Below are 72,089 nucleotides of genomic sequence, written 5' to 3' on the forward strand. Positions count from 1 at the left end.
CCTCTAAAGGAACAAGGTCAACTGATTACAGCTTCTCCCAGAAGTTCTCCATGAAAAACTGCTCAGAACTGGTCAAAACAGGATCATTTCAGCTGCTCCATAGGCAAAGTGTGTTGCATCTCACCTAAACACACTGTGTGGGTGCGTTTCATTTCCAAAATCCCTTCTATGGGGTGCGATGGGCAAGAAGTGACAAATGGCAGTGTCATTCCACGAGGTGGAGAGGCATGGAAACTTCCAGAAACTTCTCCTGTGACACTTGCCTCTCTGAATTTGACCAAGGATGAGTAAGAGATCATCAATCTCCAAGTGGAAGTAAGAACTATCGGAGGGAAGACACTAATCAAATCACAAGCTGACTCATCTCCCTTACAGATATCTATATATGGATCCCTCATCCCAGAGATCCAGAGGCTGGAATTTTGCATATTGTAAAGAATTGTTGTTGGTTTCTTGAGACAACATCAGATTGTTGGGTGATCTAAGCTTTGTATGAGGTGAAGAGGGGCTTCCTTGCTGAGAGGATGATGTTGGTTCAGAACAATTGGTTGTAACTCCCTTGGCTCTTTCTTGTTTATCAATAAAAGCTATTCAAGGTTTCCTCCATACTCTTGTGTCATTTATGTTTGCTACATTTGTATGGTCAATTTATATTTGATCCTAGATTGTTTATGATTGTAGATCCATGTTCTTGTATAGTGCTATGCTACTGTGATCTTACAGGTACTCTGTGAAGCTGGGTGTGCAAGGGAACAAGTAGCGAAAGACTATCAAGAGAGAGAGGAATCGAACAAGGAGATTAGCACAAGACAAAGGTTGGTCTTCTTTGTTCTTCTCTCATTATACTTCGTAAAGGAAACACGAAAGTAGCTTTACTTTGTTTGTTTCTAAGGTAGCTATCACACCTTAGTGGGATAAGCAGTTCTGTGTAGACAATTTTCCCTGTAACACAAGGGGCCATGAGATCCTTTCAAAATATTTCTCAAAAAAGCCCTCTAGTGACAAAGGAATGCGATGATGGACAACTTTACCCAGATCCTTCGATGACTACCATAGACGACACATCTCCTTCAAGTAGCCACTCTGGAAGCACCAGACCCTTTAAGTTACAAGTTAAATTCTATATCCCATATTTGAAGGTCAGATATATGTGAATGCCATAGATAAATGGTTAAATCTCCTAGAAGGATATTTTTTAGTTAATGATATTTACAACCGAGAAAATATTATTTTTGCACTCATCAAATCTGCTACACACGTCAAGGACTTGTGGGAACCTGCTGTGAGAAGAGGGACAAGAGTGAACCCTTACTATTTTCAGTGACACCCACTTGGAATTGTTTATGGGACGCCATCAAGGAGAAGTATTATCTTGTCAGGAGCTACGAGGATAAATACATAAAGTCAACCATGTTGTAGCATGGAAGGGACCAAGATGTGCTGGAGTTCACAAATATTTTTCATACCCTTTGCACAAAGTTGGGTATCAAGGATTCTAAGTGACATGTGGTACTCGAGTACAATGAATATCTACACAAGTACACCCAGGACAAGATGGAGTTCCTGGACATCTCCTCACTTGACACGACCTATCGATACACTTTCAAGATCAAGCATAAATTTAAACAGAAGAAGTGAGACTTTTGATTTGTGAATCTGAAGCTAGGTAAAGGCACCCCCAAACTGCAAAGGAAAGGAAAAATCCAAGGTAGGAAAACCCAGGACAACCTACCAAAGCCACAAGAAAAGAACAACACCACGAAGATAAAGAAGGACATGGGAAAATGGTGTGAGCTCCATAAGAGCCCCACTAACAACACAAGTGAGTGTCGAGCCATGCAGTCATTGGTGGCCGAGTTAAAGGCTTCCAAATCAGATGCATGTTCCAAATTTGAGTCAAAACCCGCTAAGGGGAATGATGAAAGGAATAAAATTATTGATGTGGAGCCCAGTACCACCATTGCCACCACCAAGATCCAGAAGAATGAGCCCAAAGATCTGGAGGAGGGGGAGCACCTCTTCCACTCATGAATGTGGGTGAAGGGTTCTCTGCTGCAATTCATTTTCGACAACAGGAGCCAAAAGAACCTCATTTCAGCAAAGTTCATGAAGCATTTGGGCCTATCGACCACACCACACCCACAACCATACACCATCGGGTGGCTTCACCAAGGATGAGATTTCCGCGCTAGCCAGCAGTGTCACCTTCCTTACAACATTAAGCCCTTCACTGATGAGGTACTATTTGATGTTGCTCCTCTTGAAGTTTGTGATGTATTATTAGGAAAACCATACTTGTGGAAAAGACATGTTGTGTATGAGTTTAGGCCTCACACTGTTATTTTTACGTTGGGCAATAAGTAGTACAGGATACTGTAGGTAGGACCACCTACCACCGTCTCTTTTATCACTATGAAGTAATGTAGTGAGATCATTTCCCAGAATGGGAAAAAATTTGGCCTTATCGTTTTCCCTTAGGGAAAGAAGAAGATTATGGCCATGGCCTCTAGACAGGGATACTCCACACAAGAATAGTAAATGGACAAGGTTGTGTAGGAGTACATGGACATTTTCACCTCACCCATAGACGTACCTCTACATTGGCAGGTCCAGCACTCCATCGATATGACCCTATGTGCGTCGCTACCCAATAGACCAATATATTGATGCTCTGTTATATAGAATGATGAAATCATGAGGCATATTCAGGAGCTATTGCAGAAAGGGTACATCAGTCTAAGTTCATCACCCTATGGGAGCTTGATCATGTTGGTACCGAAGAAGGACAGGACCTTGAGACTTTATATTTACTATCGGGCGCTAAGCAAGATCAATGTATGGAATAGGTATCCAATCCCATAGATTGATGACCTTCTAGACTAGCTCAAGGGGGGAAAATGTTTCAACAAGATTGACTTGAAGTCTGGTTATCAGCACGTCACAATCGAACCCTCTGATGTGTAGAAGACTGCCTTCCAATCCAATGAGGTCCTTTTCGAATGGTTGGTCATGCCTTTTAGGTTGACGAATTCCCCCACAACCTTCGTGAGGTTGATGGACGACATCTTGTGACCCTTCACCAAATCATTTGTGATGGTGTATTTGGATGACATCCTAGTCTTTGTTCGTAGTTAGGAAGAGAACCTCCACCATATTTGATAGGGCCTCCAAACCCTGCAAAAACACAAGTTGTATGCCAATTTAGAGAAGTTCACTTTTACTATGACTCGGGTTCAATATCTATGGTACATCATTGATGAGCGATGTCTACATGTGGACCTAACCAGGATATAATTCATTCAAGATTGGCCATCCTCAACCACCCTAACAAAAATCCACAACTTTTTGGGTATTGCAAATTTCTACTATAGGTTCGTGTTGGGGTTCTCTCATATCACTTGGCCTTTAAGTCAAGTCAGCAAGGGTGGAGAGAAATCAAAGTTCTTTTGGTTTGAACCCAACATGATGTGTTTTCCAAGTTGAAGCATCACCTCTTCTCTACACCAATGCTCACATTACCAGACCTGCAACAACCTTTTAAGATTGAGACAGATGCCTCTAACTATGTGATTGATGTAGTTCTTACTGAGGAGGGGAATCCAGTGGAATATCACAGTGAGACACTTCTAGACATGGTCGAAAAGTATCCCACCTATGACAAAGATATGTAGTCAATTGTGTAGGCCTGCTGACAATGGAAGCATTACATTATGGGGAAGGAAACAATCATCCACACATACCACCAACACCTGCAGTTCTTACAGACACAAGGGAAGTTGTAGAACGACCGCCATAAAAAATGGTCCACTACCTGCAACATTTCCATTTGAAAATTAAATACAAGAAGGACAACACCAATAATGTTTCATATTGCCTCAGTCGACCATTGATCATGGCATTGATCATTATGTTGGATTCTTGTTGGCACGAGACTTCGAGGTGGCCACATCTTTACAACAGTGATTTAGAATTCGACAACACATACCAAATGCTCCTTGAAGGCAAGCAAGTTCTAAATTTTCACCTCCAGGAATCATTGTTATGCCAGCTGGGACACAGTTTTGTTCCTTCAAGAAAGCGTTCCAAGATTATTTGGAAGGCGCACTATAGTCTGGTTGCTACACATTTTAGAGTAAAGAAAACAGTGGCAGCGTTGTAGAAGTATTTTTATTGGCCGAACCTTTGACAGGATGTTGGGAAGTACATCAGATCCTGCATTGCCTGCACCATTTCCAAACCAACCATCAAGAAGTATGGCCTATATACTCCTCTACCTACTCCTAGTCGACCTTGGGAATACATATCCATGGATTACATGTCGATGTTTCCTTCTACTAAGCGTCGCGACAACTGTGTTTTTGTGTTTGTTGACTGATTCTCTAAGATGACAATTTTGGCGGCATGTAAGAAGAGTATCACAGTAGAAGCCACTAATAAGCCCTTATTCGAACAAGTGTGGATACACTTTGGTATCACATAGTCCATTATCTCAGATCGAGAAAACAAGTTCCTAAGTACATTTTGGTCAAGTCTCTAGTCGAGGTTGGTTACCAAGCTCACTAGGTCCACAGATTTCCACCCCCAAACTGATGGCCAAATAGAGGTCATCAACAGGATGAGTGTGCGTATTCCGCACATGTACAACTCGAATCATCCATGTACATGGGATGAAATCCTCCCCTATGTCTAGAACAACTACAACAGGGCACTCCATAGCTCAATTGGCCACAACCCTTTCAGGTGGCATTGGGATTCCAGCCACTATGTACCATTGATGTGGCCATATCATTTGCAACTACTCAAGGAGATTCAGCTCTTGTCTAGTCCGAAGCTAAGAAGGCTAACAAATTCATTGAGTGCATTCAATGCATCGACCAACAAGTCCATGACATATTGGATAGAGCCAATGCTAAGTACAATCAGTGTCATGATCAAAATCAAGTGCCACACAAGTTCTAGGTGGGTGACAAAGTTTGGTTACATTTGTATAAGGAGCGCCTCACTGGGTACCATAGTGAGTTTCGTTCGCTCAGATTTGGGCCTTACACCATCACTAAGGTTGTAGGGAAAAATTATTTCGAGCTCAAAATTCCACCATTCCTTGACCTGCACCTAGTGTTCAATGTGGACTGCCTTCGACCATACTTTCCACCATTACTAAATACATCAGATGTTGCAGAACAACTCACACCAACATAATTAAATCCAGACTGCATGGAACATGCCACAACTGATCGGATAATGGACTTATAGATTAAGGATACTCGCTAATAGAAGATCCAACTGCATCGGGTTGTCAAATCTAGCCAAGTTTTATGCCAAGGCAAGTGGCTCACCAAGGACCAAGTTTAACAGAAGTTTCCCCATCTCATGGAGGCATGCAATGCAATGGGAACCATTGCTTCCTAAGGGGGGAGGCTGATCCAGGTTAATATTGGTGGTCACTCACCTATTCCACTTGGAACCCCACCACTGTTTCTTTTAGTTTTTCAATTTCCTTAATTGTAGCACAATTTACTATTTTTGGCAGTTTTTCGGGTCCTGAACTTCCGGGCCCATTTTGAGGCCCTAAACGATGTTTTTTTTTGGAAAATGGGGAAACATGAGTTATGATATTATGTTTGTAGTTGAAAGTTGTAGTCCTCACATAGATCTTTCTACTAAGGTATTGTGTGCATCAAACAGAGATCGTATGCCAAAGTTACAACCCCGAGAAGTTGATGTGCCAATTTACCTAGATGAGGCCCATAGTTTTGGCGCTTCATCTCCTAGTGTTGTGGGGAAAAATGCCTATGCAGGACGATCCTATCCACCTAAGGTGTGACAGTGCCTTAGCAACAAACAGAGACAGCTATTCTGGTTTCTTCCTTTATGAAATGAGAAAGAAGAGAGATCAATGGACTTAGCGGTGTCTTTCGTTTGTCCCTCGATCTAGATCCTCTTCTCTTTGGGTGTTCACAGCTACTTGCCTCCTCGCAAAACCACAAGAGAACAGCTACTTGCCTTCCTGCAAGATCACAAGAGAACAGCTACTTGCGATAAGAGAACAGCTACTTGAGACAAGAGAAGAACACAACGCAAAGGCAGATATTCATATTCATAAATGATTCAGGATTAGAAATAAATCAAATACACTAATGCAATCATACATCAAAGATACACCAGCATATAGGAGAAAACCAAGATAGCTTTATTGATAAATAACAATGTTCAGGAAGAGATACAACCCAGAGGGCTCCAATCCAGCATCTCCTTCCCAGCAGAATGGAATTCCTATCTTCGCCTCCCTTCAAAGCATTAAGCACCCAATGATTCCAGTCTCAAACCAACAACAATTCTTTGCAATAACAAAATTCCAGCCCCCAGATCTCATGGAGGAGAGATCCATATATAGATGTTTTGGAGAGAGGATGAGTCAGCTTGAGATCTGACTAGTGTCCTCTCCCTCTATCAGTTCTTGATTCCACTTGGAGGTTCTTGCTTCCACTTGGAGATTTGGAACCTCTTACTCATCACCAGTCGAATTCCCTGAGGCAAGTGTCATTTTGGAAGCTTCCTGAGCTCTGACACCTTGAGGAATGAGTCTACCACATGTCCAAACTCCCTCAACGCAGGTAGCGAGTGTTGCAGTTGACATTCAACGCAGGTAGACAGTGGAGTAGTTGACATTCAGCGCAGATGCTCAGTGGAGCAGTTGACATGATCCTGAATTGACTTGTTTTTGAGCAGTTTCAGGTGGAGAAATTCTGTGAATTGCTATGGTTAGTTAGCCTTATTCCTCTAGGGGTAGGAACAACATGTTTAGGGACTTTGGATCCCTTAGATTATGGACATTTCATGCTCAATGCTGTAAGGCACAAAAATGTCTATAACACCTAGGTTTAGGTTTTCAAATGTCTAGGGTTTTCCATTATTTCTCAATAATAAGTAGCCCTTTGAGCCTCATTGTAACTCAATTCAAAGGCATGTATCCACCACATCTCTTCTCAAAGATAAGCTACCATTGCCCGAGCTAGTTTATTTCCACATGTATGTAAGCATATTTTAGTTCTTTCATAATAATGAAATGAAGTTCTATTTCTCCTACAACTCTATATTTACGGTTATATCTGTATTTTTTTGCATTCTTGTTTGAGTTTGGATCACTATGTTTGATGGTGTTCTATTAGTGTCCAAACCCTAGATGAACAAGACACAAAACATGAATCACAACATTCAAAGTATATATGCATATAATAAAACCATTCCATAAATATATTATAAATTCATATCCATAATAAATAAAAAATACTAATAAGAATGAAATATGATACTCTTTATTGAAATGACAACAACAAGGGGTAGTTAAGATACAACTTGATCCAAACTATTAGCACTGACGAAACCTTCCTCTGGATCCCTCCTTATTAGTCCAACAAGAACCTCCTCTCCAATAGTAGCACTAAGATGCAAGATAAAGGGACTCAACATTTGTGAAAGGAAACTAGGGTTTCCTAGAGATAGGGGAGTATAGAGAGATGGGGATAATGCATAACCTTATCTAGGGGAGATTTGGGAGAGTAAGTATTCCAAAAATTAGGATGCTTATTAGGCCATCTCATACGTGTATTTATATAACCAAATACCATTCAAGTTGGTTAGGCCACAAACTCCTATAGGTGGTGTTAGAGCCTAGATTGACCTCAAGCTGAAGGAAGGCAATCCTAGGATAACCACAAACCAATTTTAACCTAGTAGCTAGCCCTACCAGGTCGGGAGAGGGCTCTCTCCTGATGAATCTCAGTCAAAATGACTAGATCATGAACAATATTTTATGATAGGTATAGTAGCTCTAGGGTTTTTATTGAATTTGTTGGTTTTTTATTGAATCAGATAGAGCTGAGCAATTTGGGTCTGGTGTTATAGACATTTTTGTGCCTTACAGCATGAAGCATGAAATGTCCATAATCTAGGGATCCAAAGTCCCTAAACATGTTTTTCCTACCCCTAGAGGAACAAGGTCAGCAAACCACAGCACTGAATAACGGTTCTCCACCTGAAAACACTCAAAAACAAGCAAATTCTGGATCATGTCAACTGCTCCACTGAGCATCTGCGCTGAATGTCAAGTGCTCCACTCTGTACCTGCGCTGAATGTCAACTGCAAAGAAGGCCACCTGCGCTGAGCGTACTTGGACAAGTGGCACAATCATTCCTCAAGGTGTCAATGCCCAGGAAGCTTCCAAAATGACACTTGGATCAAGGAATTCGACTGGTGATGAGTAAGAGGGTCTAGATCTCCAAGTGGAAGCAAGAACCTCCAAGTGGACTCAAGAACTAAAGAATAACTGAAGTGAGAGAGGACACTAGTCAGCCCTCAAGCTGACTCATCCTTTCTCCAAAAATCCTATATATAGATCTCTCTCATGAGGTCTAAGGGAGGCTGGAATCTTGTGAATGTAAGGAAGTGCTGTTGGTTTGAGTTTAGAGCTATTGGGTGATTTGCTTTGAAGGAGGTGAAGAGGAGATTTCTTTCTGCTGGCAATATGATGCTGGATTGGGCCTCTTATGGTTGTATCACTTCCTGAACTTTACTTCTTCCATTAATAAAGTATTTGAGGTTCTTCTATATGCATGTGTCTCAATGATGTATTGTCATACTTGTGTATTTGATTTATTCTAATCCTTGAATCAATTATGAATGTATGCTTCTTGTAGTTTCCCTCTCTTGCCATTTTGCAGGATCTTGGTGTAGCTGGGCCAGTGAAAGAGCAAGGAGCTGGGAGCAAGCAGCAAGGAGAGAAGATTGGATCAACCATTAGCGAAAGACATCGGTTAGTGGATCTCTTTCTCCCCTATTTTACTTTCATAAAGAAGAAATCTTAGATAGCTTTGCTTCGATTGTTTCTAAGGTACTATCACCCTTAGAGTGGGATAGGGTCATTCCGTATTGGATACTTTTCCCAACAACAAATTGGCGACTCTGTTGGGGACCGTATCTTGTTGGTTGTTTGTGTTTTTGCTATTCATTTCCTAAACACAGGGAGTACCGAATCGAACTGCATTTGGATCTTTCAAATGCAAAGTAGAGGGCAGCTACTCTAGCTCAGTTTCTGGGCATGTTTATGATTTGAAGAGCTGATCCACAAGGACTCTGAACAGCTCTTAGTGATAGCTTTTCATCCTCCTAATTACCCTTTAGTGTGTACTTGATTGATAGCTTTTGATTTGGCCAAAAACTGTGAATTTTTGAGCAATCTGTGACCCGGAAACCAAGAGAAACGAGAGTTTCTCTCTTCATTGCAGGCACTGTGAAGGCAGTCTGCATTTCATCGCAGGTCCCGAAGGGGCTACCTGCGCTGAATGTCAAACTGACAGTGTACTACCTGCGCTGAACCAGTCTTGCCTTGTGCAACTGGGGTTCCCTGCTGTTTATTGCCCTGTTTTCATCCTTGTTTTTGCAGCCTGTTATCAGTCAATGTACCTATCTGAAACCACCTTTCCTTGCCACTATTCCGCCTCGGTTGTATAAAGAAACTGTATTTGTTCTTTGTGTATTTCTTACATCATTTACAGTTTCCCATAACGAAAAGTGAACTGGTCTTGCTGTGGCCTCTTAGATCTAGACCTGTGATAAGTGTCGTATTGATCTTAAGAGTTAGTTTATTTGCTGTTCATAGTTGATTGAGCTTTTGCTTTCGTCATATGGTTTGAATTTATGTATTTCTAGTGTTGAAACAAGTAAATCTTAAGGTGTCTTTTGATTTTGGACAAAGCTTGTTTGCTTTCACTTGAAATTGAATTCAAAATTATACAACGGCTTTCTTTTTGTAATACATCAACATTAAGAAAGAGAAAAGAAATACCTGCATTGTGCATGTGCATTTTGACAATTTGTATGTTGATTTAGGGAAAAGTGCATTAGTGTGTGCTCTATGATCTGTGTGAAAAGATAATGTCTTTCTTTTCCCTCAGTAGTTAAGATTTTCAAAGTTGAAAGATTGAAAAGCTTGCTTATCATCTTAGACTGCATTTAGGAAGTTGTATTATACATCTCGTGGTGATCCATAAAGGCAAACTGCTAAACAAGATCAACTTAAAATGAATTGAATTTACATAACAACGCTTTGAAACATAACGCAAACACATAGAGGTCTAAGCTAGAGACGTGTTCCGGCGTCGTTAAACGTGATATCTTAGCGTTGAGTGGTTGGGTGATTCCTCCACGGTGAAGCGATAAGTATCAATACGGACTTGTGCTCCCACGTACCGTCGCGTATATATTGGGAGACCCCTATAGGAACAAAGCCTTTATCCATAGGAAGCCGTGTCGGCCGCCCTACTGATCGCAATGCAGTGAACACAGCATTCACGAAGATCGACCACCCGTACCGTAAAACGTATTCTGTGGTTTTGCGAAAGGTTTGGCACACCCTCTGCCTAGATCTCCAGAGCAGTTTCTTTTGGCCTTTTTCAAACTCTATAACTGAAAAAGTCCATCCGAGCATTTGTCACTTCGGGCTCGTTAAAACATCGAAGGAGACTAGAGTCATCTTTAGCTTTTTCTCGACTCTTAAAAAGTGAAAAAGCAAGTTGTGTCTAAAGCGTCGTTATAAAATTTATTTTAAACGGAACATAATCACCTCCTATTCCTGCGTTGATCTGTAGGTTGAGAACATGGAACGCCCCAACCAAGGAATTCCCCATGATGGAAATCCTAGTCCTTTCTCCTCTTGGGGAGAAGTTGGTGCGCCCCACATGGCCACATTGTCGCTTCCAGGACTGACAATTGGCCTGCCAATTTGGCTATTCTCAACCAATGTAGTTCAGAACACCATGGTTCCTGAACAGTCGAGTCAACAGTTAGATCAGTCTAGAGCTGCCCACCAGCCTTCTACTTCCTATAACTCTTCCTCCAATCCCTCGTCTTCGCAAGGTAGAGCCGGCAAAAGCCAAGCTCCCATGGAGAAGAAGGAGAAGAAGAAGAGAGAGAAGAAGAAGAAGGAGCCTAAGGCGACTAGGGGCAAGCAAAAGACATCTGACAAAAATCCACACACAGCACAGACCGGGCCTAAATCGCCATGTGTCATATGTAGAGGAGACCACTTCCATAGAGATTGTCCCTGTATTCCCCGGATACTAAGGGATTGGTCCCCTCGTTTGCACAATTCGGGAGCATCAACCTCTGATAGCCATGTTGAATGCTTACCGTCAACCAGCGAAAGTGAAGGTTCAAGACAAAGAGGAGGAGTAAGATCCCCCTGCAGACTGTGTGAAGGCGATCACGCCATCCACCGTTGTCCCTTCTTAGACGAAGCGAAGAGAGTTTTGGAAGATCGTCCGGTTTCACCGTTGAGACTTCCTCCTGGATACAAAAAACTCGTGCCGAGTCCTTCGTTGGTTGAGAATACAGCTGGCCCGCTCAAGTGGTCGGCTGAAGCGTCAGTCACTGAAAATGAACCTACTGAATCCAGACCGGACGAAAGTCCAAAGGTCGAAACGACAGTTGACCCGGTTCTCCCTTCAGAAGTTTCATCTTCAAATGACACCGTCACTGAAGACTCATCTTCAAATGACACCCTCACTGAAGAGAATAAGGATGACACCATCCAGATTCTTTTCATCAACACAGACTCTGATGAGCATCAGGGCAATGCGCCCATTCCTTTTTCGCAGGAAGGAACATCGTCAGGGTCATATCCGGCCGTGTATTCGGTCCCACCACCAAGCAACCTGGTTGTATCCTTTGATTGGAAACAACTAGGCAGACCCCAGTTGCCAGCCAGTATACCATTCAGAATCATAGTCCAAATATACAGAATGGTAATGGCTGGCACTATCATTGATGAAGGGGCATCTGTGAGTATCCTTTCCTCTATTGCTTGGAAAGCACTAGGTTCCCCGACGCTTTTGCCTGAGATAAGAAATCTCTCGGGTTTCGATAAAGGAACCAGTCGACCATTAGGGATCCTCCCCAATGTGCCTATAACATTGAAAGGGAGGACCGTTCAAATGAACGTGATGGTCGTTCAAGGACCCTTGGATTATAACCTACTCCTTGGACGAGACTATATATATTGCATGGGAGCAATAGTCTCCTCACTCTTTAGAGTAATGTGTTTTCCACACGAAGGAAGAATGGTCAAGCTCGTAGACCAACTTTCATTTCCGGGATCACGCATCGCAAATAGTCACATACCAACCCTGAATGGTCTATTCAATCAAGAAATGTCTCCACCCCCAGTCCTTCTTCCCGATGAGTGCGAGTGATTTGGAAAGATAGAACTGGAACCCAGGGGGCATGCATCCTGGTCTGCTTTGGGCAGAGAAAACCTTGGGTATAAAGTAGAATTTCCGCAGGAGAATATGACTAGTCCGTACCCCGTCTGTGGATGGAAGAGGGGTTGTTCTGGAATAGGATTCTTTTGTCAAAGTTATGTGTTTGACGGAACAGGGTCATTCACCGTTGTCTATTTAGGTAGACATCGCCGAAGAATTGTTCAGTTTGAAAGATTAACAGAACAATCTTTGGGTAACCTGAAAGAGGTAAGCCTCACCCTTTAAAACAAATGTTTTGACGGATAAGTAGGGGCAGCCTTGAAATTGTACTTTACACCTGGGGGCATGCAACCTTTTGGAGTGCAAGCAAGGGACGACTATTTATTTTTTTAAATTTTTAGGTCCTCCCTTTAAACCTGTAGGTCTAACCCTTTAAACTCGTAGGATTAGCCGTTTCCGAACTTGCATAAAGAAAGGATGAGGAGCATAGCTTCGTGAGATAAAGCTCCATAAAAAATAGCTATCTCACAGGAGACATTCTTATCTTATGACTGGTATAATCGAGCAGTTTTAGCATAAAGTTCATGCTCGTTAAAAAATAAACGCAAGATCCGAGCAGTTTTAGCACATAGTTCATGCTCGTTAAAAAATAAACATAAGATTGAGCAGTGTTTTGGCGCATTCAAGCTCGTTAAAAAATGAACCCATGCCGGTAAATAACTATTGAATATGTAACCTGATCAACCGTAAAAAGACCTTGGTCATGTGTGTGCACCTTCACCTCCACCGTTCATTTGGCCGATCGTTTACCTCCATATGATTGTTTACCCATTTTGAGGAACAGCTGCGAAGAGTGATTTCACCTAGCCATCCTTGTGACACTGCCGTGATTGGAAAATTCCAACCTGTACCTGGAATCAGCTGCTATCCCTGTTCATCACTCATTCCTCAAAAGACGAGTCTTCTTTAAGCTCTTTTCATCTGACTCGTAAAATATGAAAAGTTTGCCGAGTTTTGGCCTTCCAGCTCGTTAAAGTGACCAGAAGAGCTATCCCTCCTCTAGATTTTAATCTTTTTGGACCTGAGGGATTATTGCACAAAAAGATCGAGCGCTTGTTTTGTTCGGCTCGTTAAAAGTACCAAAAACTCATCCCTTCTGTATTGTTTTATACTTTTTCAGACTTAAGGGATTAGATGACGAAAAAGGAATTTTGGAGTTAACTTTCTGTACCTTTTCAGACTCTCTAAAAATGAAAAGGACCGAGTTTTCCTTATCGTTAGACTCGTTAAAATGATTAAATAGCGACAAACTTGTCTTTAGACGATAACGAGTTTCCCTATCGCTAGGCTCGTTAAAACATAGCGATGGGCTTGCCCGAAGGGCAGGTTATAGAACAAGCATATGTTATCCTCCTCAAGCTTGACAAAAATAAAGAGGTACTGGTCAGAAAGGACTGGGGAAAAATTGGGAGAATCTCAAAGCTTTAATGGTAGCAAGTCGCTCTTGAACATGACACTTTTCCTCCGTACCACATCGGGTTGGGTTGTTTCATTCACCGGTCTCATCACCATGGTCTCGCCAAACCATCCACATTTGGGGTAATGCTACCGATCCATCGCATCAGTGTCGTTATATGTTCAAGAGATGTCGTTCAGAATGAGTCAACCGTGTCCCATCCACTGCCATACATTATCCTTCATCCATTCATGACCGCCACCCTGAATCATATGTCACAAATTGTTTTCACCTCCACTAAAATCATTAGCTCCGTTCCGTGTCACTGATGTGGGATTCATTAAGGCCCTCCTTTGATGGATCGCTTCTTGTCGACTTCAGCTCATTATCCAAGAAGTTGATCTAGGAAAAACCCCCTCAGTACTTTGAAGCTTGCATGTCTCAATGGCAAGTTTCTCACTTCCGGCGACAGGTATACATCAATGACCTTCGACCGAAAGATTTTACGTGGTGTTCGACGCCAAGTCCTTTATTCACACCACGTGAATTGTACTGCAGTACCTTGAGGGTCATTATCATTATCGGTGATTCCTCTCGCGCTTGTTAACGGTTTACATCATTGGCCGGTAATCAAGCGATGTCTTTCCATGTTCGACTTCAGCGCAATTCTCACATGGATCGACTTGTACTTAGAGTGAAGATCGAACGAGTTTGAAGACCCCAGATCTAGTTTCATCCATCCGGGCTGCGATATATATTCAGGAAATATAAAGACATTTGACATGTACATCATTGCAGCAGATGATCATCCTACTCAAAGGATGATAATTTCAGCAGAGAATTATCAGTCTACCATCAGACGATCGTCTGTTCTATGTACCAAAATGAATTTATAAAGCTGAGCATGGGAATACCCGCCTCAGCTAGATCATGAAAGCAGAATGAAAAATAATGTATTGTATTGTATTTTATTACAGGTAATCTCTCAGCGATTGAATGAACTTCGGATCCTCCTGATAAAGCATTTCACCCGATAAACGACCTCATACTTTAGGGGGCAACTGTTATAGACATTTTTGTGCCTTACACCATGAAGCATGAAATTTCCATAATCTAAGGGATCCAAAGTCCCTAAACATGTTGTTCCTACCCCTAGAGGAACAAGGTCAGCAAACCACAGCACTGAATAACAGTTCTCCACCTGAAAACACTAAAAAACAAGCAAATTCTGGATCATGTCAACTGCTCCACTGGGCATCTGCGCTGAACATCAAGTGCTCCACTCTGTACCTGCACTGAATGTCAACAACAAAGAAGGCCACCTGCGCTGAGCATACTTGGACAAGTGGCATAGTTATTCCTCAAGGTGTCAATGCCCAGGAAGCTTCCAAAATGACACTTGGATCAAGGAATTCGACTGGTGATGAGTAAGAGGGTCTAGATCTCCAAGTGGAAGCAAGAACCTCCAAGTGGACTCAAGAACTGAAGAATAACTGAAGTGAGAGAGGACACTAGTCAGACCTCAAGCTGACTCATCCTTTCTCCAAAAATCCTATATATAGATCTCTCTCATGAGGTCTAAGGGAGGCTGGAATCTTGTGAATGTAAGGAAGTGCTGTTGGTTTGAGTTTAGAGCTATTGGGTGATTTGCTTTGAAGGAGGTGAAGAGGAGATTTCTTTCTGCTGGGAATATGATGCTGGATTGGGCCTCTTATGGTTGTATCACTTCCTGAACTTTACTTCTTCCATTAATAAAGTATTTGAGGTTCTTCTATATGCATGTGTCTCAATGATGTATTGTCATACTTGTGTATTTGATTTATTCTAATCCTTGAATCAATTATGAATGTATGCTTCTTGTAGTTTCCCTCTCTTGCCATTTTGCAGGATCTTGGTGTAGCTGGGCCAGTGAAAGAGCAAGGAGCTGGAAGCAAGCAGCAAGGAGAGAAGATTGGATCAACCATTAGCGAAAGACATCGGTTAGTGGATCTCTTTCTCCCCTATTTTACTTTCATAAAGAAGAAATCTTAGATAGCTTTGCTTTGATTGTTGCTGAGGTACTATCACCCTTAGAGTGGGATAGGGTCATTCCGTATTGGATACTTTTCCCAACAACAAACTGGCGACTCCGCTGGGGACCGTATCTTGTTGGTTGTTTGTGTTTTTGCTATTCATTTCCTAAACACAGGGAGTATCGAATCGAACTGCATTTGGATCTTTCAAATGCAAAGTAGAGGGCAGCTACTCTAGCTCAGTTTCTGGGCATGTTTATGATTTGAAGAGCTGATCCACAAGGACTCTGAACAGATCTTAGTGATAGCTTTTCATCCTCCTAATTACCCTTTAGTGTGTACTTGATTGATAGCTTTTGATTTGGCCAAAAACTGTGAATTTTTTAGCAATCTGTGACCCGGAAACCAAGAGAAACGAGAGTTTCTCTCTTCATTGCAGGCACTGTGAAGGCAGTCTGCATTTCATCGCAGGTCCCGAAGGGGCTACCTGCGTTGAATGTCAAACTGACAGTGTACTACCTGCGCTGAACCAGTCTTGCCTTGTGCAACTGGGGTTCCCTGCTGTTTATTGCCCTGTTTTCATCCTTGTTTTTGCAGCCTGTTATCAGTCAATGTACCTATCTGAAACCACCTTTCCTTGCCACTATTCCGCCTCGGTTGTATAAAGAAACTGTATTTGTTCTTTGTGTATTTCTTACATCATTTACAGTTTCCCATAACGAAAAGTGAACTGGTCTTGCTGTGGCCTCTTAGATCTAGACCTGTGATAAGTGTCGTATTGATCTTAAGAGTTAGTTTATTTGCTGTTCATAGTTGATTGAGCTTTTGCTTTCGTCATATGGTTTGAATTTATGTATTTCTAGTGTTGAAACAAGTAAATCTTAAGGTGTCTAGTGTTGTAAACATATCCAAATTTTCCCAGATTGAATAATACAGATTCTCTATTTGACTCCAAAAATATTGCATAAGGATCTTGAAATTCATGTGCACTCGGACTTAGCTCATCCAATGGATTACTTTGCTTCTTCTCATACCATGAATGCAAACATTCATCTAAGCTTTATGACGAGACTCCTGCTGAAATTGACAAAGAAACTAGCTGTCGGATCAAGTTTGTATCAATACTTTTTCCAAGCTCACAGTTAGCAAATGGAGAAGGACTTTGACTGCAGACATCATCCAACACATCAACTATTGGATCATGAAAAACTTGAAAAGACTATTGCAACCTACTTTCTATTGGTTCCAATGAGATTGCATGATTTTCTACAGGCTGCTCATTTGAAGATATACTATGCGAAATTCGCTTCAAAAACTAAAATGATTCAAAACATAATGGTACAGAATCATCTTGCATCATTTGATCATATGTTCCAGCTTTCAAATCTTCATCTGCAACCTGACTTTCAATGGCATTCAGGGGCTGCAAATATAGATATGAGAAGTCTTGAACAAGGATTTCATTGCCCTCTATATGGTCTAGATCAAAACTCATCGACGGTTGATTCTTGATTTCACGAAAGTTGTCTCTGATGAACTGAAACGAAGTAAAACAAAAAGGCAAAGATCCTTCACTTACTTCAAAATTTTCTGCACTTTCCTCCTCACTTCCATGGCTGATATGTAACGGTTGATCACTATATTCAAGCTAAAAGTGAACTTCCTCATTCCCCAAACCAACTGTTGATTTTCCTACAAGACTAGCTTCTGTTTGGAGAACATAAACATCATCGTACTGATCAAACTTAGGGAAATCATCAGTATAAAAGACATCATCAAGCATACATGTCATATCAAAATATCTCTCTTCTCCAAGATGATCTATAAAATAATCATTATCAGACCTATGACAACTGGGATAAGAAAGAAAATGTTTTGGATCAGCCACTTGTTTTTCTTCAATCAGTGAGCCATGGTCTTGAACATCATAGTCATTCCTTATGGTGATCTTTTGTATCATCTCTTCCACAAGCACTTACCAAAATGTTGAGCTTTACCTCTAAAGATGTTGATTTCTCTAGATCTATGTTCTTCATATTTTCTTCCTTCAACTTTTCCCTTCTGATCAGCAAATTAGCCTCTACATCTACTATACTATTTTTCATCTCTTCAAGTGTTGCAAGGTTCCTTTCTCTCAGCTGAAACTCCATTTCCGGATCAAAGGCTTCTGGGTAGTGTAAGAGAGCAGATCCAGGAGGAGGTCTTATATTAACCGGCATCAAAAAATAGACTTGGTTAAACCTGGTAGAAAACTGTTGTACTGTCTCCCCTAACAGTCTTTTCAACTAGTTATACTCTTCTAGAATCAAGAAAGGGTTCTGTCTGACCACCCACTTGTCGAGGAACACTTTGACGAATTGCTGGAAATCTTAGATGCTTGCATCAGGCTAGGTTTTGAACCAACTCTTGACTTTGCCTTGTAAAGAAAGAGCAAAAAGCCCAATACTGACATCTTCTTCATCAACTTCATAAAGGTCAAGAAAAGACTCAAAATTTAGTACATGTCTCTTAGCAGTGATGTTGTCACATTCACCATCAAATCTTGGTAGATATAGGTAATGATTTTTAGGGAAAGCATGGGATATAGGAGGTAAAATCGGAGGTTTGTATCTATTTGGAATTTTACAAGGTATAGAAATATGTACAGAAGGTGTAGAATCAATCTTGGTCTCTTGAGGCTCATCAGTTTGAAGATGGTCATCATAAGATTCGGAAGAAGGGTCTTGATCAAGATCAAAGGCATGCGAACATTTTGTATTCACAATATTCAAAGAAAGAATCAAATGTAGGTCTAGGATATTTTCTCAAATACAGTATACTTCATAAATCCTTCTTGACATTCTCGGGAAAAGAGAAGAAATAATTTATAACAAAGAACGTATTGTCTTGGATTAAATTCCAACTTGAATACCTGATCTTTCCATATTGTCCTTTCAAGTTTATGCTGGTCAAGTTCACCCTCTAGTGGAATCCTTGGATCTGATCTCGAAACTGATTTAGAGTCGCCAAGTGAATAATTTTAGCCTTCTGGTGTCTGATCATTGTCCACCATCAACAATCAAATCCAAACTTGATACATTTTTCTGAGGAACATAGCACTACGTTCCCCAGCGGAGTCACCACTATGTTAGAGCCTAGATTGACCTCAGGCTGAAGGAAGGCAATCCTAGGATAACCACAAACCAAGCTTAACCTGGTAGCTAGCCCTACTAGGTCGGGAGAGGGATCTCTCCTTATGAATCTTAGTCAAAATGACTGGATCATGAACAATATTTTATGCTAGGTACAGTAGCTCTAGTGTTTTTGATTGAATTTGTTGGTTTTTTGTTGAATTAGATGGAGCTGAGAAATTTGGGTCTAGGAAATTAGGTCAGAATGCAGGGTGTTCTATGGGGCAAGGTAGGTATAGGTTTTAGCACTAGAAATTAAGTGAGATGAGGTGCCTAATACTAGTGAGGAGCTGAGGAGGGCATGGAGCAATCATGTATCCTTTTCAAACAGCAGAAAACATAAAAGACTGAAATATTTCCCAAGGTAGAGCACTGTAAACAATGAATTCTATCTATCTATCTTGATATCATTCAATCAGAAGCAGTGAAGTAGATGATGGCATACATAAAACATGTAAACAACTGATAACAAAAGAAGAAACTACACAAAAACACCATACGGCAGGTATCCCATAAAAATAGCTGCAACTCCTATTAATTTCCTTGCCAAACTACTTACAATGATATACAATATAGTTCAGAGCATCCAAGAGTATCCAACCCTTGAAAATGAGAAAGAAAATACATAATATAGACATCAAAACCACTCATCCTAACCATCAGGGGTCGAATCCATGAGAAGAGGGGCTGTTTCAACCATTTCCCAATAAGAACCAGGAATATAGGTAGTCAAACAACTTGTCTCTATAAGTAGGGAAACTAATTTATTTGCTCCAAAACCACCTCTAACTAATGAATCTACCCTCTAAAATTGTTTTACCATTACAATTACATACCATGTCATCAATTACATCAATAAAAACAACCATGAGGAGAGAGAAATAAGATTTCAGTGAAAACAGGTGAAATTTTGATTTTCTGAGCAAAATGGTCAAAAGCGCAACACCACTAACCAAAATCACAACGCCACTTTCAGCACACTTTTTAAGGCCTTCCTCTTAGCCAAATTGAGCCCATGATAGCTCATTGGAAAAGTTTTCAAGTCTAGTTTTTGGTGCACCTAGAATTTTTGAATTTGGAGGTCATTTGCCCCCTCAAAACTTGAATCTCCCAAGACTGCTTCTGTGTGTCCAAAGAGAGGCAGAAAAGGTCATTTTTTGGTAGTTTTTTTACCTTTTAGTGACCTAGATTTGCTCCAAAACTTCTGAAAATTTCTAGGGTGCATGTCCTCATCCTCTTGAATCCAAATATGCAAACCTTTTCTCCATTTGATGCTCCAGGAAAAAGCGCAGTGCTGGTGGCACTGTGCTTCTGGGAAAATTTCCTTTGTTAAAAATTTCAAAATTACAAAAATGCAAAAACTCTTCAAAATTTGCCCAAATTTGGCATGGGACACCACCATCAACTGCTTTGGTGGACTAGGGAGGCTTCTCTCAATATATCTATCTTCTTTTTGCCCTCCAAAGCTCTCCTTAGCCTTGCCTTCAATTTTCTAATCCTCATGTTACATATTTTGTTGCGGGTCATGTAGTGATATGCCATGTGCCAGAGAATTTTCTTGTCCCTGTTGGCCTTCTCAAGCAAAGTTTCCCGATCTTGTTCAATACTTGCTCAATGGGAGTCAAAGTGACATGAGCGTCTTTGTTACTTTGCTTCTTCAGTTTCAGAATTGCAAGCTCCATGAGGCCCTGTTTATCATTCAACTGTTTGTTCTCCTGTTCTAAATATGTGATGATATATTTAGCTCTTGTCAGTTTGTCCATCAACCTTTGAATATGTGCATCCTTTTCCCTCATAAGCATGTTTTGAGCTGAAGTTTCATTTTTATTTTCTAAATCAATGATCTCTACTCCATGATGGGTATGGTGCTATGGGTAATGGTTTGGAGGAATGGATGTAAATGAAAGTGTGGGAAAAAATGTATGAGTGATGGGGTTTGGTGAGTGACAAGTAAATGATAGGATAGGATAGCAATAGTGGGGATGAGGGTTTTAGCTTATGAAATGAGTGGTAGGAAAACTAGGGTTTACCATAGAAATTAGGGTTTTAATTTCAAAGATTAACAAGAGACATGATGATACTGACTTGTCAAAAGGGAAAATTGAAGGAAATTTGATGAATTTTGGTGGCGTGAAGTGTTTTTAGGCTTTTTTGGTCAAATCAATACGCCACCTATAGAAGTGCAGTGCCAACCTAGATGCACAGCACCCTTGTAATTTAACACTGGGCAGAAACTTTAGCAGCGCAGCGCCAGGCTAGGAGTGCAGTGCCACTTTCCAGAAGCGCAATGCCTTTTGTAGGCAACTTTTGGAGGCCTTCTCGGTGTCCAAAGTAAGTGTGGCATAGCTCGTTGGAAATCTTGTCGAGTCTACTTATCAGTTGGCTCGTCAAGTAAGTCATTTGGTCATTCCATCTAGAAGAAAAATTGATTTTACCAAGGTCACTCTATAGGTGCATTAACCCTCGAGGCAAATGATTTTTTCGACATTTCTCCCAAACCATTAAACCTGTGAAAAAACTGAAAGAGGTTTTTCTTCTTGGGTCAATGATGGACAAAAACCTCTCTCACTCTTGTCAAATTCATCTTTTCTTGCTCAGAAACACAGTTTGAAGAAAAATCTTCCCTTATGTGTGGTGAATGGCTTGTTCCTTGGAATGACTTCTCAACAAATGATGGATACCTGATGTTTGATAATATGAAATGGCCTCATACCTTTTGATATCCCTTATGCCCCCTCTACTCAGATATCTCTGCTCCCATAGTTAACCCTAGCTCAATGGGAGAGGAATTTAGGGTTTTAGTGCTTGTTTCTCTTTTGCTTTTGCAAGTGAATTGGTGCTCATGATGACTTGATTTTTGCAGTGGCAGGTGCTTGGAAACATCATTAGATGCTTAGGAGTAGCTGGGAACCAATATTACATATGGAAACATAAAATTACATAAGAAATGAAGATAAAAACAAAATACTTTGTTTTCACCTCAAAACAAGTTTTGAGGTGAGAACTACCTTCGGCTTTCAAAATGATAAATTATGACTTTACCAATCATTATTGGCTTCCTCATGTCCTTGCTGATCATTATTGGCATGTAATAACTGTATTTGACCATGGTGGGACCCTAAAACCTGATGGGACCAAACCCTAAGACCTAATGAAATGAATTGCAAAGTGAACATGAGCCATGACTGAAATATAAGAAAGAGGATCAACAAGTACAGATCATCAGGGAAAAATTTGAAGTAAACCCTACCATCAGTGAATCCATGACCTAATGGAATGCAAACTCATCAGTATGGGACTCCTACTATGAAATGAAAAAGAGCACATTTTTATCACTGATGGCAGTGTGAAACACTAACACTAACAGGTGGGTTTCTAGCCTTACCCATAAACCCTACATGAAAAATAGTTTCATTATATATTTTTCAATTTTAAAAAGTTGTATGCACGAAGCTTTCAAAGGAACCATGTATGTATGTAAGGGAAATGAGATCTACCTAGGCCAATCATGAAGATCTAGCAAAACAGAGTGGAAAAAGATGTTATAACAAATGTCTCCTAATGTATGATGTCAAAAGGGGGTTTGATGATCAAAATACATTAGATATATGTAGGAGGGGTCATCAAAAGAACCCTAGAGGAGATTGTAAAATTCCAGCACCATGAATACTTGCCAAAGGATTCAGAAAGAAAATTATATATGAGGTGGGCATACCCATGCTCAGAGGAAGGAAAGCATGGTCGTTGGGCACGTAAAACATAGACCCATGATGAAGTATATAGAAGTATGATAACGATTATGATAATACATAGTGGATCAAAAAATCATAAACATAAGCAAAATACGACAAAGCTAGGATCAATATGGTATCCTTTTTTGATTTATATGATTATTCATGAGCTAACATGATATTTGAATTGATTTCATGTATGAACAAGAAAAAATTGCTATTAAAATAAGCAGATAACAGATTTGAGTATGATGAGAGCAATGCTGATCGAGGACATTGAGCCAACTTTTCCTCCCTTTTTGAGCTCCCAGGGTGAGGAATTGAGATAGAGGGCTCCTGGGGTTGAGCGAACTCTGGAAAATAGGGTATGACCCCTAACTGACCCATAACTATTACACACACGGTTGGGGATGCTACTTCCCTATATTCATAGGGTTAGATAATGTTGCTCCCCCTGTTTGGTCATTGCAGAGTATACCCTAGTTGGCATCATACCCACAAGCTGGGCATCTCGGGAATATCACTCCTCATTTGGCCAACGAGTTGAGAGTGCACAACCCAAGTAGATTATGATGCAAATTTTATACCACATGATTATTCAGAGTCATTAATGGGAATATCAGTAGGTAATATGATGGGATGAGATAACCCTATGTGGTTTTGGGTTGATATTGAGCTCCCTGATGTGATCCCAGGGTTGATATGTGCTCCACTGTGTGTTTGGATATCCTATTACTTGATCTGGGGTTGTAGATGTATAACTCCCCCATGAGATTCTGGGTCAAGATGTTCTCCTCGATTTTGTTATAGGTTGATATGTTCTCCTTGATGATACGCTCTCTGATGATGAATGATGATGATATTCTAGGTAGTAGCCCGCTGGCAGAAATTCTAGGTAGTAGCCTGATGGATAGAGGGTGGTAGCTTAAGCTCCCCTCCGATAACAAATTCTTCTTCTTCTAGATTTGAGAATGTTCAACATATGAGCAGGAACAATCAAGAGATAATAAAGAATAAGTAACGGATAGATCAAGATGTACATTGATTATTTATGATGATGATATACTTGAGGTGGTGATGGCATAATGCCTACATGACGAAGATAATCAGTGATGATACGTGATGACACTTGAATATTCTAGAATGGCATATTGATCGATGGATAGATATTGGAAAGTGGAATTCTCCTTAGTTGAGAGGGAGTGTTAATTTTTGCAATTGGTCAAATTCCACTTTAGATAGCTCATATGATGAAGATAATAATTTCAATAGATTCCTATTATTGAGAGGACCAAAATCAATGTAAAGATCACCTTATTTGGACAAGAAAAAGATGGTTTTTGAATTTATTTATTTATTCATGTATATTGGATTAGGTTGGCTTGAAGCACATTTACAATTGGACAGGCCAACCTCAACCCCAAGTGGACCCTCATGAAAACCTATAAATAAAAGAGAAATCAAGCTCATTTGGACACATTGATCAAGCTATCTTCTCTTATCTTATTGTCTTGGTTCGTACAGGTGTGATGGAGGAAAGCTCACGCAAAGGGTCCAAATCTACAGGGTCGAAGCTCGCACGTGTCTAGGGTTTTTACATCTCAGACACTTTTCTGTAACTAATGTTTTTCATCCCTAGACGTGGGCACAGTATGGCCTAGAGAGCATTTGGGAAGTCTCAGATGCTGGCATAGTGTTTCTAAGGGAGTGTCCAGGAGGTTAGGTTTTCCACAATCCAGTTTGGATCCTGGACGTACGCATAGAATGGTCTAGGGAGTGTCGAGGATGCCATAGACGTTGACACAGTAGCCTCAAGGGAGTGCTCGTCATTCCGTAGATGCTCACACTAAATCTAGAAGAGAGAATCCAAGATTTGAGACAGATCTGGGTATGGCTGGTCCATGGACGCTAGCACACAGTTCACGTGGGAGCATCTAGATCTGTCCCAGACGCAATCATCTAGTTTTGCAGAGAGTGTCCAAATATGTCTTAGACACTCGCACAAATCCTTCTCCATGTGTTCGGGACCAAAAGATGAGTTAATATGCATCAATATGCAACAATGTTCAACAATGCTCAACTCAGTGACAGTGTATCCAGTAGCTGACTACATTCAGTGACAACACATTATAGTCCTCAGAATCAGAGTTTTGATTATATGCATGATTAGATTCATTTCATGGATATCATAGTTGTTTTGTTTCATAAATAAAGTTATGGATCATTGTACTCTCTTTTTCTAACGATCCAAGAAGAAGAAGATTTGCAAGGGTTTTCCCCATAATCGGTTTTTCCCTGGTCTCAAACCAATCTTGGTGTCTCTATGTGTGTGCATGCTTTTCTTCTATTGTTCCTTCATGCTCCACTGCATTGATGTTGATGATGTTGTTCTTTCTACATAATTGCATATGCTGATGAATAATGGTATAGAATTGAATAATATTATAATGTTATGGGGTGAACTTAATATGTTAATGAATAAATGCAATTATCTAAGCAAAGAACAATGTAGCCCTATGAAAATTATCACCTAAGAGGAATAATTTGCATAACTAGTTGAAATTTCTTTAAGAGATACTAACTTATCTGGTGAATCATGAGAATTCACGATTATTAAGTAGATGTGGAAACCACACTATGAAATTCTATAGAGAAGTTCATGCTAGAGGAAAGGATGGTTGACGAAGGTGAAACCCTATCTACTGCATGATTCTATAGAGCCCGCTCCCTAGTGTTATCAAGTAGTCAATTATGTATCATACAAACAAATTTGAGAACATTAAATTTTTCCAAATTCTCATAAAAAATATAAAAGTACTAAAAAATGGATCAAAATGAGTGGGAGCCATTCATGTGCTTGGGTTTATAATAAAACATGTGGGGGCCATTCATGTGCTCGGGTTTATAATAAAACATGTGCATATGTTCTAAATTTTAAAACTCAAGTTTGGATGTCATCCTTGCTATTCTCATGTCACTTGTTCTATGGTCATAGTCCCCTTATCTCTAAGTTGAATAATTTTTTTTGGAATTTAATCTTTCGGATTATGATATTGACATGATTTGATTTACTTTATATTCCCTTATATTGTTGAGTGAGATATATAATTACATTGAATAACATTTAATCATTTTCACTTAGTGGATGCTTATTGTAGCTTTATCAAATATTTATGCAACCTTCGAACTCTTGTTCCAATATGAATTTCCAATATACTTTTTCTTTGAAACTCCCTTCCATGTTGGTTATCCAATATGAACACGGAGAAACTTGATTTTTGAAAATTGTTTTAATTATGTAACGTTCTTTCGCATAGTTTTTACATATTCGGTACATTCATGGTTAAAAACTTGTCATAATGAGAAGTTTTACAAACTATCTTCTTAATTTTTATTTATTTTTTAATAATATTATGATTTATAAATTTATTAAAAATTAAGTAATTAGATTGTTAAATTAATAATAAATTTCACATTCAAAAAGTAATCTATTTTGTTATAATTGGTATAAGAATTAATAATCAGATTATTAAGTTAATAAATCTTTTAATATCAAATATTACCGGTCACCTATAATTAACTGTCTCATATTTTATTATATAGTTACATCTTTATAAAGGGTATGTTGAAATAAACTGAAAGGTTAGTAATTGGACCGAAATTGTTAATTGGAGTCCAATTTCATTTTAATTAATTGTTAATTACTTCAGCATTTTATCTTTGATTTTAATTAATGGTTAATTATTTCAACATTTTATCTTTGATTTATTATGAATGCATATTTCAATTTCATTTGTAAAGTAGTTTTTATTCTAATAACAAAAAGATAAATAATTTGATAAAGTAGTTATTATTCTTATAAAAAAAAATGAATAATTTGATAAAGTATTGATGAGTAATTATTTTCATTTGAAGGAAATAGTTAGTTTATTTAGATATCTCGATGACTTTATTAAAACATGTTCAGATGTATTAAAATCAAGCTAATAAATAAATCAATTTAAGTTTGTATATGTCTAAATTCAAATTTTTGGTAATATTTGAATTGAAGATGTCCACATATCTATTCCATATGATGTTGGCACCATACATCTTTTTCCAAATAAAAAATCCTAATTTTCATTAAGGATATGAAAATTACATTCTATATTTGTGTTCCACACATTGAGGAAAATCGAGAACTGGATGCTAATATTAACATGTAGATAGCAAATAAACATGACAAACATCTACAAGAAATCCCAGATAGTCAATAAACATGGCAGACATCTACAAGAAGCCCCAAGCTAGAAATAGACAAAATAAACTCTGAAGGGCCATAAAACAAGGAAGCCCCCAAAGTAACATATATCATATATACATAGAAACAACATTAGGCTTATACAACCTAGCATCAAAGAGTCTGAAAATATGCATATAATTGTACAAAGACAAAAAGATATACAATGTATGCTGAAAAGAAAAAAATGAGCATAAATAGCAAAACTTAATCCATCCGATGGGAATCCATGAAGGGCCTATGATAATAACTGAAATGTTGATCCCCACTGCGCTCATATATCTGCCATGATCCTACTTCCTAAGAAGCACCTACCTTGCATAGGCCATCTACAATCACATTTCTTTCCCTGAATGTATGAGAAACAAAAATAACACCAAAACATTATTTAAGCATCATAATTTCTTCTAGTATAAGACCAAAAGTATAGAAATGACATCTAGAAAGACCATTAAACCAGTTAAAAATCAACATCGAATCCCTGAAAATTTTTGTGTCGAATACCTTTCTTAATGGCAAAAAGAAGAAAATCTTAAGGCTACATATTTCTGCAAATTTATTGGAGCCAGAACCTAAACCAAGTTTCATTAGAAAGAAATGGGTGTGAGATAGATACAAGGCCACACCTCCACCACATCTACCATCCCTTGAAGTTTCTGCATCAAGATAAACCCATGGAATTGAGTTGTCAATGGATTCCTCAGGAACTTGATTGGATTGGGGGGGGGGGAACGAGGGAACGGTGGAATCCTTCAATGAAGAGAATAATGCAATTGAATTAGCCGCAACAAAATATGGAAAGGAGGAACTTTCCTTGAAAACCTTATCATTGATTGCCAACCAAACACCCCAATAAATTATGAGAGGAAGAAATTTAAGCTTCTTGGGAGAGACTGAGCGCCACTACTATTCTCACACATGTAGATAGGAATCACCATGCCATTGATAATTAAATGGTAAAAGGGAATAATGGACCAAAAAGCTAAATTAATGTTGAGTGTGGAGCGAGATTATCTTCCTGATTCAGAGGTCTTTGTTTCAGCAGGATATATACCTCAAGAAGACTATACACCCCTCCTCATGCCTATGGGGGGGGGTGGGGGGTGTAAGGGGGACCCCTTGTAAAATATTGTAATTTCTTAGTCAATCTCAACCATTATTTAAGTGGATGATCTAACAGTAGAAGTTATGTTTAATTTAAGGTTTTTTTCCATAGAAGGAAACCCCTCGATTTATATGAGAGAATTTTGTTGCAGTTGTATATATGTGTATTTGAGCGAGAAAGAGAGAGGAGATTGTGTGAGAGCGAAGAGGAAATTACAGTGGATTTGTTGTAGGTTGTATCTCTTCATTTTTTTGGGTAATATAAGAGGAATGACTCGTTGTTTCTCTGCGGACGTATCCCAAATTGGGTGAACCATGTATATCTGTGTCTCTCTCATTGTATGCATTTTCTGTGTTTGTGTTTCTACAATATTTTATATGTTTCATTGTTCTGTAGTATATAGTTTTCTAACAAATGGTATCAAAGCCGAAGGTCTATTTGGTTGATAAGCTTGTAGGAGATAAGGGTTCCTGGTTTGAGTGGGAGAAATGGCGAAAGACGGTAGGATTAGGGTCAAGAAATTTAAAGGCCAAAACTACCTACTGTGGAAAATGCAGATGGAAGATTATTTGTATCAGAAAGATATGTACCTACCATTGAGCGGAAAAATAAATAAGCTGTCGAGTATGACAGACACAAAATGGGAGATTATCAACAGAAAGACACTTGGAACAATATGGTTGTGCCTAGCAGTGTCGGTGGCATTTAATATTTCAAAGGAAACAACAACAAAGGGTATATTGACACCATTGGCCAAACTATATGAAAAACCCTCAACCTCAGAAAATGTATTTCTTATGAGGCTTTTATTTAATATGAAGATGTCAAATGGTGGATCTGTTGTTGATCGTTTAAATGAATTTAATACAGTTACCAGTTAATTAAGTTTTGTATGGGTAAATGTTGATGATGAAGTTAGGGCTTCGTTATTTATATGCTCATTGCCATAAATTTGGAATGGCTTAGTTATGGGCATTAGTAACTCTATCTCTAGATCTAGTAATTTAAAATTTGATGATGTCGTCGGTGCTATCCTTAGTGAGGAAATGCGATAGAAAAGCTCTGGTAATACATCAGGTATTGCTTTGACTATAGAGACTAGGGGAAGAAAAATGGAAAGATAAAATAGCCCATAATATCACAGTAAGTCAAGGAAAGGAAGATCCAAGTCCATATTGGGGATAATGTGCTGGAAATGAGGGAAGAAAGGACACCTGAAGAAAGATTATAAGTCTCAGAAGGGAAAAGAAGGAGACAACAAGAAAAAAATCATGAAGCGAATGTGACAGGTGATGTGTTGCAAGATGCTTTCATTATTTCATTAGAAAATATTATTGATGCCTGGGTGGTAGATTCAGGGACCTCATTCCATGCCACAGCTGATAGGAAACATTTTCATGGTTATGTTCAAGGGGATTTTGGATAGGTTCATCTGGGTGATGATAAACCTCGTAAATTATTGGAGTGAGCAAAGTTTTCATAAAACAAAAGAATTGAAACCAATGGCTATTGAAGGAGGTAAGGCATGTTCTATATCTGAACAAAATTCCAATTTCAATAGGGAAATTGGGAGGTGAAGGTTGTGTAACTACTTTTATAGATAAAACCTGGAAGGTCACTAAAGGAACCGTCGTAAAAGAAAAAGGAGATAATGTTGGTACATTGCATTTATGCAATGGTATTTCGAATTATTTTAATGATTTAACCTCCATTGGAGCAGATACATCATTGTGGCATCACAGGCTTGGGCACATCAGTGAGAAGGGGATGAAAATTATTCACTCAAGGAATTTGTTTCCACATTTGAAGCATGTTGATTTGGATTTATGTGAGAATTGGATTTATGGAAAATAGAAGAGAGTCAAATTTCTCAGAGTTGGGAAATAAAAGAAGAGAGAAAAATTAGGGCATGTGCATACATATGTATGGGGACCTGCTAGGGTATAATCTCTCATTATTATGCTACTCTTATTGATGATGCAACAAAAAAACCTAGATTTATTGTATTCAAAATAAATCTGATGTATTTGGTACTTTCAAGAAATAGAAAGCTTTGGTTGAGAATGAGATAGGAAAGAAGTTGAAGTGTCTTAGATCAGACAATGGAGGAGAATATTGCAGCAAATAGTTTGATAAGTAGTATTTAGAGCATGGAATTCACAAAGAGAAGATAGTTCCAGGAACATAATAGGAAAATGGTGTGTTAGAAAGGATGAATAGGACAATCATGGAGTGTGCAAGGTGCATGAGATTTCATGCAAGATTTCCTTTACAATTTTGGGCAAACGTTGTAGATACTATTATTTATCTAATAAATAGAGGGCCTTCAAGTTCCTTGGTTGGTGGTATTCCAGAGGAGGAATGGACAGGTGAAAAGGTAAACTACTCATTTTTAAAGATTTTCATTTGTGAAGCCTTTGTCCACATGAATAGAGAAAGTAGAACAAATCTTGAGGCAAAATCAAAGAAATGAACCTTTATTGGATATGGTGTTAATGGTTTTGGTTATTGCTTATATGATTATGAAAATCACAAAATATTTAGGATTAGAGATGTCATATTCAATGAAAGAGTCTTGTATAAGGATTAGATGCAGAAAAAGAAAGAGGAAAAAGAAAAAAAAAAAAATACACAATGCTTGATGAGATCACAAAAAAGGTAAAGGTGCTTGAAAACCACAATGATCAACAACCACAACAACAAAAATAACCACAATAGCAAGAGGCACCTCAAACACTTGAAAGTGGTATTAAAATATCTACCAAGATAAGTAGACCCCATGAACGATACTCTCATTCATTATATTATGTATTGTTGACTGATTTTGGTGAACTAGAATGTTATGAAGAAGCAATGTAGGTAGAAACTAGGAAGAAGTGGGAGCTAGCCATGAAAGAAGGGATGGAATCCTTGGTACATAACCAGACTTGGGACTTATTCAGGTTTCCTATAGGTAAAACAACATTGCAGAATAAATGGATTTACAGGTTGAAGGAAGAAGATGGAGGTAGAAAAAGGTATAAAGCTAGACTTGTGGTGAAGGGGTTTGCACAGAAGAGAGGTATAAACTTTGATGAAATAATTTCTCCTATTGTTAAAATGATTTCAATCATAACTATTTAAAGTCTAGTAATAGAAAAAGCTTTGGATCTTGAGCAGTTATATGTAAAGACAAGATTTCTCCATGGGGATTTGGAGGAGGAGATCTATATGTAGCATCCACAAGGGTATGAGTTCAAAGGGAAGGATAATTTAGTGTGCAAGTTGAAGAAGAGCTTGTATGGCCTAAAATAGGCTCCAAGATAGTGTTATCTAAAATTTGACAGGTTTATGTCTGAACAAGGCTATACTAGATGTCACATTGATCATTACGTTTATCTCAAAAAGAAAAATGATGGCAACCATATTATATTGTTATTGTATGTAGATGACACGCTTGTTGTAGGGTCTAACATACAAGAAATAAATGTGCTCAAAGAAAAACTAGAAAATTCATTTGAAATGAAGGAGTTGGGTGATGCAAAACAAATCCTTGGTATGAGGATAACTAGAAACAGGAAAATTCACAAATTAACATTGTCTTAGAGTGACAACATACAAAAGCTGTTGGAAAGATTTAATATGCAGAATGAAAAACGCATTACTACACCTTTGACTAGCCATTTAAAACTAGGTAAGGAGATGTGCCACAAGACTCAGGAAGAGATGGATTATATGTCTAAAGTTTCACATGCATCAACAGTTGGAAGCTTAATGTATGCAATGATCTACAAACGGCCTAATATTGAAGATGTAGTGGGAGTTGTAAGTAGGTACATGAACAATCCATGAAAAGAACATTGGATGCCAGTGAAATGGATTCTTAGGTATTTGAGGGGTACCACAAAGCAAGCATTATACTTTGGTCGTTCAAACATTTCTCTACAGGGATATTTTGATGCAAATATGGCAGGTGATAAAGATAACAGGATGAGCACCATAGGGTATGTGTTTAATGTAGGTGGAACAACTGTGAGTTGGGTTTCAAAAATGCAGTGTTGTTGCACTTTCAACAATAGAAGCAAAGTATGTTGCTGCTATAGAGGCTAGTGTTGGGTGCAGCTTTTAAGCATATATTAGACACCTCTTTCCTTATTTTTTATCATTTTATCTCTTTAAACCTATGAAATTTATGTCACAAATGCCACTTTCCCTAGTTATAAGAGCAATCTTTTCTCGAACATATTATTTTGCCATTTTCTATTAAATATTGAATGAAGTGATGTCTTTTTGAGATGACTAACTATTGTGGAAGAGGTCTTTTAGTTATTTTTGTTTCAGGTGTTTCCCATATACTAGGGAGTAAGGGATGAACAATTGATGTTGTTACTTGTTGTTACACTCTGAAGTTTTGTTGTTACATTCCGAAGTTTTGTTGTTACACCTCAAAGTTGTTTTTGCACCATGAGGATGTTGTTACACCACAACTGCCAAGGTTACTGTCTTAAAAGGAAGCTGTTGAGAATCATGAAATTATATATGGGAGGTTAAAGTATCTGAGAGGTTATGCTTGTAGAATATGGTGTAACTTTGATAGGTCTTTTATTTGGAAACTATTTGTAATGATTTCTATTTTACTCTTAATATTGATGAGCATGAGAATTGTGAGATTCTCATGACTGATCTGTTCCCTAATTCTTGGGGATTGTAAAAATTTATAAAAGGGGTTCAGTCCCATAAAAGGGGACGACAACACATAAACAATATTGACATATTGATCTTGTAACTTTTAGTCATTTCTAATACAGAACGCATGTGGTGATGTTTACACAGATCTCATGTTGAGTTTTTAACTAGTATTCATTATATCCTTGCACCCTGGTAGGGAGGAAGGGCCCTCCTCTTTGGTAGGGATTGCAATAGTTGTAGATTAATTGCTTTTATTTCTTTTAAGTTTGGATTTATTATTGTCCTTGTATAAATTGTAGCACACATGCACTTTTGTTTTCAGATTCGTTATATGATGTTACACAGGATTGGCTAGAAATACAATATTTAATCATTTGATACACTTTCATTAATAATGTGTGGCACGAATGTTCTCTGAGAAAAACATGAAATGTGATGAGTGGGTTTCATTCCTGTAGAATTTTTTTTCTAATTTCTGTATGAGTGCTTTAATTTCTACAATTGTGTTCAACGACATTTCTTTCATTTTTCCCCCTGGCTGTTATGTATCAAAACAGACAATGCAGACACATTTGAAATAAAAATACTTACCCTTGATGACAATTAAATGATTGTGGTTCAGTTAAATTAAAAAGTGATTAAGCCATCTGAACATTTTTGCATCATTGTCAGGGAAGGCTGTAGCGATATAGTCAGCCAACACTTTTCTTTTGAGTTTTTTTTTTATTCCTAATTTTGCAGGTGTTGGGCAGTAATACAAGAGGTAAGAACCTACACATCGCTCTAATATAATTGAGTGGGCTCACCCCTGTAATAATTAGGACATTTTGCCCACGGGGCTTTGGATTGACGGTGAATGGGTGCGCTGTTAAGGCACTCCTTGCGATAGGTCACTGGTTCAAATCCCCCGTGGGTACTTAGGTTAGTCTTAACTAGAAAAAAAAAAAAAAAATTAGGACACTTAGGGTGCGTTGGTGAGTTTTTCTTTTATTTCTGTTTTCACAGTGTGTCTCTAATTTTGCAGGTGCTAGGCGGTAAGACGAGAGGTAAGAACCCAAGCATCAAACTAACATACTTGAGTGGGCTCACCCATGCAATTATTAGGACACTTGGAGAGTACAAATAATTATACATTGGGTCCATGTATAGGATGCATGAGTGGAAAAGAAGCAAATCATAGAGATAACAATGAACCTATAAGAAAGAGGGGTCGACCTAAGAATAAGAAAAATATTGATCAAGGGAGGAATACATATATTCAAGAATTGATCTCAAAATAAGAGAAGGAACAATCAACATCGCATAGAGACGTAAGTAAAACAGGGCCACAAAAGGCTACTACATATATATCAAAATCAGGAATCTATGGTTCCTCTGTTCTAGGACCCCATCCTACTCAAACCAGTGTATAATATCCTCATACTGAAATTTAGGAAGAAGAAGGAGATATTGGTACTCAAGACTTTGGACTAGAAGGACAAGAGAAATCTAGTGGGAATTATCAGGAGTCGGAATCAGAACAACATTATTTCACTTTCCAATACCCTGATTTAGGAAGTGTACTAAAATAGCCAGCCCTTGAACACTTTAAGAAATCATCACAAGAATCTTTATCCACAGACCATCAATTTGAACAATCTCTAGAAGAATATTCACCATAAGAAGAATTAGGAGAAAAATCAGTGGGGGACAATAACAATAAGATATATGAAATTATTGCCACCTTTGAATTTCCAATAGGTGACAAAAGGTGAGAAGCCCCCCCCCCCCCCATGAAAAGTATTCCTTTATCGGTTCTTCCATATTTTCAAGGATTAACTCTAGAAGATCCTCACACTTTTTTTTTTGAATTTGATGTTCTGTGCAGAATTTACGATTACACTTCAGATGCTCAGAAATTAAAACTATTTCCTGCAACCCTGAAAGGTGAAGCATTGAGATGGTTTATGGGACTTGGACCTGCCACTATCCGAACATGGGGAGACATGAAAAATACATTCTTGGAAAAATACCAAGATTATTGCTGGACCAGAAACTTGAAGGAGGAGTTGTTCAGAATTACTCAGAAAGAGGATGAGAGCCTGGAAGATTATGTGGAATGATTTCATTATAACTTACAGAGGTCTAAGCGTAGTGATTTGGATCTTGAAATTTTGAAGACAATATTTATTCAAGGGATGCAAGAAGACTGCCTTGATATTCTGAATCTGTTACGAAAAGGGGACATATCTTAGGAACCATATGAAGAAATTATGAATCTTTTCTTAAGGTGTTCGCAAGGATTATCACAAGGAAAAAGCATAATACGTGATGCTTCTATCAGAATACATAAACTAGAAAATGGAAGTGTAACTATAGATGAGATTGGAAATTTGTTTGAAAATCTTAAAACTAATCTTCTCAGTTCTTTATCTGCTCAGTTAATAATAACACAAGTAACGAAAGCACATGATGAAGTTAGGCTCTCGCCATATTCTGTCCAAAATGTAAAGAAAAACACTCATTGAAAGATTGTACAGTCAACAACATTAGATTGTGCAATATTTGTGACTTGGAGCATTATACTGGACATTGCTGGAGCTTCTGTGACTAAAATAAATATTTAATGAATCAAGCGAGGAATTTCAGTCTTCTTACTTCATTGGATCAAGGAAACCTTGGAAACCGAGACCACCAAGTATGTTCCAAGACTTTTCTTCTGACCTGTGGAATAATTTGTATAACACTCAGTAGTTTCCATGGTAGTACCCTACTCCTCCTCCAGCTTAGTTCCCCTCACCATGGAGATATTGGTCTCCTTCTCCCTCCTTCCCATATCCTCCATCTCAACCATACCCTTGGCCTTAGAACTGGAAAGCAAACCCTCCCACTTTACCAATGCAACAATAATTACAATTTCCACCTCTTTCATCATCTGCTACTACTACTCCTACCATACAAACCCAATTACCTATACAACCTAACCCTAATCCAAATAATGAGGTAGCCCAGGATTTACAAGCTCCTTCTTCCTTCCAAACCTACTACATTACTCCTATTGAATGCAATGAAATCCATCTACGATCGGGAAAAGTAGTAAAAAAATCTCTTGTTATTACTGAAGAAGAATGTGAATCCCCTAAGGATGGTCATGTGGATTCTAACGAAACTACTATAGTAGGTCAAGGTGATGTTTCTAAACCTGTAACAACTAACTCAAATTTTGTTGGTACATATGTATCAACTAACCCAACTATTATAGTAACTAAGGACCCCCCATATCTACAAATATTATCAGAAACTAGGACGATTTGACAACCTGAATATGATTTTCTAAGAGAGTTGAAAAAATCTACACATAAGGATTCCCGTGTTGCAAGCTATCAAGGATGTTCCTGTCTATGCAAAAAGAGTAAGGGACATGTGTGTTAGAAAACCTAGAAGAAAGCCTAAGGACCCTATCACTATCCATGTGATGGGGAAATTATCAGAATTAATGACTGGTCAGTGTCCGTTGACTAAATATAATGATCCAGGGAATCCTACAGTTACTATTTATATTGATGACATTATCATCCCAAATACACTTATTGATTTAGGGGAAACAATCAACGTAACAACTAAAGAAATCTTTACCACCATAGGATTACATGGGCTGAGACAAACACCTACAATACTAGAATTCACAGACATGTCCCATGTTAAACCAAAAGGGGTGTGTTGACAGTGCTGGACCCGCCAACATGTCAGGGGATCTCGCCGATAAGAAGTCCCAGCTAGACCTAAGACCGTTTGGTGTAGGAGTCCTAGTAGTGGGTTGTACGATATCACCTTGACCTCGGTTACACGTAGAAGCAAGTAAGATGTCCCTGTTGGTAGCAAGGGTGTGACATGCGTAACAAGCCAAGGAAGTTGCATGAATGGTTCTAACACACAGAGGGTGATGTGGGTGTGCCCCTTGGAAACCTGTGAAAGCACATGGCTAAGAACGGAACAAATGAGCAAATATGCATCACAAACTAGAAAGAAAGTAAGCTAACAATCCAAAGTGATGGTTAAACCAAAAACACATTTTAGTAAGATTCATGCATACTTATAAAGAAAAATTCCATACATGCATGCATAAGAAAACATATGCATATATCATTAGAGTAAACAAGTTAGCAAAAATACAATAACAACACATGCATGAAACATGTTCGCTCTGTTATATTAACAAGTGAAAGTTCCAATCATACAGTACAACCATGAACAACCACTAGTCCCGATAGTGGAATGTTACAGTCATTGCCACCTGCTCCTCCAAAGAGATGTACTAGCTCTGCATAGTGGAGAAGCCAAGGCCTGTTACAATACTCTCCAATATTTCTCTAAGATACTCCTATTGGAAGCTTGGCTAAACAAAAGCCCTTATAATGAGTTATGAGGTACTATATATAACAAAGGGTGGGGTGACCCTTGACATTCCCCTTTGTGAATGTTCACCTACCCTCATGACTCTTAAATTACTCTATGATTGTTAAATTCAACTATCGACACTTGAACTTCCACTTGACAAGGTGTTACATACAATCTGCACATGTACCCATGTGAGACAAAATAGGCTTGAGCAAGCCATGCAAGACATCACTAAGACTCAGGCAGTTGTGGAAAGACCAACTCTTCGACATCCTTGCATTGATCGACGGTGGCGAACTGATGCCAAGCTTGGCCGTCTGTGATGGTGTCTATGCGCTCAATGGTGACATCCTGTTGAAAGTGAACTCTTCCCTCTATTGCATCTAGGTAGACTAATATGGCTCCTTTGTCCAACTCATCTGATATCATGCGCATCATCATCTTGAGTGAAGCTAGACCAACAACATACTAATGCATTCGAGTGTGTGTTGATGACCATGTGCATCAACTTGTCAAAATACATGTTCAACTCCTGTCGGACATGCTTCTCATCTTCACCTCGGCTACTGTGCCAAATGGGTGGGATAGCATGCATGGGCACAATGACATCCATGCTCCTAAATCCCTTGCATGCGATCGAAAACATTGCTCACCCTGTCTACTCCATGTTGGTTGATGAATGGATCTATAGCCTGTATGGGCGCAGTTTCATCAGTTTGTGGATGTTGTGCTTCTTGTTGTACCTGTTCCTGCTACAACTCCTTCTCTCGTCTATGTATCTCCTATTGTTCCTTGAGTTTCCACTTTATCACATGCAACTCCTTCTCTATTTCTCTCTCTACCTTCATGCGATCCTCTTATCACATCGTCGCCTCATAGCCTCAATCTCCAAAGCTACTTTCATCACAAGTGGATCTGGTTGAACTTGCAACTTTGTTCTGCCTCTGCGCTGTCAACAACCTTCCTCTTGCATTTATTTCATGCAGGTGTGCTACCTTCTATTGCTACTGATGGTGCTGCTCACTAGGACACTGCTTCCATTTCATCTTGATATCCTTTTCCATGAACAACTTGATGTCTTCGTAGATAGGCCAGTTCATAGACATTTCATTGACTGCATCCCCAATTGTGCTCTGGATGATGTCTTCGACTCTGCTCTCTTGGAAGCCATTGTACCTGTGCTACTAAGAGGAATACAAACACCTGTGATACCTGGAGAAATAGAAACACTCATGACAAGCAATCTTTCACTTGAAAACTAAAACAAAATGAAGGACTGACATGCAACATACCTTTGTGATTGTCCGTGAAGATTGCGCAATTTTTGCTGGAAGGCTAGGAGACTGACTGCCAAAATTGTGCAAGGCACAGTCCGGGTTACACACTGCACAGTACATTTTGGCCTATTGAGGATTGAAATTGTGCAATGTGCAATTTCAGTTAGCAGTGACACGTAAACAAACAAACTGCATTGCGCATTTTCTGGGGCCAGCAAGGCACTACCTCCTATAATTGCGCAATGCAAGCCTGGAGATATTTGTTGGGCTAGACTTGCACAATTTCTGGAGGGAAGTAAGAACCTTCACTTCTAGAAATATGCAATGCTAGCTGGGCAAGGCAAGGTCTAGGCTAAGGCAGCCCATACTTGCCGATGGGTGACTGAAAAGATGATAAATATGAATGCATGGTGAAATTGAGTGTAAACAAGAGTGAATGATCATGCATGCAAACACAAGTGTAGGATTTAGAAAACAGGAAAACATGCATGTGTGTGAAATGGGTCACTGCAATGGCAACCGTTAGTGCAAAAAAAATTTCATGCATGCGACATCAGTAGGATCCGAACGAAAACTGAAACGGTGCTTCTTGTTGGGATGGGGTCCCTAGGGGAAAAATGGAATTAATTAGTCATTTTTTGTAACAAGTTTTGTAAAAGATGTAAAGTCTCCATGATTTGTGGATGCGGAGCACGTAGATAAATAAGAGTCAAAGGGGCTTAGCCCCTTGTTTTAATTAAATTTTTGAGTCGGTTTTGAGATTCACCCATGGTTTGTGGACTATGGCATTGAAAGGAAAAGTCTATAAATGGTCGAGTCTTAACAAGTCTAGAGATACGTTTTTGACATGTGATTGGATAGATAATTGGGTTGAAGAGTCCTTGGCATGAGCTAAGGCAGGAAGGCTCTACTTCCTGCTCTTAGGTAGAGAAGGGAAGGCTTCGCAGCTGAGTGTGCGAAGGCTTAGGTAGATTCCGCAGCTAAGTGTGCGAAGGCCTAGGTAAAGTCTGCAGCTGAGTGCGTGGACTCCTGCAGCTGTGTGCACAAGGTACTTTGAGTCTGTAATCAGTGAATTGAAGATCAATAAAGACAATTTTCCGAAGAATTATTGAGTATTTCAGTTCATATATGTTTATGTTATATGCTCCCGATTAATGACATGTTTTATAAAATAATGATTAAATGCTATGCGATTCTCTTGAACCTATCTTAATAATGTACACAATGAATGATGAGGCACTTCTACGAAGTTTCTGGTGATTTCTCTTATGTTTTCTCACGAATTAAGTAGATCTACATGAACTCCAATTTAGGATTGCTTCCTAATGTGCATATGTAGGTAAATCGACTGTTAAAGGTCTGCAAGGACTAATCGTGGACCTTCGTGAAGGTCTAAAGGCCGCTTTAGCTAATTTAAAGGGACATGCCCTTAGAGTCTATCGATCTGCATGGAAGCAGATCCAAGGCACTAGAAGACATCACACTAGTCTCTTGATGTAGAAAGTTGGTTCTTGCATCCCCCCATACTGCTTCGGGTGAGACTATAGCCTGTGCTATGCGGATTGTTTCCGAAAGGGCCAATAGTGTAGGGTTTTTTTGGTTGGCACAACTAATTTTGAACCTAGGTCAGGACCCCCCTAAGCCAACAAATGGTTCTGTTGTTGGGACCAGGATCTGCTTAAAGAGATGTGTGATGTTGCATCATTGGAACCCGACCAAGAAAGAAATTGGAAAGTGGTTGGATCAGAAAATTCACAAGTTCACGACGCAAGAAAATAGGAATCCACGCATGTGAAAGGAAGAGTGGTTGAATAGATATCTGTATATATAGATACAAGAGATCTTCTTCTGCACCTTCCCAATTGTATTGTACAAGTGGTTAGCTAAATTGACAGATAGTCAAGGAAGGTGGAAGCTCGAAGTCCTATAGTGTGGACTCGTGAATTAGTGTGATGACTAGAAGCCTATGAGAAAAATATCGCTTGGGCTGTCGATCATTGGCTTAAACGAATTCTAGGAGGATTTGTTACAGAATTTGTAGTTGATACCTCAGTCAGCTAGAGTGAAGATTCTTCAAAGGACTACGAGGTAAGTATTTAAGACCATTGAATACTGGATTAAAATGTTGTTATGTGGAAAAATGGTGATGCCATTACCTTGATGTTTAGAGCTACTCGAAGTGGACAATTCTTTAGAAATCGTGAAGGATAGGGACGAGAGTACAGTCCGTTGATTGGACCTCCTTCAAGCAACGACAAAGGGGTGGGGCAAACTACGCCACGAAGTGTTGTTCAGCTAATCACTCAGGGGATTCCTAGAATAAATCACCCATCCACTCCACCTCCACCTCCACCTCCACCGCATACACCTTCACCCAAACGTCCACCTCCACCACCACCATTCAACATGGCAAACACAGTGAAAATGCCAATTTTCAAAGGAATAGGAAGTGAAGATACAAAGCAGTTCTGGTTTGTTGCGAATGTTGTATGGAAAACGCAATAGATCATCGATGATAATATAAAGAAGGCATAGTTGGTTACCGCTTTGTAGGATCACGCACTAACTTGGTACATTAAGTATTGCGCTGATAATCCTCTTGCAATGCTAGCAGAGACTAAGGTGGCTTTGAACAAAGAGTTTAGTAAGCCTAAATCTGACTCACAGTCAGTGATTGAATTTAAAGAGATCATGATGAAGCTTGAGGAGACGCATTGGGAATTTGATCAGAGGTTGAAGTGCCAGATCAGACAGGCTAACATGTAGATCACAGATAGCCAACATCACAACTACTTTATTGTGCCACTTTTTCCCCATTTGAGAATTGCTCTCTCACAATAGAAGATAGATACATAGGTAGAAGCCTTGGAGATCACGATGAGGTTGCATGCATCACCTATTCAGGACACGAACCTAGGGGTGCAGCGGATCCACTCACAATTAGTGAGCCTACACCTACAATTACAGAGTTTGAAGAAAGACAAGGAAATTAAACCAAAAATGCATGCAAAAGTCTGGTGTTTGAAGTGCAAGGGCCACGAGCAGGATAAAGATCATTGTCCCATGTACACGAATTATATTATAAGAGGGGAGCCAATTACCCTCAAGCTAGAAGCCCCAATAGGACCAAGCATGGGGGATGTGCTATGGTGTGACATTTTTCAGGTTAGTGGACAAGATGTGATGAATAATTGCCATTTACTTCAGAAGTTCGTTCAGACCACCCATCAGTTGTTCTTTAATTTCTGCAAATTTGTAGGCCAAGATGAGCATCACTGTCGAAGCTATGAGATGATGATGGAAATAACCCCTACTTATGTATTCAAGGATAAACTTGGCCTCTGGATCAAGGTGCAGGATGAGCGCGCAGAGGTTTTCAAGGTCAAGGACGAAGCTAAGGGGGAGGACCTGGTAGAGGTCGAGGTCATATTATATGCTACAACTATGGACAACTAGGGCACTATGCGTGAGAGTGCCAGAATCCTACACACCCATCATGTCAATACTTTAGATAGTTCGACCATACTATAGAAGAATGTTGGGTGTTAATAGCTAAGATGCAAGAGAAGAGAACGCAGCCTCAACAACCTACGTAGAATTTACAAATGATGAGGGTTGAGCCTCGAGAAGAGGATCAAAGCATTAATATTGTGCTGAGAAGTGGAATGACGACTGGCACTGATAAATGTAAACATCCTGAAGAAGATGGATGGGTCCGCAAGGCTCTGGAGAAAGAAGCTAACTTTGATCTGAATTACGCTAAGGAAACATTTATGGAAGCCAAGAAGAGCTTCAATGAGGCCTCCACCTCAGGAAGCCATGCCAAGATGCAATAAATCGACACACCAGCAGAGGTTGATCCTTCTATACTCACTACATTTTTGGAGACCAGCATGAAGTTGTTGTGAAATAGCAAGGCTGTGGAGGGACACCGCGTGGTCAAAAAAGGACCCTAATAAATAAATGCGCTAGTAAATAAAAGGCCCCTAATGGACACCACGTGGTAAGAAAGATTGGCAAGCATAAGGCACGAACAAGGCAAGAGATGCGACTAACAGCACATATAGGTGATTATGAAATGGACCAGGTCATCTTGGATCAGGGGTCTGATGCGAATTTTTTTACCGAAATAGACATGGGAATGGATGGGGGGATCTACACCGCAATGGTCTTCAATTCAGCTCAAGATGGCGAACCTGTAGAAAATCATCCCCATGGGGTGATTATATGGAGTAACGGTGGATATTGAAGTTGCGAGTGTGGTAGCAGACTTTGAAGTTATAGAAATTGTGATGAAAATAATCCCTACCCTGCACTCCTGGGAATTGACTGGGCTATTGATATGAATGGGGTCATCAATTTGAAAAAGAGGACAATGCCATTCAAAAGGAAGTTTCTTTGGGTTATAGTGCCACTGTGCCATGTAGAAGGGGCGCGCTATACTGAACCAGTCCGTGATTATGAATAAAGTGACGATGAACTGGATCAAATTTAGAAGATAACAATGTGAGATCAAGAATGGATCAATCCAATGGTAAATGGGTGGATTGCATGGGACCAGGAGAGTTCCTGCACCTCTGATTCAGATGAGGAATTAGAGCATTTGTAGAATCGCTTACATGAAGTTTCTACATTGCGATGCAATATGATGACAAAGTTGTTGTGCTGTGTTTCATCGGAGGTAAGAAAGTTACCTTATTATGATGGTTTAAATGACGTAGATATGTTTTTAGATGACTTTGAGCGTGAAGTCCCTGAGGAGCACCGCTTCCAAGCACTAGAATTAGCATTGCACGCTACGCCCACACGATGGTGGCATACGCATAAGGATAGTTTTGCTGGATGGTGAGATTACAAAAGATAAAGTTTGGGCATGCTAATACTAGAATGACTGAGAAGTATAATGGAAGGGAGGATCCGCATGATCACCTAGAAAAATGGACTAAGGCATGGGGGAACAAACCACAGCTAGAATGGGTGCGCATATTTTTTCATACCTTGGATACAATCCCCATGAATTGGTATCTTGAGATGGAGCTCCGCCATGGCACCGCAGAATGAGATGTCTTGAAGGAAGGGTTCTTATTGACTTTCAGTTTTGAAGACGGATTTGCAAACATTGATGAAGCACTACAAGATATTAAATTGGTTATCTTCAGAACACCAAAGGAACCTGTGGAATGGACCGAACTGGACTGGAGTACCTAGCTGTGCCATGCATTGGAATGCTATAATGTGATTGCTCAAGAGGAAGAAGAAGACCCAAGGAACATCAATATTCCGGAGGTAGAAGGACATCGCGAAGTCTAAGGCCCACAAATAGAAAACTTAGACATCTCTGCACCTTTGAAAACAAAGCAAGTAAACATTGGCATTGAAGAAGTACTTAAGTTTGCGAAAATCATAGATTATTCGAATGACGCTACAGTAGATAAAGTCGCTGAATTACTTTAGGAATACTAGGATCTCTTCCCCACTAGGTTTTCATATTTAAAGGGCATAATTGGCTATTTGGGCGTTATGAATATCACATTGAAGTCAGATGCAAAGCCTATTAAGCAGAGGCCTTGTCACCTTAATCCTAAGTATAAGGAAAAGGTTCACCAAGAGCTGGATAAGATGTTGGAGGTAGGCATCATAGAACTTGTTGAAGAATCCAATTGGGTGAACCCGATGGTGGTCCAAGAGAAGAAACAAAAAGGTGAAATAAGGATTTGCATAGATCTGTGGAAGCTTTATGATGCATGTGTTCACGATCCATTTCCAATGTCATTTATAGATGAAGTATTAGACAATGTTGGGGGCAGAGGGCCTATTCCTTTACTGACAAGTTTTCGGGGTATCATCAAATCAAGATTGTGCCAGAAGATAGAATCAAAACGACCTTTGCGATGGAGTGGGGTTGTTTTCCGTACACTGTGATTCCATTTGGACTAAAGAATGTGCCTGCGATATTTTCCCGTGTAGTCATAGTGGTGTTCAAGGAGTTTATTCAGAAGTTCCTGGAAGTGTACTTTTATGGCTGAACGATGTTTGGATTAGTGAAGCGCCATGTAGCAAGTCTGCGCCTGATGCTGGATACATGTCAAAGATACCAGATTGCGTTGACTTTGAAAAAATGCATGTTCTGTGTTCTTTTTTGGATCTTTTTGGGTCATGTTGTGTGCAAGAAAGGATTGATGGTTGACCCCTGCAAAGATTACAGTGATTGTGAACTTGTAGGCCCCTAGGAATGTTAAGAAGCTACGCGCAACACTGGGACATACGGGATACTATAGAAAATTTATCAAAGCTTATGCTCAAATTACCGCGCCCATGGAGAAACTGCTAAAGAAGGATGCGACATTCTGTTGGGATGAAGAGTGTCAACACAATTTAGATATGTTGAAAGAAAAGATGGTCACTATGCCAATCTTGATAGTATAAGTTATATTTAATTTAAGGTTTTTTTCCCTAGAATGAAACCCCTCGATTTATATGAGGGAATTGTATTGCAGTTATGTATATGTGTATTCTGAGAAAGAAAGAGAGAGGAGGTTGTGTGAGTGTGAATAGGAAATTACAACGGATATACTATAGGTTGTATCTCTTCATTTTGCTGGATAATATAAAAGGAAGGACTAGTTGTTTCTCAATGGACGTAGCCCAAATTGGGTGAACCACATATATCTATGTCTCTCTTGTTTTATGCATTTTCTGTGTTTGTGTTTCTGCAATATTTTATGTGTTTGCTTGCTTTGTAATATATAATTTTATAACAATTAAAAGAACAATAGGGAAAGAGATGATTGACCGATTCAGAGTTGCACTTTCATAATGGACACCAAAAAAGGCCTATGATAACTTGCTTTGTGAGAACATCACCCTGTTTCCAGTATATACCACTAAAAAAGATGAGCTTTCATTGGGCAAGAAATCTTCCATAGTTTTTTCCACCACCACGCTAGAGCCCTAGTCATATTATCTTCCATTAAATAAAAGTAACTAGCTTTTGGCAAGTAAATGCCCAACTTAGCATGGGCCTAGACCAAGGTGTCCACCCTATCCCTTATTCAAACATGGGCGCCCTGCAAACTAGCAATAAATATGGTCCAAGAGTTAGACCGATGAGCATGGATGCCAAGTTTCCAAGTTTATTTCACCCTTGACCCTAAATGGAGACCATTATTCATCAACTATATGAGAAAAGGAGAAATAACCATGCATTCGAAGGAAATCGACAAGCACAAGAGGCAAAAAAAGAAATTGATCACATCCCACCCAAGTATCAATTCCAATTTGAACTTGAGAAGCCTTACCAGCCTTCCATGTCAATCCATGATTTATAACTAGGAAAGAATACATAAAATCTTTCCAAATAACAAAGACATGAGATCTCCTTTGGTCATTGGATCTCACCCAATCCAGTAGGGACCATGGTTTAATATATTGATAACTGGGAAAGAATACATAAAAAATTTCTAAATAATAGAGACATGAGATCTTCTTCGATCATTGGATCTCTCCCAATATAACAGGGACCATGGTTTAATATATTTAGATGAGACAAATTTCATCTAAAGACTATCAGTGGATATCAATATCCAACCCACCTTTGCTTCCAAAGATTTGGAAAAATTCAACATATCCTTGAGGCCCCGACCTGCCCATTCTTTAGGAAGAGAGATTTGGTCCCATTTAACCCAAGAAAAATCATGCCCCTCCTTCTGATTGGGCCATAGGTATTTGCAAGAAATTTTCTATATTCGAGATAGAATATATTTGGGAATCCAAGATGAGGATGACAAAAAAACATGAGTAGCTTCCAAAAAATACTTTGTCAGGGTAAAGCAACCAACCCAAAATAATGGATGAAAGGTCCACGAATGAAGTTCTTCTCTAACTTAACCAAGATATTTGAGTCCATCATCCAAAAAGAAGAATTGGATTTGAAAAATTTTCCATGCACTTTCAATCTCTTCCTGCGATAGGTTGTTATATAAAATCATAGAGTTTTCAAAATTCACCAGCAAACCTATGGTTGATTCAAACAAAGTCAAGGCATGTCTAATAAAATCCATATCTTGACTAGATCCATCACAAAATAGAAGGACATCATCAACAAAGAGTAAGTGAGAGATAAAGTACTTGTTATCCACTTTAAAGACTATGAGGGACACTCTTTTGCAGGTCTCATTCAATAACCTACTTAAACCTTCCATAACTAGAAAGAAAAGTAACAGAGAGAGAGGAAAACCCTGCCTGATTACCCTTTTCCCTTGAAAAAAAGGAGAAGCTAAACCATTTATGAGAACCACAAAAGAGATTGAAGTAATATAACTCATGACCCAATTAATAAGCAGAAATTAAAACTAATGTGAGTCAATATCAACCGAATATAAACCCAATTGACTATATCATATTCCTTTGATAAATTAATTTTGATTACCAGACCTTTCTCTTTCTAACCTTGAGACAATGGAGACCATCTTGAGCGACTCCAATAGCTTCATGAATTTGTCTACCCTCCAAGAAGGAAAATTGCTCCTTAGAAATATTTCTAGAGAGGATTGGTTTAATGAGATAAGAAATTATCTTAGCAATTATTTTATAAATATTATTGCATAATGATATAGGTATGAAGTCTATAAATGAAGCCGACAAATCAAATTTCGGAACAAGAGTGATAACAGTTACATTACGAGGGTAATGAATTATGCCAATGGTTCTACATTCTTCAACCACCCACAAGATATCCTGACCCATGATGTCAAAGAAGTCAGAGAAGAATTAATTTTCCAACCATAGGTCCCGGATTTTCTCCCTTGTAAACCCTTGAAGGGTTTTAAGATTATTTTGTTCAAAAATACAGGCCATCAGGGCCCCCCTATCCTCCTCATTTACAAATCTTAGGAATCCCCTAACAATATTCATGATATTTACAATAGGGGCACCAAGGGGAGTAGAATAGGGGCTCTTGAAGTTAACAACACATAGATCTTCAAGTTCTCTGAAAGAGGATATTCGAACGCTCTCCCCATTCTCGATTTCCCAAATTGTATTTTCAACTTTATGTCCTTCCGCAGTTTTTTTAGAAAACTTTGTATTTCGTCGCCCTTCATGAGCCAAAGCACATGACTCTTAAGCCTCCAGGAATACTCCTACTGATCAAGGATTTTCTTCCTCTTTTATTCAAGGTGAAGCACTCTCTCTTTAGTGAATTCGTTAATAAATCCCGTTGAGAAATGGCAACAATAAATTCCAGTTTAATTTTTCCTTGAATTAAACTGAGAATTAAAATCGAATTCTATTCTCATAACAACTTGTAAATAGTTAATTAAATTTAATTAACTTAGGAATTTCGTGTTGGGAGTCTATCTGGAGTCATGTAAGTGTGATCCCTAAGTTTTATGGGTCCAAATTGAGTTTATTTGAGCTATAATTAGATAACTCAGTTTACTGAGTTATAAATAGTTAAACTAGTTCTAACTGTTTATGGAACTAGTAGAGGATTAGCAGTCAGTTGGTGCACTGGTGCATCCACAAGTGTTACTCCAGTTAGCTGAAGCTTCTCTCATCAAAAACTCATGCATGTCAGTTCTGAGAAAGATCCAGTTGAGAGTAGAGTGCAGGGCCAATGTACTATCATTTGTATGATTTACTAAGTTGTAAATATTATGCATGCACTCAAGAAAATGACTTAATTAGGATTGCGCAGTTTTGGAAGCATGAATTCCCATTAAATATGGGCTATTCATCATAGGAATTTTGCAAGGAAATAGGGGCTTGGCAGGCAGTGAAAATTGGCTAAGTGTTGGCTAAGAGAGGGCTTGTGAGGCAGAGAGTTGGGCATAATTGTGTTGAATTGTTCTTGTGAGAACAAGATTTTTATCTTCACTCATATTTTTTATTAATGTGATATATATATTTGGGGTTTGGGGCAATGGATTTCCCCTAGAGAAACTTATTGTGTTATGTGCCATTGATTTATCTTCTTCTTTTTCATATCGTTTTCATCGATCTATTGGCTTCCGCTGGTTGAAAGTAGAAGTATATTCTTGTCCTTTGATTTAGTACATTGCATGAGCTTATAAATCTACAAGAAAATATACATGGTATCGGAGCTGAAGACAATGTACTAGAGGAGATTTCGAAGTTTTTGAGTTTAGGGTTACAGGTGAAATTCTAATTTCCATTACATCCTTCAGGATCGGTAGATGGAATTCTACGGTTTGCGGATCGAGTATGCCTTAGAAGGAAGCTTGAATTATATAGTCTGGAAGGGAAGGATGGAGGTCATTTTGGAGGATAGTGTCTTGAAGGAATTCATTGATCAAGACATTCCTAAGCCACTAGCATCAAATGTAAAAGATCTAGCCAAATGGGGGAAGTGTATGGAAATGGAAAGGTGGGTAATCCTTGAGGGAGTTTGAGACCATATTGTCTCAAGTCTCCATGGGAAGGAGACTCCATATTCTATTTGAAAAGCATTGAAGGACCTTTTCTAGAATAGCAGTGACCATAGGAAGTTGGCATTGAAAGATAAACTTCAAAAAATCAAGATGGAGAAAGGCGAGACCATTCGAAAATACTTGACCAAGTTCACAACCTGCAGATATGAACTTGGAAGTGTTAGAATAATAGTTTCTGAGGATGATATGCTGATCTTAGGTCTCCTAGGCCTTCCTAAGAGTTGGAATAGCTATCAAGAATCTGTGAATGGAAGGGAAAAGCTACTAGATTTGGAATGACTATGGTTGGATTTGATGCAGGAGGAGATTAGAAGGAACACCAAAGATGGTTCCTCATCTAAGAGTGATGATGAGAAAAATTATGCCTTAGCAGGTAAGGCAAGGAATGGGAAAGGGAAGGCTTCCCATTCCGAATTAGATTCTTTCCATGGATCTAAGAAGAAAAACATGTCAAAAGTTAAGTGCTTTCATTGTCATGAGTTGGGCCATTTTTATACAAAGTTTCCACTCAATAAGTCCAAGAAGAAGTCCTCAGAAGGAGCGGCGGGTGAGGCTTTGGCCTCTCAATTCGAACTGGACTTTACTCTCATTGCATGCATGGTGTCATCAATAATGGATAGTGTATGGTACCTTAACAGTGGTGCTTCATTCCACATGACTGGTGACAAGGAGTTGTTTAGTGACCTGGAGGAGAAGGATCTCCATATGCATATCGAGATGGGTGACTGATGAACGCTAGTATTGCAGCAAGGATGTTGCAACTGCTAGGCTACCACCTTTACTTTATCAACCCGAGGTTCATACAAAATTGTTGGTGACAGTGTTGTATACACAAGTAAAAGTGATGGTTCTACCTGTTGTCATTGTTCAGCGGGCGAGAGACCACTGGGGTTTTCAAGCCAGACTTCTATGGAGTCAGAAGAAGCTTGATTTGTTGATGGAAGAAAGGTAAATCCACTTTAAGAGAGAGCTACTCTACTGCAATAATGGAGAAGATCGAAATTCAATGCTAAATCACAGCATTTCCTAATTAACTACTAAGAAACTATGGTTTGCAGAAATGATAAATAAACATGAACCAAATGCTACTATCTAAGTTATATAAGTAAAAAGAATCAAAACATTACTAATGTGCCAGTAAAGAGACTGACATAAATCTATTTTTGTCTTTTTATCTTTTCATGCAAAATCAAGTATGCAAACTAATTTCTTCTAGTGATGTGGCAGGTGAATTAAGGATGTTTGAGGATAGCTGGAAGGGTTATGAGATGATTGAATGGTGTGGGAGACCCTTGGGAGGCTTTTTGTGACTTCCTAGAGGTTTTCCCTCAACTCGGCCTCAAAACAGACCATTTCAGGAAAACCCACAGGATGTAATAGAAACCTACAAGGTTCCTTGTAAACCTACAGGATACAGCCGAGAGAAAAATGTGAGGTGTTGGAGGTGATGGAAGGCTTAAGAAAGGTGGTTTATGGGTGAAATGGAGTGGGAGAAGGTCTAGGATCACTCAGAAGTCAACAACAAAGATAGGATATGGTTGGATTCACTCCATGTGCTTGGAAGAATTTCTATGAAAAATGATGAAAACTAGTGAAGGTGATGGTGAAAACAAGGGATGGCTAAGGTGGATGGAGTGGAAGGTGGCTGTTGGATATGAAGTATTTGTCTGCTCCTGAATAACCTTCTTTGCATAAGACATGTATATTTTCCAAAAATCTATGAAAACAAGAAACATTCTCATAAACTAGAAAAGTAGAATTAATGAACTAAATGCCTACATTATGCATGAGGAAATTTGCTGAAAGGAATGAAAGAATGGATGAGATCTATTGCAAAAATGAAGATGAAAGAGCTGACAATGGAATCCTACTTTTAAAAACTAACCAAATACTAATTAAAATACATCAAACTCCAAAGCTTATAAAAGAAATAGAAATCTATGTTTTTGGGGCTGCTTAAGGGTCCCTTCCTTAATTCATGATCCAAAGGGAGGAAGTGAGGCTGAGACACCTTCTGAAAACCTTATGGTGCTCCTTTTATTCTTTCTAACCTGCTACTGAAGTAAGGCACAAATGGAAGCAAACTAATAAACAACCAATGCAATCTACACTACTTGTAATGGAAATGCAACTAAAAGAAAATTAACAATGAAGTTATGAAACTACACTAAACATACATATACAAGAAAGAGGATCCTTGGCTGCTAGGGTTGGGCCCTAACCCAAGAGCTTCAGCCCTCTGAGTTAACTCAGTGCTGGCTCAAAACAAAACTCATTCTTATTACCAAAATAAAAAATTACATCAACAAAACTTCCACAAGTCTGGAGCTCGAAAATAGCTTAGAGTTTTACAACAAAAATTCAAATCCTAATGAGGCTCTAGGCCTCTCTAATTATACAACTGAAGCCCCCAATGACTTCCTTAAAATCAAGGAGGCTCGGATCCCGAACTTGAGATAAACTAGCTCTTTTTCTCTCACTTGCTCGATTGCCTTCTAATCCTCATGGCTTGGCTACTTGCACTCTGAGCTGGTGTGATGGATGGAGGAATATTCGAATGGGGGATAAGTAAATGAGGAGGATTTACCTCCTAAAATCCCTCTCCCTTGTCCGATTCAAGTTTTAACCTTAGTATTTGCAAAAATTCCTTGATTTTCTCCTTCAATCCTGCATTCAATGAATATTAGTCCACTAGGCATAATATCCAACTCTAACTCATCTCATAAACAAACTATAATCGAAAACATGTAATAAGTTATGAGAAAAGTTGGTTTGACTAAGCTAGGAGGTTAATTAAGGCCCATATAATTACCCAATGATGAGGCTCATCATCACTCCCATGCTGAAAGTTTTGCTCATCCTTTGAGCAACTCAATCAATATCCATATCCTTCATAGTTCTAGTGGCATCCCTGACATCCCATGCCTCTGTTGTGGTTTCCTCTTCTTATTCATAGAAGCCTACTTTCCTTTCTACCTCCTCCCCCTGCCTCCTTTCTTCTTCTTCCTTCCTTCCTTCCAGCATTCCTAAGAGTAGTGTTGGACTGATTTTCAAGCCAATCTAATTGACTTTCAGCCTTTGCATAGATTTATTGTACACGGGTGTCCTATTCAGTGTTTCTCTCAATCTTTGAGGAGAGTGGTACTCTCTTATCTTTACGCTGTATGGAAATGTGTTCCATCTCCTTAGGAAAGCATGTATCTTATCATCCCCTAAGAGCCTGAACATGTGCTCAAAATGTGAAATTGATTGCTCTTGGGTAGAAAGATATCTAGGTGGAAGTTGGGGATCATTTGCAATCAAATTATGGGTACTGATGAGGGCCATGGGATCTGACTGTTCAACTCTGATCATAAGAGGTTTAGTTTTATCTCTTGCCAATATCTTTGTTGGGTCCCTATAATACTAGTGATTACCCCATTACTATTGTAGTTATACCCCTTATTTATATTGTTGTGCCCCTATTACCCCCATATTGTTATTTCTGTGCCCCATAGAATCCCTCTATTGTTATTTTTGTGGCTTTATATTATTATTGTTAGGTCGGTTGGATTATATTGTGACTCCTTAGACTCCTATATATAGAAAGGAGGTTTTGTCATTTGTATCATCCAAGAATTGTTCATTTATGTAATGTAAAGGAGGTTGCCCCCTCGAAGAGGCTGAATTCTAAGGCGTTGATCTATCTTTTCTATCTTTTCTTGAGCTGGTTTCATAACATTTGGTATCAGAGCTTTGGATTCTAGGGTTTCGCTGCTCCAAACAGGTCATCATGGAATTTTCGCTATAACTTTTTTCTGTGATGTTTCAGAAGTCGCAAAAAAAACCCATTTGAGAAGAAATCATGCTGAACCTTGGGTCCGAATTTCAAAACTTTTCGCGCGACATTTGCGGAGATATGATCTGAGGAAGTTGGTCTTTTTTCAGACTCCTGAATTACATTCAAAACAGGTGACGTGGGGAAAATCGTCATAACTTTCTCTCTGGGGATCGGATTGAAATTTCGTAAGAACGTACAGAAAGAGGACGGAACTTAGTTTCTTGTGTGTGTGTTTTAGATTCAAAGGTTGAAACAGTGACTTGTGGTACGTCGTACAAGTTCGATCTACTAAACCATCTAAAAGCAAGTCACTGTGGGAGATTTCACATAACTCTTCTTTGGAGAATCCAATTTGGCTCAGACCTGTGGCATTGGAAAGAGGACACAGAAGGCTACTACAGGTAGCAATTTCAGAACTGGATGATCCGAAATTACAGAGATACATCAGATTCAATATCAGGCTTCTATAAAGTGAAAAAAGGTGTGTAGTTTTTTTTTTAATTTTTGTGTAAGCTTGGTTTAACGGAATTCAAAGGGCATAGTAAAGCATTATTATAAGTAACTGATGCCCTGAGGAAAGAAAATGCAAACACCTAGTAAGGAACCTGAAAGCTCTAGCATGACTCATGAAGAAGAGGAAGAAATGCTACATGATATATCAAAATTACAAGAACAAGTGCAACAAATGTCACGCTCACAAAAGCTAACAGAAGCTAAGATAAGTGGCGTGGAATCTAAGATAAAGGGCATGGAAGCTAAGATGGATGATTCAAAGACAGATTTGAAGAGAGACATGGCAGATTTGAAGATAGATTTGAAGACAGACATGGAAGAATTGAAGAAGTTGCTACAAGAAAGGGTCACTAATGGTGAAAAGGTAGTAAAGGAAACTCATGATGAGAACAAAAGAAATGTTAATCATGATTCCATAGACGCTAATGTTGGATCGAAGAATCACCATATTCCAAAAATCGATATGAGGAAGTTTGATGGCAAGGATCCCGCCACATGGATATTACAGATGGAGCAATTCTTCGATCTCAATAATGTGCAAAACGCACAAAAGGTACGTATGGCAACTGTATATTTGGAACCAAATCAGTTTGTATGGTATCAATGGCTTTGCTCTCGTAAACAATTTATCACTTGGGCAATTTTTACGGAAGAATTGATAGCACATTATGAAGATACAAAAAGCAACACTTTTTTTAGCCAATTGATAAGTCTCAAACAAAAGGGTTCAGTAATGGAGCACATTGAGGAGTTCCAAAAATTGAACATAAGGGTAAAAGATATTCCAGAGGAGCATAGGATTGATGTGTTCATAGGGTCTTTAAAGGATAATATCCAACATGATGTTTGCCTTTGGGAACCTGATTCATTAGAGAAGGCATTCAGGTTAGCAAGAAAAATGGAAAGCAAAATTATGGCAACCAGGAAGCATACCACTCACAACTATAAAGACGGAAGTGTTGTTGCCCCTAGTCTTCCACAACCTATAAGGTTGACACCACAACAATTGGAAGAAAAAAGAGCAAAAGGGCTTTGTTACAGTTGTGATAGCAAATACACTAAAGGTCATAAGTGTGCTGAGAAGAAATTATTCTACATAGATTGTGAAGAGGAAGAAGAAAAGGAGCAAGAAAGGTCAAAAGAAAAAGGTATACTCCAAGAACAAAGCCTAGATGAAGAACAAATAAATCCGACCATATCTTGTAATGCATTGGCAGGAATTACCACTCCTCAAACCATCAAGATAGAAGGACAAATCAAGAAGAAAAAGGTAATAGTGTTGATTGATTCAGGAAGCACCCACAATTTTATTCATTGTAGGGTAGCAAAAGAATTGAATTGCTTCCTATATCCAGCACCAGAGTGTCAAGTGATGATTGCAAATGGAGGAACAATAAATTTCTCTGGAAAGTGCCATAATATCAAGCTATCCATGGGAGAATATGTATTGACTAGCCCAATGCTTTCCATTCCAATGGGAGGTGTTGATGTTGTACTAGGAGTCCAATGGCTACAATCCTTGGGTACAATAGCTTTTAATTTTCAAGAACTTTTCATCAAATTTTCTACGGAAGGAAAGGAAGTTGAATTAAGGGGTATTGCAGGGAAACCAGGAAAGATAATCAGCTCTAATGGCATGACAAAGCTTCTAAAAAAGGAGCAAAGAGGTGTAATTGCACAATTATGTTCGCTAGATGTTTCCACATTGGAATCATCTATTTCTCCAGATCTCCAAAAAGTCCTGGACAATCATTCCAAGGTATTTGAGACTCCAAAAGGTCTCCCACCTATGCGTGATCATGATCATGCTATTCATCTGATTCCAGGAAGTGTTCCTCCAAACATCAGGCCGTACAGATATCCCTATGTCCAAAAAAGTGAAATTGAACGTATGGTTGCAGAAATGCTAGAGGCTGGTATAATTCAACCGAGTCAAAGTTTTTTCTCAGCTCCAGTAGTATTGGTGCACAAGAAGGATGGATCATGGCGCATGTGTCCAGATTATAGGGAGCTCAACAAGCTCACTATTAAAGATAAGTTCCCCATTCCTGTTATTGATGAATTACTGGATGAATTGCATGGATCAATTTACTTCACCAAGTTGGATCTTCGTTCGGGATATCATCAAATCAGAATGAAGATTGAAGACATTCCGAAAACGGCATTTAGAACTCATGAGGGTCATTATGAATTTTTGGTCATGCCTTTTGGCCTTACCAATGCACCTTCAACATTTCAAGGTTTGATGAATTCAATTTTCAAACCATTCCTTAGAAAATTTGTGTTAGTATTTTTTGATGATATACTAATCTACAGCAAGTCTTGGAAGGATCATGTTGAACATGTTGACAGGGTGCTACAACTATTGGAGGAGAAACAATTATATGCAAAAAGATCCAAATGTTTCTTTGGAGTCCAGGAGGTGGAATATTTGGGTCATATTGTATCTCATGAAGGAGTTAAGGTAGACCCTAGCAAAATTAAAGCCATTAAGGAATGGAAAATTCCCACATCCATAAAGCATCTGCGAGGATTTCTTGGGTTGACAGGGTATTATCGCAAGTTTGTTAAGAATTATGGGAGAATAGCAGCACCTCTAACAACATTATTGAAGAAAGATTCATTTTCATGGACTCCGGAAGCAACAAAGGCCTTTGAACATCTTAAAGAGGCAATGTGCCAAGCACCGGTCTTAGCTACACCGAACTTCACAAAAACCTTTATTGTGGAATGTGATGCTTCAGGAAATGGAATTGGTGCTGTTCTAATGCAAGATGAAAGACCCATTGCTTTTGAAAGTCGTCCAATCAAGGGAAAGTTTTTAAGCAAAGCTATTTATGAGAAGGAAATGTTGGCAATACTCCATGCACTTAAGAAATGGCGACCCTACCTAATGGGAAGACACTTCAAGGTAAAAACGGATCATGATAGCCTTAAATACTTTTTAGAACAAAGATTATCCTCTGAAGAGCAACAAAAGTGGGTCACAAAGATGTTGGGTTATGACTTTGAAATCATCTACAAAAAAGGGAAGCAAAATGTGGTGGCAGATGCACTCTCAAGAAAGGATGAGGATGTGGAAGCATTGTTGTGTGCCATTTCTATTATCCAACCAGATTGGATAAACGAAGCAAGGGAGGAATGGAAGAATGACGAAGAAGTGTGGGCACTTATTCGAAAGCTACAACAAGATTCCAGTACTTCTGATACATTTAGCTGGCAAAATGATTCGTTATGGTACAAAGATCGCTTATACCTCTGTAAGAATTCCCATCTAAAACAAAAGATTCTTATGGAATTGCACACTTCTCCCTTAGGAGGGCACTCAGGATTTTTAAAAACTTACCACAAGGTTAAGAAGGAATTTTTTTGGGATGGCCTTAAATCAGATATTCAAAAGTTTGTGGTGGAATGTTTGGTTTGCCAGCAAAATAAAGTTGAAACAATTAAGACACCGGGTCTATTACAACCTTTATCCATTCCAAGCCAACGTTGGGAGGAGGTTTCAATGGATTTTATCACAGGTTTACCCAAGTCTGAGGGAAAGAGTGTCATCATGGTGGTAGTTGACAGACTTACCAAGTATGCACACTTTTGTGCATTATCACATCCATTTAAAGCCAGTACAGTTTCTACTGCATTTATGGAAACAGTTCAAAAGCTACATGGAAACCCAAAGATTATTGTAAGTGACAGAGATCCCATTTTCACTGGAAATTTTTGGACAGAATTATTTTCTTGTCTTGGTACTCAGTTAGCTCATAGCTCATCTTATCATCCTCAATCTGATGGGAAAACTGAGATAGTAAACAAATGTTTGGAAGGATATCTTCGTTGCTTTGTATCTGATAAACAAACACAATGGGTCAAATGGTTGCCTCTGGCTGAATGGTGGTATAACACTTCCTTCCATACAGCAACAAAAATGACCCCATTTATGGCACTTTATGGGTATCAACCACCATCCATCACATCATATTTAAGAGAAAATTCTAAGGTTCAGGCAGTGGAACATCACATCGAACATCAACAACAAGTCCTCCAACTCTTAAAGGATAACCTCGTGTTGGCACAAAATAGAATGAAACAACAGGCAGATCAACATCGCAGTGAAAGAAGTTTTGATGTAGGTGATTGGGTATTCCTACGGCTACAACCATATAAGAAAATGTCCCTAAAGCAAGCTAAGAAGGATAATAAATTATCACCAAAGTATTATGGTCCGTACAAGGTGTTGCAAAAGATTGGTACTATGGCATACAAATTGGAGCTTCCTGCAGCTTCTCGATTGCACCCAGTTTTCCATGTTTCATGTTTAAAGAAGGTTATAGGTGACAAGCTCCCAATTCAAACAATATTTCCAGAACTTGACGAGGAAGGAAAAATTATATTGGAACTGGAAGCAGTCACAGAAACAAGAACTCGACAGCTACGAAATCGATCAATTTCAGAGTATATTATCAAGTGGAAGAACTTATCCGCTGAAGATTCCACATGGGAGGATGAGAATTTTATGCAAAAGTATCCATAACTACTCAAGCATTGAGGACAACACTTTTTTGAAGGAGAGGGGCATGTTGGGTCCCTATAATACTAGTGATTACCCCATTACTATTGTAGTTATACCCCTTATTTATATTGTTGTGCCCCTATTACCCCCATATTGTTATTTCTGTGCCCCATAGAATCCCTCTATTGTTATTTTTGTGGCTTTATATTATTATTGTTAGGTCGGCTGGATTATATTGTGACTCCTTAGACTCCTATATATAGAAAGGATGTTTTTTCATTTGTATCATCCAAGAATTGTTCATTTATGTAATGTAAAGGAGGTTGCCCCCTTGAAGAGGCTGAATTCTAAGGCGTTGATTTATCTTTTCTATCTTTTCTTGAGCTGGTTTCATAACAATCTTCTTCATCTCTGCAGCCTTTGACTCATCATGGTTCAGCCATGACGCCAAAGCCATCAACTGTAAATCTCCTAGCTTGGCATTAGGGTCCCATACATTCATGTCTATTAAGGCCATGTTGTGCAAATAAAACTCAACCATCTTGGCCCTATCTTCTAGTGTGATATGATCACAAAGATCAATGAACTTCTTGTAGTCCTAAAATGGCATGGTGCCTCTCTGTGCTAGGGTCTTGATCTGGAACTACAACCATTGTTCCTTGAGGTATAGGGCATAAGATTTAGCTGGCATCCTACACTAGATTGCTTCCAAAGAGAGACTAGCCATACATGCCAATTGATTCTCTCTTTCCTGCAGTTGTCCTCTCAACCATGCATTTTTTGTCTCTAGTTGATTTTTCATTATGGCCTCTCTATCTCTCAAGCTACTTAGCTCTCTACCCATCTCCTTGAGCTTCTCCTCCATGTGCCCAATGTCTTCCACCCCCTTGGATTTGGCGATCTGCATCCATCGGTGAGTTTTGGCTCTCTCCTTCTCAAGCTTGAAGAACAATGGAATAGCAAATTTTTGAGGTATGACCCTGCCTCCTTCAATAAACCTATAGTAGGAGTCAAGGTTAGGTTGGGGGCTAGGTTCTTTTGACTTTGGGTCCTCTTCTTTATTTTCTTGCTACTTTCCTACCTCCCTTTCCAATTTTTGTGCCTCCTGTAGGTTCAATAGAGTATCCTGTAGGACTGCTTCTGCTTCCTATAGATTCTGCTATGTATCCTATAGGATTGCTTTTCCCTTGGAGGAGGTTGATCTAGTCATAGGCCTTCTCACATAGGTGATAGGAGACTTAGGGGAAGGCATTTTCTCCTTTTTTTTATGGGAGTCTTCAATCACAATGGGAATTTTGGTTGGTGTTTGGGGTTTCCCCTGCCTTATTCTTGTGTTTTTCCTTGTCCTGAAATATAAGGGGGTCTGCCTCTATCTTTTTCCTTTTTTCTTGATGGGGGTGCTAAGAGCAGTGACGGCGGCTGTTGCCTCTCTCTAAGTGGGTTCTGGAGACACGCTAGGTGAATCCTCCTTGTTTTCTATCCCCTCTTTTCCATTGCTTTCTTCACCTATGTCCTTCCTTTCTTCTTCCTCTTGTAGATCCTCAACATCTTTATTAGTTTCCTCCTTAACATCCTCCTCTGTTTCTTCATCATCCTCCTTCTCTTTCTCCTCTTCTTCTTCATCTTCCTCATTTTCTTCTATTTCATCTCCTTCTTCATCCATCTCATCTTCATCTCCTTCTATTTCTTCTTCTTCCTGATCTACTTCTTCTTCCTTTTCTTCAGTTTCTTCCTCTTTCTCTCCACTGACAGTAGGACTAACATCATGTGTGAGAGCTCTGATGTTTTCCTTTGCTTGCATGTCTTTGAAAACTGACCATGTTATAGGAATTCTGAGGTTTTGGAGGGCATCTTTTATAAGGATTCTAATTAACCCATGGTGAGCTAACTGTTGGGAATTTCCCTCTTGCACTTTGATGCTTGAGTCTATTAGTGATTGCAGTAGGAAGTATGGTATGTTGAGCCTGTGGTGAGGGGGTGTTTCTGCTCCAAATCTCAATTCTTCAAGAAGCCTAAAATGATAGCCATAGACCACACTATACCTACCCTCACATGAAATGTATTTGATCAGTTGGTAGCTTACCTCATTCCAACAATATGGAAAACTTGCTCTTCTTACTCCTTTTTTGTCCTCAGTGGGTTCCTCACCTTATAAAAAGAATTTCCTTTTGGAAACTTGGTTATCTCCTTTGTCTTCCTTCCTCCATGGTATTCCTAGGGGAAGTGTGGTAACTATGCTGATGAGTTCAAGGGTGAGTTCTATGGAGAGGCCTCTTACCACAACCGTGGAATGGACTCTGATGAGTGGAATGAGGGAGAGAGAAAAATCTCGGGCCACCTCACCATCATACCCCCTGAATTTTTCGAAAAATCCCATCCAATTATGCCTTGTGAAGATTTCTAGTACTTGAGGGTGTTGTTGGATACTGAGAGTGTTTGTGGGCTCCCTCTTATTAAACCCTCCTGTCATCTTGGTTGGTGAGGTTTTGAGGAGATGAGATGGTTGATAAAGTACAGAAGTAAAAAACTAAGATGACTGTGTGGACAATTCTCTTGCACAACTACAAAATTCACTCAAACTAGAGGACTTTTTTGATCAATTTACTTGGAAAGAGGAATGTAATTACATAGCCTCCCTCTTCATAATGTTTTCTGTGGTCAAACCCCGAGATTTCCCCTCTGAAATTCCTCTCGACCTATCCTATAGATTGTCTCTGTGTATCCTATAGGAATTCCTATGCACGATCATGTAAGAATTCCTGTGCAATCCTGTGCAGTAAAACGATGGAGTTTTGCTTTCAGTAGTTTGCGTGGGTATGAGAGTGACCTGTGAGAGTGAGCCTCGAGAAAGTGAATGCATGAATGCATGGGGACGATGATTATTTCCTCTTATGGTCATTTGGGGTGAGGTGGTGTGATGGCAATAGAGGTACGTTTCCATTTTTGGACCGTTAGTCCCCACTACCACCCCATCACTCCCCACTCCTCGTAATCGGCTCCCACCTTATGCATCCATAGCTTTAATTGATTTTGTCCTTCTCCTTCTCTGTTTTTGAGTTGATTGTTGCCACGTGTGAGAGGACACCCTGTTTTGTCTTTGTTGACTACGTGAAGGTGACCAAGTTAACTGGCCACCCTTTCGCTTATAAACTAACTTACTCGTAACCTTTACATTTTTTTGACTACATGATGCACATGAGAGAGTGAACATGATATTTATCTATGGTGCCAATACCTTGCTACGGTTGTTGAAGACCAAAGGTGCTTGCTGTGTGTTTTGGCTGAATGCTATTCTTCTTCCCTTCTTGTTGCTTTATGATGATCCCTTTGTTTGTGCAGGTACCTGTTGTTGAAGATGGTGGTGGTGGTGCTTCTTTGGAGCTCCTTCTACCATTGGATCATCATGATGGAGGTTTGCTACTATTATGATTTGTATTATGTGGGATAGGCTGCTACAGGATTTCCTAGAGGATGTCCTATAACTGCTTCTCCCTCAAAAATCTTAATCATACACTTTTCTTGAGTTGTGAGGATGGTGATATGGATGGAGAGAGAGACTAGGAGTGTGGAGAATGAGGAATACTCAAGTGATGCTCTCGATTCCTCCCTATTTCCCTTCTTTTCAAAGACTGTCAAATTTTTTTGAAACTGATTTTATTTCTAAGGGTGAATGCAGGGGTGATCGAATGATGGTGAGCAAGGTATGGTGATGGAATGATGATGAAGTGGGTGATATTTCCTTGACATAACAACTCATTTTTTCTTTAGGGTCACTTCTTGTAGGATTTCTGGGTCGCTGTGATTCCTACAGGATCATCCTATAGGTTTTCAGGGGATGTTGTAGGTTTAAAGGGGATCCTATAGAAAACATAATCCCCTTGTAAATTGAAGGAAAGGAGTGGAAAAACTAATAGAAATGGTAGAGTGATGAATGAAAATGAGTGGGAAAATAAAATGTGAGCGAAATAGGTATCTTGTTGATCCTCCTTTGCTTCCTGATCATCCATCTTGCTGACATGCAAAAATAGAAATTTTCATGATTTTTCTCTTTCCTTTTTGTTTTCTTTTTCTTTCTTTTTTTGAAAACAACTAGGCTGCCTCTAAGAGGTTTTCATCCTAGCTATTCCCTGGGTGCCTCAAGAGAGGTTTTCACCCAGGGATCTTTTTATTCTCATTTTTTTCTTTTTCTTCCATTTTTTTATATTGACACTATTGAGCCGCCCCAAGAGGTTTTCAACCCGATAGTCATACTCAGGCGCCTCATGGAGGTTTTCACCTAAGCCCTTATTTTTTCTTTTTCTTTTTCTCTTTGTGATTTGATGAGGCAGGAGCTAAAAATTGCTCCACTATCATCATTCTTTTATTGATATCATCAATGAACTCTTGTCTTAACAAAGGTCTCTTGTAGGTTTTCAATCAGTGTCCATTAACAAGTAAAGGAATGGCCTCTTCATCTATGGTTCTGATCTACATTGAACCATTATCATGGCATATTTCTTCAACATAAGGTCCTAGCCATCTTATCCTTAACTTTCCCGTGAAGTCTTTATACCTAGAATCATATAAAAAAGCCCAATAACCTTCTTGGAATTTATTTTCCTTGATGTTCTTATCATGCCAGGTCTTCATCTGCAGTTGAATTACCTCTGTATGTAGGAGGGCTTGCATTCTGAACTCATCCAAACCATTCAACTAGAAAAATATCTCTTTTTGTGCACTTCTAAGATCTGGATCTAGTTGAGCTACCATCCTTAATGTGTTATACTCAAATTCAATGGAAAACAAGGCCTTTTTCCCATAAACTAGCTCATAGGGTGTGAATCCAATGGTGGTATTATAGATGGTATTATAGGCCCAGGTGGCCTCAACTAGTTTATCTACCCAATCCTTCCTGCTGCTACTTACCACTTTGGTCACGATGCCCTCTAGCACTTTGTTGGTCACCTCCACTTGCCCATTAACTTGTGGATGATAGGGAGTGGAGGTTCTATGCTTGATCTTGTGCTGGCTGAGCAAGTCTTCAATCATGTTGGAGGTAAACTGGCTGCCTTGGTCTGTGACTAGCTCTCTAGGGTACCCAAATTTGTAGAATACATTCTTCCTTAGGAACTCAGCCACCTTCTCCTCTGTTGCTGCCTTAATTGCCTTGGTTTCAACCCACTTAGTCAAATAGTCAGTGCACACAATGATGTACTATTTTTTCTTGGAAGGAGGGTCAATAGGCCCAATGAAGTCCATGCCCCACTTGTTAAATGGCTCGAAAGTCACTTGAGGCTGCAGAGGCATTTCATCTCTTGGAGTAGGCCTTCCCATCCTTTGGCACCGATCACACTTACTAGTATATCTTTTCACATCCTAATGAAGAGTGCACCAATAATAGCCTGATTGTAACACTTTGAATGTCTTCCTCTTTGCTACAAAGTGGCCTCCACAAGGCCCATCATGACAGGTCAGCAGGATGTCAAAGACTTCCTCCTCCCTGACACACTTTCTCAAGATTTGATCTGGGCCAAGTTTGAAGAGATTTCCCCCAATCCAAGTGAAGGGCGAGCTCTTCCTTACTATCTTGCTCTTTTATTTGGAGGACAATTTCGGTCAGAACTGTGTCGATAACAAATAGTTTATTATATCAACAAACCATGGAGAGAGAACTAAAATAGAAAATAAGTGCTCGTCTGGTAACTGGTCATCAACCATTCCTTCTTCACTTGTAGGAAAATTTAATATGGACAAAAAGCCTGCAACAACATTTTCCTTACTAGGCTTATCAACAATAGTTAGATCAAACTGCTGTAATAAAAGTAACCATATTATAATCTGAGCATTCACATATGGTTTATTCATTAAATATTTGATTGCAACATGGTCAGTATGTACAAATGTTTGATAACCTGTAATATAATGCCTAAATTTGTTCAATGAATGCACAACAACCAGGAGTTCCTTTTCGGTCACCCTGTAATTTAGTTCAGCCTTCGACAGATTCTTATTGATAAAGTAGATAGCATAAGGCAATTTTTCATCTATCTGACCTAGGGCTGATCCTATGGCTTTGTGTGAGGCATCAACATGAATATGAAAGGGGAGGGCCCAATTTGGGCCTCAGAGAATCAGTGCAGTGGTTAAGTTTTCCTTTAGGGTGTCTAAGGCTTCGTGACAGCTTTTTGACCATATAAACGCAGATTCCTTGGCCAACAAACCAAATAAAGGAGAGGCCAACTTGCTGAAGTCTTTTATGAACCTTTGGTAATATCCAGCTAACCCTAGGAAACTTCTGACATCTCTCTACTTTTGAGGAGATGGGACCCTTTGTATGATATCTATTCTGTTTGGGTCCACCTGTAGTCCTTTATGAGATATTGAATGACCTAGCATGGTCCCTATAGTCATCAAGAATTCACATTTTTCAGGGCTAAGAGATAGGTTCATTTCAATGCATTTGTGCAGTACTTTTCCTAGGTTGGACAGAGCCTCTTGAAAATCACAACCATAAGGTGTAAAATCACCCATATAAATTTCCACCACATCATGGACTAACTCAACGAAAATACTCAGGACTGCTCTCTAAAAAGTGGCAGGAGCATTGCAAAGGCCAAAAGGAGGGACCCTATAGGCTAAAGTACCCCAAGGACAAGTGCAGGTGGTTTTATCTTGGTCTTCCGAGCTGATCTGGATTTGGTTGTACCCGCTGAATCCATCTAGGAAAGAGGAAAAAAATTCCCTGCCAAGCCATATAGCACTTGGCCAATGAAGGGTAGAGGGAAATGGTCCTTTTTTGTGGCTTTTCTCAATGCCCTGTAATCGACACAAATTCTCCACTTACGATTTTTCTTTGGAACTAACACCAAAGGAGAGACCCACTCACTTTTGGAGATAGGGTAAATGAATCCTGCATCTAGCCGTTTTTGCAGTTCTTCTTTGACTATATCTTTAAGAGTTGGATTCATCCTCCTTTGGGGTTTTTGAACTGGCTTGCAACCCTCTTTGATGTATATGTGGTGAGTACACACTGAGGGGTGTACTCCCTTCATTTCTTTGTAACTCCAATCGAAGGCTTCTAGGTTTTCCTTTAGCATGTTACATAACTTCTCTTCTTGGAGAGAAGAAAGAGATGGATTTATTTTCAAGGTTCTCTCAGGGCCAAATTCTATGGTTTTGACATGGAGGGGGTTGGAATCGGCCAATAATAGGTCAATTGAATGATTATTTTGGGTTTCCTTTACTACATCTTCTAAGGGAAATGTGTTGGGAGTTGTACTTTGGAGTAGGGTTCAATCAAATCATCCTTGTCCTGTTGTCCTCCTCCCATGGTTGTTTCTAAAGTATAAAGTTGGGCGGAATAAACTCCACCTTCTTCCTCCTCCTCCAACCATAAAGGTAAATCATTCTCTAGAGATGGCTGAGTAGGAGGGTATAGGACTAACTGCTTAGACATATGCCCATTCTTGATGGTCATATTCCCAGCTCTGCATCTAATGTAAGCATCGACAGTGTCCAACCATGGTCTCCCAAGGATGAGAGGGTAACCAGTAAGCTTAGCCTTAGGCTGGAGAACTAGGAAATATGTAGGGTACTCCCAAGAGTTAATGGAGACCATCACATCCTCCACAATCCCCTCAGGGGTCACAGTGGGGCGATATGCAACTTGCAGATCTGTTGTGGTCTTCCACAATGAACCTTGGAGGTTGAGCTTCAGCATGGTGTCCTTGGTCATCACATTAATGGTAGCCCCAAGATTGATCAAAGTGTGTGGGACAATGGTGCCATTGATGTCCACATCTACTATAGGGCTTCCAGGGTCCAAATATTTTGGACAAATTATCTTCCCCAACATCAAGTCGGATAGTTGTCCAAGGACATTAATGGTAGGGGCATCCCTTCTTTGCCTCCCTGAATGTTTGAAGCACTTATCCTTAATCAACTTATTGTAAATAGTGTTATAGACATTTTTGTGCCTTACAGCATTGAGCATGAAATGTCCATAATCCAAGGGATCCAAAGTCCCTAAAAGAGTTGTTCCTACCCCTAAAGGAACAAGGTCAACAAAAGACAGCTTCTCCCAGAAGTTCTCCACCAAAAACCACTCAAAAAGAGTCAATTCAGGATCAATTCAGGAGCTCCACTAGCTGCCTGCGTTGAAATGCAGAAGCTACACTGGCTAGGTGCACTGCAACGCAGGCGGAAGCACTACAAGGGTGGGCTGAGCGGGAAATGACAAATGGCAAGCTCATTCAACGAGGTGGAAAGACCCTGGAAGCTTCCAGAATCTTCTCCAATGACACTTGCCTCAATGAATTCGACTAGTGATGAGTAAGAGGCTCTCAACCTCCAAGTGGAAGCAAGAACTGACAGAGAGAAGCCACAAGTCAAAACATAAGCTGACTCATCCTCTCTGCTTACATCTATATATGGATCTCTCACCCAGAGGTTCAAGGAGGCTGGAATTTTGTACTTTGCAGAGAATTGCTGTTGGCTTGAGATTGAGATTAGTACATTGGGTGATTTATGCTTTGTTGGAGGAGAGGAAGGGATTCCTTTGCTGGGAGGTAGATGCTGGATTGGGACTCACTTGGTTGTATCTCCTCTTGAACCTTGTTATCATATCAATAAAGCTATTTGAGTTTCTCCTATATGCTTGTATTTCAATGATGTTTTGTTATATTTGCATATTTAGTTTACATCTGATCCTAAACTAGTTATGAATGTGAATCTATGTCTTTTGTGTAGTTTTCCTCTCTTGTGATCTTGCAGGAACTGGGCGAAGCTGGACCAGTGAAAGAGCAGGCAGCGGGAAGCGAACAAAAGAGAGAGTGGTTGGATCGACAAACTAGCGGAAGACACCGGTTAGTTACATCCTTCTTTCTCTATTTACATCTCATAAAGAAGAATACTCAGATAGTTTTCCTTGTTTGTTGCTAAGGCACTATCACCTCTTAGAGTGGGATAGGGGCATTCCGAATTGGATACTTTTCCCAACAACAAATTGGCGACTCCGCTGGGGAAATTATCTTGTTAGTTTATTTGTGTTTCTATTGCTATTCATTTCATAAACTCAAGAGTGCCGAATCGAACTGCATTTGCCATCTACAAATGCAAAGTAGAGATCAGCTACTCTAGTCCACTCACTGGGCCTGTTTATGATCTGAACAGCTGATCCACAAGTACTCTAACAGCCCTTTGTGATAGATCTTAGTCCTCCTTTAAATCATCCTTCTAATTGTACCTAATTGATAGCTTTTATCCGGCCAAAAACCGTAGATTAAACTGCAAACCGTGACCCAGAACCCAGAAACAACTCTCATTTCTGCTTCAGCGCAGACTCTGTGAAGAGGTTCTGCATTTCAACGCAGGTCCCGTGAAGGCTACCTACGCTAAAGTTCAGTTTCTCTGTGCTGAGGGTGCGCTGATCAGTCTTTGCCTTGTGCAGCTGTGGTTCCCTGCTTCCTTTTGCTCAGTTTTATCTCTGTTTTTTGCAGCCTGTTACCAGTCAGTGTACCTATCTGAAACCCCTTTTCTTTGCCTCAATTCCACCTCGGTTGTATAAAGAAACTGTATTTGTTCTTTATGTATTTGTTACATCATTTGCAGTTTCCCATTACAAAAGTAAACTAGTCATACTGTCGCCCTTAGATCTAGACTTGTCGTAAGTGTCATTTTGATCTTAGGAGTGAGTTTGTTTACTGTTCACAGTTGATTTAGCTTCTACTTTTGTCTTTTGGTTTGAATTTATGCATTTCAAGTGTCGAAACAAGTAAATCATAAAGTGTCGTAATCGTCTTTTTGATTTCGAAAAAGGAACTTGTTTGTGTTTTTCACTTGAAATCGAATTCAAATTTGTACAACAGCTTTCTTTTTAGGCATCAATATTAAGAAAGTGAAAACAAATACATGCATATGTGCATTTGCATTTTGACAGTTTGTATGTTGATTTAGGGAAAAGTGCATTAATGTGTGCTCTATGCTCTTTGAGAAAATATGGTGTCTTTCTTTTCCCCTTGTAGCTAGGATTTTCATTGTTGAAAAGATATAAAAGCTTGCTTATCATCTTTAGACTGCATTTAGGAATTGTATCATACATCTCGTGGTGATCCAAAAAGGCAAACTTCTAAGAAAGATCAACCTAAAATAAATTGAATGAACTTAACAACGCTTTGTAACATAACGCACAACATAGAGGTCTAGGCTAGAGACGTGTTCCGGCGTCGTAAAACCTGGTCACTGGTCGCCTCATTGATGGTTGGGTGATTCCTCCTGAGAGACGATAAGTGCCAGTACGGATTGTGCTCCCATGTACCGTCACATATATATTGGGAGACCCCTATAGGAATAAAACCTTTATCCATAGGAAGCCGTGTCGGCCGCCCTACTGATCGCAATGCACTGAACACAGCATTCGGGAAGATTGACCGCCCGTACCCTAAAAAGTATTCTGCGGTTTTGCGAAAATTTTGGCACACCCTCTACCTAGAACTCCAGAGCAGTTCCTTTTGGCCTTTTTCAGACTCTATAACGGAAAAAGTCCATCCGAGCATTTGTCACTTCGGGCTCGTTAAAACATCGAAGGAGACTAGAGTCATCTTTAGCTTTTTCTCGACTCTTTAAAATTGAAAAAGCAAGTTGTGTCTAAGCGTCGTTAAAATTTATTTTAAACGGAACAATCACCCCTTTTTCCTGCGTTGATCTTTAGGTTGAGAAAATGGAGCCCACCAACCAAGGAATTCCCCTTGGTGGAAATCCTAGTCCCTTCTCCTCTTGGGGAGATGTTGGTGCGCCCCATATGGCCACATTGTCGCTTCCAGGACTGACAATTGGCCTGCCAGTCTGGCTCTTCTCAACCAATGTTGTTCAGAACACCACTATTCCTGAACAATCGAATCAGCAATTAGACGAGTCCAGAATTTCCCACCAACCTTCTACTTCCTACAATTCTTCCTCTCTTCCTCCCCCTTCGCATGATGGGACTGGTAAGGTTAAAAACCAAATTCCTAAGGAGAAGAAGGAAAAGAAGAAGAAAGAGAAAAAGAAGAAGGAGCCAAAGGCAAATAAGGGAAAACAAGTGTCGTCTGATGAAAATCCACACACAGCACTGACCAGGCCTAAATCGCCATGTGTCATCTGCAAGGGAGACCACTTTCACAGAGATTGTCCTTGCATCCCTCGGATACTAAGGGATTGGTCTCCCCGTTTGCACAATCCGGTGTCGTCAACCTCTGATAGCCATGTTGAAAGTACACCATCAACTAGCGAAAGTGAAGTTCCAGGACAAAAAGGGAGAACTAGACCTCCCTGTAGACTGTGCGAAGGCAACCATGCCCTCCACCGTTGTCCCTTCTTAGACGAGGCTAAAAGAGTCTTGGAAGATCGCCTGGTTTCACCGTTACGACTTCCTCCTGGATATAAAAAAATCTTGCCAAGTCCTTCGTTAGTTGAAAATCCAGCTGGCCCGCTCAAGTGGTCAGCTGAAGTGTCTATCATTGAGGATAAACCGACTGAATCCATACCAGACGAAAGTCAAAAGGTCGAGGCAGCAGTTGACCCGGTCTTGCCTTCAGAGGATTTATCTTCGAATGATACAGTCACTGAAGAGGATAAGGATGACACCATCCAGATTCTTTTCATCAACACAGACTCTGACGAACACGGGGGCAATGCACCCATTCCTTTATCGCAGGAAGGAAGTTCGTCAGAGCGATATACGGCCGTCTACTTGGTCCCACCACCAAGCAACCTAGTTGTATCCTTCGACTGGAACCAACTAGGCAGACCCCGGTTGCCAGCCAGCATACCATTCAGAATTATCGTTCAAATATACAGAATGGTAATGGCTGGCACCATCATTGATGAGGGGGAATCTGTGAGTATCCTTTCCTCTATTGCTTGGAAAGCGCTTGGTTCACCAACGCTTTTGCCTGAAATGAGAAATCTGACAGGCTTCGATAAAGGAACCAGTCGACCTTTAGGGATCCTCCCCAATGTGCCTATCACATTGAAAGGGAAGACCGTTCAAATGAACGTGATGGTCGTTCAAGGACCCTTGGATTATAACCTACTCCTTGGACAAGACTATATATAATGCATGGGAGCCATCGTCTCTTCACTCTTTAGAGTAATGTGTTTTCCGCACGAAGGAAGAGTGGTCAAGCTCGTGGACCAACTTTCATTTCCCGGATCACGCATCGCAAATAGTCACATACCATCCCTAAATGGTCTCTTCACGCAAGAAATGTCTCAACCCATGGTTCGTCCTCCCGATGAGCGCGAGTGATTCGGAAGGATATTACTGGAACCCAGGGGGCATGCATCCTGGTCTGCTTCGGCAGGAAAACTTTGGGTATAGAGTAAGTTTCCGTGGGAGAATATGACTAGTCCATACCCCGTCCGTGATTGGAAGAGGGGTTGTTCTAGAATAAGATTCTTTTGTTAAATTTATGTGTTTGGCGCTCGTTGTCACTCACCTTTGTCTATCTCGGTAGGCATTGCCGAAGAAGTGTTTTGTTTGCTGCGCGAATGAGACAATCTTTGGTAACCTGAAAGAGGTAGGCCTCTCCCGGTTAAACAAATGTTTTTCCTGCAAATTGAGGGGTAACCTTGAAACTCTATTTTATACCTGGGGGCATGCAAACCTTTTGGAGTACAAGTAAGGGGCGGCTATTTATTTATTAAATTTTTAGGTCCTCCCTTTAAACCTGTAGGTCTAACCCTTTAAACTCGTAGGATTAGTCGTTTCCGAACTTGCATAACGAAAGGATTCGGGGAAAAGCTTTGTAAGGTGCAAGCTCCATAAAAAATGGCATCTTAAATGAGACATTCTTATCATATGACTGGAATCGAGCAGTTTTAGCACATAGTTCATGCTCGTTAAAAAATAAACATAAGATTGAGCAGTTTTAACACATAGTTCATGCTCATTAAAAAATAAACATAAGATCGAGCAAGTGTTTCAATTTGCGTTTAAGCTCGTTAAAAAATGAACTATCCTCCAGTAGATAACCACTGCGAATGTAAATTTATCAGCCATTAAAGCCTTGGTCGTGTTTGCACCGTCACCTCCACTTTTCCATTGGCCGATCATTCACCTCCATTTGATTGTTTACCCATTTTGAGGAACAGCTGCGAAGAGTGATTTCACTAGCCATCCTTGTGACACTGCCGTGATTGGAAAATTCCAACCCTTACCTGGAATCAGCTGCTAACCCGTTTTATCACTCGTTCCTCAAAATACGAGTCTTCTTTAAGCTCTTTTCATCTGACTCGTAAAATATGAAAAGATTGCCGAGTTTTGGCCTTCCAGCTCGTTAAAGCGACCGGAAGTGCTATCCCTCCTCTAGATTTTAATCTTTTTGGACCTGAGGGATTATTGCACAAAAATATCGAGCGCTTGTTTTGTTCGGCTCGTTAAAACTATCGAAAACTCATCCCTTTAGTATTGTTTTATACTTTTTCGGACTTAAGGGATTAGATGACGAAAAAGGAACTTTGGAGTCATCTTTACGTACCTTTTCAGACTCTCTAAAATTGAAAAGGACCGAGTTATCTTTGTCGTTAGACTCGTTAAAAAACATTAATAGCGACAAACTTGTCTTTAGACGAGAACGAGTTTCACTATCGCTAAGCTCGTTAAAACATAGCGATGGGTTTGCCCGAAGGGAAAATTATAGAACAAGCATATGTTATCCTCCTCAAGCTTGACAAAAATAAAGAGGTACTGGTCAGAAATGACTGGGGAAAATTGGGAAGAAACTCAAAGAACTTTTATTGGTAGCAAGTCGCTCTTGAACATGACACTTCCACTCCATGCCTGAGTCGGGTTGGGTTGTTTCATTCACCGGTCACATCACCATGGTCTCGCCAATACCATCCATCTTTGGGGTAAATGCTACCGATCCATCACACAAGTGTCGCCGATATGTTCAAGAGAAGTCATCCAGAGAAGTCAACCGTGTCCCATCCACTACCATACATTATCCTTCATCCTTTCATGACCGCCACCCTGAACCATATATCATCAGATCGTTTTCACCTCCATCAAAATCATTTGCTCCGTTCCATGTCACTGATGTGGGATACATTAAGGCCCTCCTTTGACGGATCGCTTCTTGTCGATATCAGCTCATTATCCAAGAAGTTAATCTAGGAACACCCCCTTCAGTACTTTGAAGCTTGCATGCCTCAATGGCAAGTTTCTCACTTCCGGCGACAGGTATACATCAATGACCTTCGACCGAAAGATTTTTCGTGGTGTTCGACGCCAAGTCCTTTATTCACACCACGTGAATTGTACTGCAGTACCTTGAGGGTCCTTATCATTATCGGTGATTCCTCTCGCGCTTGTTAACAGTTTACATCATTGACTGGTAATCAAGCGATGTCTTTCCATGTTCGACTTCAGAACATTTCTCACATGGATCGACTTGTACTTAGAGTGAAGATCGAACGAGATTGAAGACCCCGGATCTAGTTTC

The sequence above is a fragment of the Pinus tabuliformis genome, chromosome 1_2 (genome assembly GCF_031772625.1).
Source record: "Pinus tabuliformis cultivar Carrire ecotype Pingquan chromosome 1_2, CPIR1, whole genome shotgun sequence".
NCBI lineage: Eukaryota > Viridiplantae > Streptophyta > Pinopsida > Pinales > Pinaceae > Pinus > Pinus tabuliformis.